Here is a 60,948-nt window from a genome sequence, read left to right as displayed (position 1 = left end):
TTTCAGTTTATGGAAAGGAAAAGGGAAAATAATAATATTGTAATTAAGCTAAGTGATTATCGCCATAATTGGTGCAGTGGAGGATTCTAAAATCATGTTTTAGGTTTATTGGTAATTTTCTCATAAATATGTAAAGGCACATTCGTTTATGCATTATAATATTAATAATATTAAGTCCGTTGGATTGCTTGTTGATTTTCGGGTTCTCTGATTAAATTAGCCCCCAAATGTACGAGAATCCCGCTGTGGGACATATTTGCCCATAGCTAACCCAAAGTGCATGAAAACTAACAAAAAATGCAATCTTTTTTCTGTCATTGCAGGTGAGTGCAGTTTCTTTCATCTTCATTTCGGTTCGTTTCATTTCCCCGGACTAAGCCGGGCCAAAAAGAAAAAGACCACGGGGAAGACGGTAAAATGGAAAAAAGCCGAAACTTTTTTCCTAGAACTTTGTTTGGCTTTGTCTGCGGCTCGGCCGTAAGTAAGTAAAAGTACATTTTTTTGTTGCCCTCTTCCGGATGCGTTTTCCTTTCTTCTGCCATATTTTCCGGTGTTTGTATGTGTTTGCGTTTGTGCGAGATGGGGGCTGAGCCGAATATGTCAATGATAAATGGCATAATCTGTTTAGCCCACAACAAACCCGCACAAACCCGCAGAAACCCACACAAACCGCCCCTTAGCCCCACGGCCCTAATGATAATGCACAAAAATTATGCTAATAGCTTAATGCCATCGCACTTAAGCGCTAAGACAGCAGCGCCCAAGACGACAGCACCCAGACGACATCTCGTCCTCGGAAAGGAGTTGTGATTTTGCCTGGGGCTTAGCATACCCTTTCGGGGGGTATATGCACTCCCTCTGTCCACAGAGAAGTGTCTAAAAGTTAGTTTAATAAAAAAAGGAGGGCATTTAGCGGCTATTCCAACTTTAGTTGGTTCAGCATGTATTGATTCCACCCACTGCGCTGTGCTGCCAATACAGGGTATGCCCAATTCGTTGCACTTCTTCGAAGATGGCATTAATTTAGTTTCGCCAGCCTTCTGTTGTCGTTTGTCTGTCGACGCTTCCAAAACTTGGCTTCACTTCAGGTCCTCGGACTTTGGGATTTGGACTCTGCTTGGCCAGTTGTGTTAGCTGACCCCAACACGGGGCATTTTGGCAGCTGGGACCACAGCAACAACAGCCATTGCAGTGGGCGCAATTGCTTTTGGCCGGCCCGAGCGTCGAAATGGCCGAAATGGGCAAGGCAACTTTCCTGGCCTAATGTGCGACTCCAAATGGCCGTTGCTTTTGTGTGTTGCCCTGGTTGTTGTGTGTGTTGCTGTTGCTCTGGCGCTGCACAAACTTATGGCCGAGCGAAACTTTCGTGAAAGAATCATTTTTGGATTGGCACAGATGTGACAAGAGGATATACACAACAAGGACTGAAGAAGCCGGGCGGGGGGTGGTTGCTGCAGAAGTGGCTGGGACTCGAGGAAATGAAATGATCATAAATCCAGGCAGGAAGAGGAAATGTGCAGAGCAAGATGGACGGGAAAAGCTTTCAACCAATATCTTTGACGTTTCATTTCAGAGATTAGAAATACGAGTTAGGGAATATGCATCAGGCTGCTATCGAAGAAAATCGAATGCTACTCGCGCATAGAAATACAAAAATAACACAGTAATTGTTTATAAAAAGACTTTGCCATATTGTGCAAGATACTGTACGTATCTGAAAGTTGTATCATAAATTATTTCTTAAAAAAGATCGCAAATTGTATTGCAAACTAAAACGAACATTTTAGGGAACATGAAAGGTAAAAAGGGTAACATAAAGACCCAGCCCACCGAGTGGGAAAATTAAAAAGAAATACCCGAGTAGCATTCACAAAAAAGGGGTTGTAAAACTCAGCAAAAAACGGAGTAGTGTTGCAAAGCAGCAAAAACCAGATAAGCAAAGGGGAATTGCGAAAAGCGAGCAGTCCCATGAGCACATGAAAAACGATTCAAAAGCTGCGTCAGCGGAAGAAATGATTTTTTAAGTACGCACCCAACAAGCAGCGAAGAGCGTAGAGCGTAGAGCGAAGAACGAAGAAAAATTGGAAAGCCCGGAAAAACACTAATAGTGAGATGCAACAAATAACGACCAAGTATCCATCACCGCAACGGAGTCCAAGCAAAGGCTTCTCGGATATTAGCGGAGAATGCGAGGGAACGCTGCAAAAACACCAAGCACATCCAAATGATTTTGGGAAATCACTTAGCAGCACATGAAAAGTGCCAAATCAGCTGAAAAGCGCAGGGGCATCGAGGGAAATGTGGAAGGACCCCGGCGAAGTCGATGAAGATGAAGCCGCAGACGAAATATTAAATGATTTGCAGCAGATTTTCCGCGCACACACCGAGTGCGTTTGCGTGTGTGTGTGTGTGTGTGTGTGTGTGCCTTAGGGGCATCATAAGCAGCCAAAGGATTCGGAGCTGCAGGCCAAAGGCAACGAGAGTGCAAATCGTGTCGGGCAGCAGCCAAAGTGAAAAGTGCAGCGCCCTGCACTGAACAGTTTTCGAAGGATTTCCCATCGTGAGCGTCGTGATGTATGCATTTGCTGATGCCCTGCAAATGGGCATTTTCCAGCAAGTGAAGGTCCTTTCATGACTTTATCCGGGCTCCAACTTCCAGAAGGGAAGTCAATCTGGGGCTGCCTTAAAGTTATGAGTCTCCTAAGTTAGGTCTCTCCCTAAAATAAAGTTGATGGCATTTGTGGGTCCTGCCCTCTTGGCAGAAATACAAAATAGATTTAGTATTCCAAGACGTAGCTGAGCGACCCTGTGGGAGAGTGCCAGGAAAAGGGCAACGCCATGTGGAACCTACAAAAACACAGTACCAGCACCCATATTAACACATATGTGCGCTTGGAGTTTATTGAGCCGGACATTCAAGGCAGAAGGGGGGTGGCATTCGGGGCAGTTCATTTCATTGGCATTATGATTGGAAGCTGTCGTCGTTTGCCTCAAATTGTGCAAGTTATGTGAATGCGGTGGCTGTGGTTCAGTGCCCACTGGGTGAGGCTGCATTTGAGGATATCCGAAAATTTCGCACAAACGGAAATGACAAAAAACGTACGAAACGTGGGCGGGTTGAGTCGAGCACTCAATGCTGACCGCAGGTCAACGAGGGTTACGGAGGGTTAAGAGCGATTTGGGCGTTTTTGTGAGTTTCTGGCTACACAGAGAGAAGCGATACAGGGACACACTGGCAAAAGGCCCCAGAGCTAAACAGCTGAAGAGCCGAAGAGCCGAAGAGCTGGAGAGCCAGACATTTGCCACATCAGCAAATGATGTGAAAATGTCATTTCCAGGCGCAACTGCCAAAGGTAATGGCCAAAAACGGGCCAAGGGGTGCTGCACAGGACACGCAGAGTCCTGATTCACAGGATCACAGGATCCCAGTGGCCAGCAACCCCAGCCACACACACACATGGCACTAAATTTGTGGCAAGCGAGCGCAAAAAAGGTCCACAAACTGCGAACCTAATGATGGGTAAAGGGATTCAAAGGCGGTGCTTATCAAATTGCGCATACATGGATGTCGCACAGCTTCATTAGGGCACTGCGATGATATGGCCATCCCCAGTTTACCATTTCATTCCACTGAGAGGCAGCAAATCAAATTTAATTGAAGCACAAAATCGCTTGCCTACTTTTGCGGGCAATGGCACAATTGTGTGACTACCTTCTTTTTGGTTCGCCCCCTTTTAACCACTGGCAATTGGCAGAAACGCTACTAATTTGGGCGAGTGTTTGATTGGAGTTTGGCCAACAGCTCTGTCCGATAGGCTTAATTATATCCGGTTACGCGTACGAGGCCTTGGAACACCAAATTAATGGGTGGCCTTGTTTCCGCTGGCATTTCCATTCAATTGCCAAATCAGTGATAAGAACATAACCTTACAGAAACAAAATATATTGCAATTTCTGAACGTCCAACCAATTTGTAAGCAAACACAAACCAAACACAAACCAAACACAAAGGAAGCAGCTAGGAAACAGGCTCGCGCATCTCGAAATCTTCAAAAAAGATGGCCGCGAGGATGATCACGAGCACGACAATGACCGCATAGCGGGCGCCCATGTCAAAGCTGATCCCCTCGGTGGATCCCAAGCTGGCGATCTTATCTGCCGCCACCTTGGCCCTGGAGCAGTGTTGGTGGAACAGCTGCATATTCAGCTGGATGGAGAGAGTGACCACACGCGCGTACCGAATGTAGAGGAGCAGCTCCTCGCTGCTGTGCTCCACAATGTCCTCGAAGATGCTGTCCAGCGACTGGGCGGTCATTCCCATGCGGGTGAGCATGATTTGCTCCAGTTTCAGCTGGTTGAGCCACTTGGTCATGTCGCTTTCGGTCATGTTAGGCATGTTTGGCAGGCTGCGTTTCCTCTCGGACCTCGGATCAATGAGAAGCTCCAGTGTCCTGCGCAGAATGGTCTCGTGGAACGGATTGAATGGGTGCCGGGAAAGGCTGGTCCTATCTATCAATCGGGAAGCCTTTTTGTACTTGCCGCTGTGCATGTGGCCCACTATCAAGTCCAGGTTTTTGAGCTGCTGCTGGCTCAGCCCCAATGCACGATGGGACATTTCGAAATGGGAAGGCTTCGGCACGTGTGGGATCCGGAATTAGCTACTTTGGAATGGGCTACTTTGATGGGGCACGACGGGCTTAATTGCCATGTTATATACCAATATGGTTACTTTCCTTCACTCGTTACCGCATTGCTTTGTCTGGCTTAAAGGTCCGGCAGTTCTACATGATATATGCGTATTTAAATATACTGAATAGGGTATCCTACGATACCCTAATCTTTTCCCTCTTCTGTGTGTCTTCAGCCGCCCATTCACTTTTTGCGCTTTCGTTTGCTTATTCCGGCCAGAGGAACTCTCCCCTTTTAGCCAGCTTTTCATTCAGTTCAGTTCAGTTCGGTCCATTGACCCGGCATTGTGTGGATTTGGACTTGGACTTGGACTTGGTTTGGACTTGGTCTTGCGTTTTCTTTGCCTTGCTGGTGCTGCCTGCTCACAATTAATTTGGCGATTTACCTAATTCCTCTTCCTGTCTCCCGACCCAATTAAGGGCGTGCTTTTGCTTTATTTTCGATTTTGATTGATGCATTTCGCACGAGGACGTGATCGCTCTGCTCTGGCCCTAGATATCCGCACTATTCGTACGAGATTTCACTTAATCAAACTTCAAGTTGTGTTTCATCAGCATTTTCCGGCCTTCCACTGGCTTTTCTTTGGGCATTCCACTCTGCTTTTTTGTTGGCCAAGCAACAAATGATGCGTAAGAAATGCTTTAATAAACGGGGAGCATGTTTGCTTTTTCCTTCTTTTTTTTGGGCGGAAGATGGTAGTTTGTTTTCCGGGCCATTTGGCTGGAAAGTCTTTAAGTTGGCCCGCATGTATGGCCGATCGGCAGGAGCCGATTTTGCATGGGGCCGCACATCTATTCCGTTTGTTTAAGGGCTAATAAATATTTTAGCCGGGTGCTGCACAAAAATATGTTTGCAGCAGTTGGAAACAAACGAGCGAGCAAACGAGTTGAGTAAATCAAGCCGCACTTCCGCTTCCAGCTGGAGCTCGGGCCCCATGCTCCAAAAAAAAAGGAGAGCCTCCTGAAAACCTCCCCCAAGCCCACCGCCCATTACCCCCACCCAAACCCCTTCCAAAGAACCCGAAAATCCCCCGCTGCCCTTGCTTGTCTGCTGTCTACTGTCTGCTTTCTAACTGAATGAAAGCCTTGGCGCGTTGACTGATTTCGAATGGATTTTCCACGCTTTGCATGTGTGTGTGTGCTCCAGTGTTTCGCTGTTCGAGTGTTCCAGTGTGTCTTTGTGTGTGTGCTTGTGTGTTTGTGTGAGGCACAAAATCCCGTAGGTGCAAAATAGCGCACTCCAGGCAACGAAGCATGTGCACATTTGTGTTTTTTTTCCGTTTGCATCCTTTTCTGCCGACGCTGTTTCGGTCCTCTGCTCCTTTTTGTGTTTCATTTGTTTTGTTTCATTTTGCACTACGAACAACAGAAGCAAGGGGTATCAGGGGCATATAGGCTGTTGCGCAGCAGTTGAGAAATTTCGGCTGATATCAAAATGCGAATGCTTTAATTCGCGAAACGAACTTATGGCCAAGAAACTAAGCTAACTAAATGTGAGAATGTGGTCCGAAACTACTAAAAAATTGAAAATATCGAAAGTTAACTGCTTACAGTTTGTTTACACACCATAGTAAATAAAGGTCATTCTGCAGGTCGAGTGGCCAGGAGACTTACTCCTTTTTGGCCTGGTCCTCGACTGAGGTTTCATTGTGCCCATTGTTGTTGCTGTTGTTTAAGAAACAAGCGGCAGAAGGCGAAACAGAAGACGCAGGGGGGGCGTGCGGAGAGAGCGGAGAAAGCGGAGAAAGGGTTGAAGGAGGTGGCAAGGAAGAAGGGGCAAAATTGTGCGGCAAAATAAAATAAACAAACGTTTGGACGGACGCACTTCTGGGATTGGTTTGGGATGGAATGGAATGGAGTGGAGTGGAGTGGGCTCTTCCCGGGGTTATTTGTTTCCACCTTTTTTATTTCTCCAGCGATGTGCTTAAGCGGAAAACAACATTTTGCTGCTGGTGTTGCAGGTTGCAGGTTGCAGATTGCATGTTGCATGTTCCCAGTCTGCGGCGGCTGCAACTGACATTCGGCGAACTTATTGAGGTGTTAAGCTAGAATCATTTTCAAAATTGAATCTTAAGGCGGGGCGCGGCATACAAGCAGTGCGAAATGGAGATGCAGGCAGATTTAGCGGACACTCGTTGGCCAATGCGACGTATACGTGATATTGCCCATACTCTATTGTGTGCAGCCAAAGAAACGTGATGATATTCATGACTGCTATCAAGACAAAGAGACGAGAAGGAGGAAATAAACATACAACCAAGACGGGCATAAGCTGATTGCTTCAGTTTGTAATTTACTCGTCCCCAGACGCAGTCCACATACATACTCGTCTGTACAAATGTATCTAGTTATATTGGGGCTGGCCCATGACTTGATTTCTGATCATATATCAAAGCTGACCGAGAACGGAAGTCCCTACAACAGCTGTCCGTGTCTGTGTGTGTGTGTGGTGGTGTCCTGTTGATTTCCTGTCCTGCCAGCTGCTCAAGTGCGTGTGTGTGTTGTATATGGGTTCCTGTTCCTGAGAGCTGAGTAATGTCCCCCAACTGAATATTACCCGTTCTCAGTTGAAGTTTCAAAATGCTGATATGAACGTAGTACATGTGTATGATATAGAAAAACGTGGTTGATAGTTATTCATCCAAGTTATTCGTTCCCAATTAATTCGTTTCTCCCCTTTCTCGGCTAGTGCATTAACCCGTCGGTCTGAGGTCCCATTCCGGTTTTTTGTCATCCGCTTAGCACAGCAAATTAGCATTCAGCCAACATGTGCTCAGCTGTCAGTCGGGAAAAGCCCCTCCCCTGTTTTCCCCGCATTTTCCGGCTAAGTGTGTCACATTAAATGATACGCAACACTTGACACCAAAATGGGCAAAAGAAGAAAACTAAAACAGAAAGCCAAGGAAATGGAGGAAAAAGGGGGGCAAAGACGAACGAGTTAGTTTATTAATGAGTTGATGGGGGAAAATCAATAGGGGCGCATTCTAAAGAAAATTTTAAATCACAAAACTACATAAGTCACTATTCAGAGAATACATCGTTTGATAATTGGGGATGTAGTAACCAGAACTATATATTTTATTTTTCGATTCTAAATGTAATCTTATTTTGCCGCTGTATACATGCAAATCCAGGGCCACAAAACGGAAGTTGATTTCAAGTTTCTGCTGCCCGAGGGAATGACAAAGGTTTTAGGGAAAGGCAAAAAGAAAAAAAGGTGAACAAGAAAAGCGTCGGGGAAAACAAATAGCAGTTGACTCAGGACAAACAAACAAGCAGAGGCCAAGTCAAGAGGTGACAGGAAACAGGAGGCGGAACGTGCTCAAGTTCGGGCGGCACAGATGAGCTGGACAAGTAGGCACTACGAATTCCGTTTGCCCCCCCAGTCGTTGTTAACACGTCAAGCCGAGACATTCGATTTCGAAATAAGCCCCGCCCGATACCACATCAAAATTGTTAGTACGAACTGAGAGCGACGGATCGAAGAAGAGTTTGAGATTTGCCTAGCCAAAGTACTGAAATTATGCCCAAGTCCAAGCAAAGATCGCCAAGGAAAGCGGTTGCAATGCCGCTTAGCACAAGACAGCCACGGCCCAAAGTCAAAAGTGCTGGCAATACCAAGTCGAAAGTGCTGCAGAAGTCCGTGAAGAAGTCCCTTAAGAACCCTCTCAAGAAACCCCTTAGACGATCTCCGCTGATGCGAGCCGCCCTGCAACCCACAGTTTTGGGCTTGGCCAAGGTAAGGCCGGTGAAACGGCCGCGTGTGACCGTCAAGAAGTCGCATCCTCAGCCGCTGGACGCCCTGCAATCCCTGGGCATGTCCCGCAGGACCAAACTCATAGATGCCCGACCCCAGAGGTCGGCCGGCGGTACTTCGGTGCTGTTTCTGGACAAGGATTCAAGGGTCCAAGGATCCAAGACGGCCAAGCATATGAAGCCCTCAGCGGCAGCAAGCGATAAAAATCAAGTAACCCGGTTGAAAAGACGGATCGAGTCCCGAAGGATGATAAAAGACGAGACTAGGGCTACCGACGGTGTGAACTTTTTCTGCAATCTCGGCGTTAAGAAAGTTGACTCGCCGTCGCCAAGGAGGGATCAACAAGTGCGAAAACGAGGTGAAGCGGAATTTGGGGCAAGATTGGCAGCTGGAGAAGGAACTAGAATGCGTGACAGCGATTTGCAGGGACCAGCGAGAACCCATCCTTCTGGTCTGTCATCCCTAGTCGGTAGAGTCGCCGGCATCGGTGCGTTCGCCAATGATGTGGTGGTTCCGCTGTCCAGTCGACTGCCCATCATCGACTTTATCTCCACCAAAGAGTTCCAAATTATGTCTGCCGCTTCGAAGCCAAAATCGCATCCTCGGCAAAAAAATACCCACTTTTAGACGACCAACGAGTGGCGAGTGTTTAATGATTAGTGACGAGTGGACATGAATATACCTTTCAGAAGTGGTTTGCGGCTCAGACTTCCTTTAAGTCTCAAGATTAATTTATCCGTGAATTGAATGGACTAAACTAATTTTTTTTGCCAAATGTAGTGAATGGACTTGTGTAGGTTGCTACCAAGAAGCCTTAAATTGTTAAATATATTTACTTTCAGACATGCAAATTTCACATTAAGCAAAGCATCGTTCAAATTAGATCGAGTAACAAATTCCTCAACAAAGTATCCAGCAATGTCAAATAGTAACGAGAGGAACCTAAAAGGGATCAACTAAGACTTACAGTGTATAGGCTGAGAAATAAACGTGATATTCAATCGAAGGTTCCTTTGGAAATCCTGATATGGATAATGGATTCAGTAATCAACGACTCTGGCATTTCGGAACAAAAAACTTCTTTGCACAAGTTTGAAGCGAACGCGAAACATTTTCATTTCGGTTGGTTTATTTGGACATACCAGAAATACATATTCCCAAATGAAATTGTTGGACAATATGAAATGGGAATGGGTTTTGGGAGATGGGGGATGGGGGATTGGTCTTGGGTCTCGGTTCCTGGGATTTCAGGCTGGCTTCCGCGAAGTCGGCGGGCAGCAAGCGAACTTTTGCGCAAATTATCTGCGTCGCGTTTATTTCGCGCAAACAAATCGCAAAACTTTTGCAGACGGCGACCCAACGATTTGGCCTGGCTCGCTGCTTCTCCCGAATCCTCCAGCTCCTTCATGGCCCCCTCAGTTTCTCCCAATCTCATCATCGTTCTGGTGCAGTTGTAAAAGTTTTCCCGGCACAAAAGTTTTGGGGCCAGAAATCCTTGCTCCCGGCATCGGTTTTTTCGGGGGCATCTTGCAGCAATTTACGGGAAGAAACTTGAGAAGCGAGTGGAAGATGGAAGCCAGGCAATTGATGCAGCACACCCGGAACACCCAGGACACCCAGGACACCCGGGCGAGTGAAGGGGTGAAAGGTCAGGGGAGCAGGAGGAGAATTCCCGTTGCCATTGTTGTTGTTGCAACGAGAATTTTTCGGCTTGTTTTCATTTTCACCGCCGGAGAATTTGCATTTTGCCCAGAAGACCAAGACGACGACTGCGGCTTTTAACCGCAAACCGAACGGAAATTGAGATTCATTTAATTCATTGTGCGCCGAGCTGAATTTTCGGGGTGGCAAAGGGTTAAGTATTGCGTTACACGGAAAAAATTTCCGTTTATTATTTCACTGAAATGAATTTGAAGAAAGGTTCCGTATAGTTTTGATTGGAAAAATTTGTCGACAGGGGACTGTACTTGAATAAGCTTGAAATTCGTTATGGTTGTGTTATTTACTCGTTGATTCTACTCGCTGTGTTTCTTAACAACTAGCTGCGTTCCTCAAAAACATTTGAAGCAAATCTTTTCCGTTAACGTAAATCGAAAAATGTTCTTATGCTTTTACAAGACAATCTGTTTCCAATGATTTCTTGCCGTGTAAGTGAAACTTCGTTGACAGGCATAATCACCAGGAACAGGAGGGAAGAGGGGTGTATGAAGGAGGAGCAGCAGGAAGTGCTCTGGAGGATCTGCAACCACAACGACCGACAACATTTAAATGACTGCAGCGACGTCAACGGCAACGCCTTTGCTAATATTTATGCCCCGGGCTTTATAATCGTGGCCAGACCGTGATTCTGGCGGGGGATTGGGTTGATTTTGAGCGCGGAGAAGGCAGATGGAGGCTGCTGGATGTTGGATGTTGGTTGGAGAGAGGGCCAGTGTCCGCCCCAAAGCACATGGCTGAAAGCGCACTTTTGGCCAGTCGAAAAAAACCTTGATTGCATTCAGCTTGAAGAGCAAGGGAGCATTGAATTGAGGGGCTGGTAAAAAAGATCGCTGCCATCGCAGATGCCAATTGGAATGGCGACTCTTTGTGCGGCTAAGTGAGGCTGAATAGGCTTGGGTGAGAATGCGATTGGATAAAGACCCCTTGAGACGGAGTTATGCAATTCTTGATGGGTTGAGCAAGATGTGGGCGTACGATATTGCCTATCTTGACAAACCATTAGGCTAACTACAGCTTACAAGCTGTTTTATAGAACGCACAGTTGGAATTTAAATGATAAGCGGAATAAATGAATTTGATTGGGATAGAAATGTAGCGATTTCTTAGTAAAATCTTTTAACTAAAGGCTTTTAAAATGATTAAAAAATGTGCACATTTAACAAATGTATCTCTCGTTTTATGAGCAATGCATATTTAGAGGTTCTGTTCATTTCGGAATAAAGTGGTAGTACTTACTTGGGTCTAGCTATAGTTGTTTCAATTGTTTCTGCCTCCGGTTCTTTGTTCAGATTTTTTTGCAGAGGAGTTCAGATAGTTCCAGTGTCATTTCATTCCACATTTAAATTGTGTGTGTCTAGCAAATTTGGCTTTCGCACGATTTCGCTTCGGATTTCGCATAAATTAATCATTGCCTTGCTCCAAATTTGTGCGGTCAAAGTGGGAAAGTCCAGGGGAGAAGTGGCTTTTTCGGGGGTACGGGGCGTGCATGGTGTCATCTTGGATTTTACTGGTTTTATGGGGCATAAAATGGGTGGTGCAGGGTGAGCACTCAGGGGGTTGGCAGACGTGCTTAGAGTTAAACGCACAAATGCAAGTTGGTTATTTCAATGGGCCAACCGCAATTGATAAACCAATTATGCAGGATGCAAGTGACACTCGACGGCATTCAGGCCATGTGTGCTTGTGTGCTTGTCTCGCTCTCTCTCTTTCTTTCGCTGTCCCTATCTCCCACTGATATATCCGACTCTTTCTTACCAAATCTCACCTTCTCTTTCGCAGTCCCAGTTCCCAATTCGACCTGCTTATTGAACGCAATTACCTGACACAGTTCCGTAGTTTACGCAAAAACGATGTCAATGCACGGGTCAAAGTTCAGTTGAACAAAGCAGAGACAGGGACAGGGATAGCGAGCGAGTGAAACAGATATAGTACATGGTGGGGGTGGGCTTAACTTTCCTTTTCAGGACTTTGTTAATTAGGCAAGCCCCTGCACCCAATCCCGAGCGCTGATTTCCCTCAATGGAGGCCATCCAACCAATTGACCCAGTAATCCGAGCCAGATAAACTTTCCGAAAATGAAACAACAATGTATGGAGAACTCGCAACAAAAGTGCAATATTAAAAAACAAAACCCTCTTTGCCGACAAGTGCAGAAATCGAAAAGCAATGCCAACAAGTTGCAAACTGAAACCGAAATCGTCTCTTAGACAAAAACAACGGAAAACCGATTGACCAAGCAAAAGTAACGAATGAGGCGATACCTCTTAAGCAACGGGGTAATGAGTAGAAGTCAGCATATATGAGTGATTATTTGAGCAGAACTCACCTAAGGATTGAAACTTAAGGCATACAAATGCAATTTTACGTAAGGCTTCACATTTTAATTATAAAAATAACTGAATCAATGGTATTGTGCATTGTTATTTTATATGTACCAGCAGAGCTCATATGGATTACTAAGAATTGAGCCATTCGTAAATGGCGAAGCACTGAGTACGGCCGACTCCCAAGGACTGCGATTACAGGGTAAGAAGCACGGAAAGAGGACACCAGCCGTGGTGACCTCGACCCGGCTATAACTTGTATTTGGTGGCCCATTGCTTTTTTTATCGTGACTTTTCGATGGGCTATGGACTTTGGGCAATGGAAAGATCCGCGCTTACTGACTTGACCATTGGGCAGCCAGTTATCGCAATCGCAATCGCAATTGCTATCCATTTCATTTACCGCAGGACAAATTTTTATGGCTGACCCAAGCAGCAAGGACGACGGGTCGGCATTGTTTCAATATATAAAATTGCCGGAACAGTTGCTGCAATTGTCCTCATTTTCTTTCAGTTAAGGACGATTTTATTTGTGTGGTGGACAATAAATGTTGTGCAACATTTTACATAAATAACAAGGACATGGACATGGACATGGGCAGGACGACCTCCGTCCCCGTCCCCGTCCCCGTCTCATGTCCGTTTTGACAGTCGTCAAGTGCATTGTGCACTTTGCCAAAAACAATTTTGCATTTGCAGGATTCAGTGCTGTGCACTCGGTGTTCGTATTCAGCAGCATCAGTCAAGGACACTCGGCTGAATGTTTTCTGAATGAACGAGTGGGTGTTCCGTGTTCATACATATTCATACACATTCATTCGGCCTGTACACGTGTGTGTTCGAGTGGGCGTGTAACCACAAGTCAAAAGCCTCTTTAATTATGTTGACAATATGCAAATACCGGGTTTTGGACGGACGGCAAAAATAATTGCATTTCGGCTTGCGGTTCCCACTTCATTTTTATATTTTGCGATTAGGAATTTAGCAGTTTGTTTTGGATTAATGGATGAAAAGTGCGCTCTCGTGCGATAAGAGACTCTTTTGCAATTTCGTTGCTAAAGTCCTGACAATTATTGATCCTTGGCCTGTGGTTGCGGACAATTTTAGGCGATTTGTGTTTGTCACTTTACCAAAGGCTTTCTATTCAATTTCAAGAGTTGCATTTACATAACTATTGCAGTAAGCGAAAATCTATCCAAGGGAATTTGTAGCCAATAGTCTTGAAATGTGCAATCTATCTGAAGAAATTCGTTCTAAACCATTCGTGCACCATTGTTAAATATTTAGCACGCTTTTGTTGTACTTTAATAATGACATTGATTGGAAAACTCTCGCATCATTGCCTTAATTTGTGCTTTTTGTTCACGCCTCCTCTGTTTAATTACCCAGAATAATTCGATTTGCAGCAGATTTCTATTGACGAGGAACTTGTTATCCCACTTAACACAGCTTAACTTTTAACTTTTTCCCACTGGATGTAGTGTAAATACGTTGTGGTTTGTATCTGGATATTAAGTTTAAGTTCCCGCTTAAGTTGTTTTTAAGTGCTATTGCCTCTAATTATTTATTATTTTTGGTTTTTTGGTTTGGTTTTATTTTCTGTTCAAAGCCAAACCAATGTCGAGTATTAAAGATCAAGCTCTTTGAGCTTAAGTCTAGGAATGTCCCCCGATTTCGGCCTTTAAACTGTGGTTTATTGGCGGTCTAGTGGAAATTTTCGCCACGGGTAATTGGATTTTAGCAGGGCAAATTGAAATCTGTTCCCGATTGATGTGTTGCAATTTGCACAGCGTGATATTGACGGGCTGCTTAACCCATTGCCGCCCAAGCCGCCCCCGTCGAAGGCCACGGAATCAGCGGCCACATAATGCGATTCATAATGATGGGCGAGGCGTGTTAGTTAGGGAGTCCAATTGTTTCGCAGACAATGAATGTCATGTGGTGATTAGCATTTTGAACTGCCAACTTCTGGGGCGGACCTTCTGCGGGAAAGGGGCGAAAGGGGGAAAAGGGGTGTGGAAAACCCAGCGAGTGTCGCTGACAATTTCCCAGGCCCCAGTTTGTCGTAATTTGAAAGCCAAGCCAAGCCGGGCTCTATGGCTCTTGGCCTTATTGTTGTCATATCAAATGCGGCGACTTGGCAATTTATGCTGACAGAATGTCTGCTACGCAACTCGTGCCGCCTAGCTCATCCCCTTTGTAATTGGATAACATAATATTTAGCTAATTTATTTAATATAGCCTACATGCTCGTGATGAATGGGCCATTGCCATGTCGAGCATTTAAATGTAAATTCCGACTTTTGCATTGCACTTCTGCAATTTATGTCAGTGAGGCAGCTCAGACATGACAGCCAAACCCAAACCCAAACCCAAACCCAAATCCAATCCCCCTTGCAAATCATTTTCAAACCATTGTCGGAGGCGTGGCCTAATCAAATTATCGCAAAGTTTAATGCATTCGAAATGAGCAGCGTGGGACGGACAAGAATGGCAGCCTCTTTGAGTGCGATTCAAGTTGTCTGGTCCAAGGATGGCTGCCGATTGTCGGAGAACAATTATTTGATTTAATTTAAACTCGGAGATTGTCCTAATGAATTGCCACCGTCGACGATAAGGCCGGGATCGAAACGCTTGGCCGGGAATAATTCAATTAAAATGATTGCGATTGCTGTCCAAAATATCCAAGTAAGCTGATTACCTTTATTGATAGTAAGGCCATGTAGTTATGCGTCTGCTGAGCAGATAATACGGCATTATAGTAGTTTTAGTAAACATGGAGAATTATGTGTGATTTTATATATATTTCTCATGCAATAATTCGTTCTTACCTAAGTGCAGTGTTTCGTAGCAAAACAAAGCAAATAACAAGTGTTGTGCAACACGAGTGTTTTGCATACTTTGAGCACTGGTTTGTTTTTAATGCTTAAGCATAAGGAATCTAAATTCAACTTTGGTGAACTGTTATTTCTCACTTATTTCTTTCCAAAACATTGCACAAATATTGTGGGATTTTTCTGGCTCATTGCTGGACATTCTGCTCGTTGATGGCCAAAGCCAAGCCAAAGCCAATTCCAATCTCTCAACTGATTAAGCACCATTTGCAGACCATATCACTCGGTTTGGAGCCGCCCCTCATCGCTGTGACTTTTTCCGATTTCCGCAAACTGCTCCACCTCCGAAACTCCGAAACTAATTGAAGGCCCACTGAATGGCCGAAAGCCACTCCAAACTGGCGCCCAGCAGCAAGGACCATTAGGGGACCACTTGAGTGTAGCAATGTGTCAATTAACAATTTGCGCGCACTGTGTTTATGATGCTGGTTCGGTTGGCCGGGATGCTAAATTATGCTGCCCAGCTCTGCGCCGTCAACTCTCCTGACCCTGACAAATTTATGCGCATCATTAGGGCCAAATAACTATATTGTGTGCTACGCATACCCATGCATACTCGTTACACCAAACCCATACCCTGTTGTACATACGTATGTGTATATATTTATATGTACGAGTATATCGCAACAGTCGCAGCTGCAGACAAGCGCCAGCCAAGTCCACTCAATTTGTTTGTTTTCACGAGCATTTAAGTGGCTCAAGTGGCCGAGCTAAATTCCCAATTGCTGTACATGTTGTAACTAAGTGTTAATAGCCTGAATGGGTAGTGCCCCTCCCGGAAAACCAAGCCCCTTTCCGCCCACTTGGGGTTTGATGAGCTCAAGTGGGAAATTGCAGGAAAATAAGTAAGTGCTGACTGTTCAGGAATCAGAACTGATTGCGAAACAAATTGTGCGAATGCTGGGATTTGGTCATTTATGCCCGCACCCCACAGTAGCTATAGGGAATTTTGCATTTAATGATTGATGCAGCTAGCAATCCTTGCTAGATTGTTCTATTAATAGTTATTTATACAAGACATAGTCCAAATCCAAGATACACGTAAATCTCTACATTTCGATTTAAGGGCTGCACTTTCGCACAGGTTCAATCAAATACATTACAAGCCACATGGGTGGACCCAAGGAAACGACAGAAGTTTCCATTTAACAGCACTCGGTTTCAACGCTTTGAGTAATCACTCGGTCAATTTCCAATCCATTGGTCCGGCCAATTAGGCAAATCAAATTGACCAAGAGCTCGAAACTCGGACTGCGCCGCACAAACACAGAGAACATCTAATCAAAAGCCGCCGACAAAGGAATCGAATGAATGAAAAGCGGGAAAAGTGGTGGAAAGTGGTGAAAAGTGGCAAAGTCAAGGGGTGCGGGGCGTGGGATAAACTGACTGGATGAGGTGACGAAATCGCATTACAACAATTAAAGCATACACGCTCGCTCGACATTTTTTTGCGCCCTTTTTGTTAGCCAGTTTGGCAGTAAATTGTCTAACAACGACTTAAAGGCTTAAAGCGCAAATAATCCAGCAGGCCAATAGGGGGAGGGGCTTAGGGCCATTCAATCAACGAAAATGAAAATGAAATGAGGGCGGCGGGCTCTGAATGGGCGGGGGCGTGGCATTGCGGGTGCGGTCTGTGTGCGCACTTATTCATTCATTTGTGTACTAATAGGCGCACAATCAGACAAAATGACAGACAATCAGTCAAACAAACAGACAAATATACACACACACAGCACACACACACGCACACACACACACCTACCACCGAGACAAACAAACATGCAGACAAACAAAGGCGGTTGGCGATGGCAGCCAACAAACGACATTATCCAAAGTCAACAGCACAAACAAATCACACGCACTCAAACACAGCGGCGTTTCAAAAAATAGTGGTAGTGGGAACGTGCTATTTTTAATCAATTTACAATGCAAATATGTAACAAAAGGATTGGGTGTATTAAGCAGCGTGCTGCGCAAAAGGACACGCTTGCAAAACATTTTTTGTAGTTAAATCAAATTAAATTAGGTAGCAAACAAAGTTGCTGTCCGCAGATAGTTCCACCAGTTAACCTAATTAAGCGTTTCCAAAGCGTTGTGTTTACCTATTGCGAAAACATTGTAGGGACTTTGATGTAAATACAAAAAAACTGTGTGCAGGTAATACTGACTGACCTGCGAACTATTTATCAGTGTTAGAGCTCGAAATGTTTAGTTAACTAGCAGCTTGCAGTCATTATTGCTATTTCCTTGACCGGAGCTGTATACAAGCATACACTTAACATCCGTACGGGCACCCACACACTCGCGCGCACATAGACCTCAACACACACAGACACACACTCGCACACTCACACTTGCACAGGCACGCATTAGGTGCGCTCTTTATGTTTTATCTCAAAATGCGATGCTTGGCTGCTGATGAGTGCCAGCCAGCCACAGCCAACCTCCTGCCCCCACCGCCCTCCGCCCTGCGCCCCTTTTGCTCTCAAGAGATGGAAGCTTGTCATTTACCCACACCCAGGAGCAGCCCCTCGAAAAACCCCGCGCTGCTGCCATGGTTTTTCTCAGCTAGAGTGAATTTTGTGTTCCGCTTGTTCACTTAATGATTCTGTTTGCTATTTGTGTAGTCATGCTTCTGGCAGTGTTGGAAAGTGTTTTAAGCGGCAAAAAAGTTAATTTTCTGCCCAGTTAGTTAGTGCCCCAAAAAAGAGAGATCTTTGACACGTATGTCGCTTATGGTTTTAGTTAGGCTCCCTTTACTGCAACACAGTACTTTAACCTTGCGGCTAGCAGTGTTGGAAAGTGGTATATGCATCGCTTGGTTCAGACTCTTTCGTTTGTTTTGAAAGTTTTATTATTAGTTTTAGTTAAATTAATTTTTTTTAGTAAGTCGTACTAGTATTTCTCGTCATGGTAGAAAAAATAATTCCCCCAGAGTTTTTCTCACAGCCCGAAGGGCATCCACCGAGTTTCGTGGTTAAACGCCGGTCGACTTTCTTGTTTACTTGTTAACTTTGACTCACTGCGGAAGTTCCTTGTTCTGGCCTTCGGTATTGTTGTTGCTGGAGACTGCATAAACCGCTTAGCGGGCGTAATTTAAATCGCCTTTGTTGCTCAGAAGCCCGTGCGGAAAGCCTTTCAAAATGATTATCATAATGGGCCAATGGCAAATGGTGTTAGCAACTGGCTTTCTTTTGATTACTGCCGCGCATGCCGTTCATGTCGGGAATGTACATACATGTGTATGTGTGTGGGTGCCTCTGACTCCAAGATGTCCTAATAGGTGGCTTTTACTTTCCGAGCCTTGTTTACTGCGTTGATAGCTCTTAGTGAGTCCGGAAATCGAATTTCCAAGTTGCTAAGAGGGCTTCCTATTGTTGCTTTTAATAATTTGTTAGGTCTAATGTGCGCAGTGAGCGATGCAAAAATATTTTCGCAAGGAAATCAAGCCCAGCTAATTATACGTGTTTTTTGTTTCCCAGCAAAAAGGTCGTGAGAAATATATAAAACAAAATGCGATGTTTGGGTTGGGCTAAGTTTCTCGTGATCCAAAAATTGCCTGTCTCTGGTTACGTGTAACAAGTAAACTTATCTGGCTAAGCAGGGGCTTAGCGCAGGGGGGCTTTAACCCCCTGGGAAACTAAAGCGAAGAAGTCCATACTGTTTTCCTTTTTTCCTTTTTTTTTTGTCTTATTATGTGTTATCCCAAGTTATTGATCAAGCTCGCCCAAAAAATGCAGTCTCAGTTGGTAGCCCCCGGCCGCTCGACGCCCCTGTGTCTGGGACTTGACAGCTTGGTAGCTGGGAAAACCCTTGCAGTTGATTTTTTGTGCGGTGTGTGTTGCCCAAAAGTCTTCAGCTTCAACTTGTGTTTCTCGCTTTTTCCACGACTGTCGAACATTTTTCGTGTGCAGTGGGAAAATTCTCGTGTCTGGCAGCGGGGGCGGCTGGCAGCGCCAAGAAGGCGTGGCAGGCATTGGCAATGTCTGCACGCGATGTTTAACGTCTGCTTTCCCGGATCCTGGTTCCTTTTGCCCCAAAAACCCCACCAAGTCCCAGACGATAGGCAAATGCAAACAAGAAACTTTTTCGGCCGGAACGCGGAGAAACCGCCAGACCATGCCCCCCTTTTTGGGCCCAGCCCGCCGAGCCCACCGCCCCTGGAAATCTGTGTGTCTGTGTGTGTCCGCCGCTTCCGCCTTGCCAAGCACCGCCAATCATTGGCGTAAATTGAGCTCATTGTGGTCTAACACCATTACACCGGCCATGTACGACGGCGCCCATGTGTGGGCAGGGGGGTAGGGGGCCAAGGGGCTTGGGGTTTGGGGTGGGGACTTAGGGTCGGCGGCGGGCAGACACAGATAGATGGAGTTGCCAAATTCAACTGTGACTGCACAGCGAGAAAAGCCTTGGAAATGTAGCGCGAAAACCGCCGGCTCCCCAAAAAAATGATTTCTTTTTTTAGATGATGATTTTGAAATAACAAATTATTTAGCGAACATAATACAGACATTCGCTCAGTGTCTGGTTTAGGCCAAGTCTGGCGGCGCCTGTGTGAAGTCGTTAAATGCGGCAAAGTAAAATAAATTGAGCCAAGTCATGTTTCGAGCATGAAATGCATTTTTATTGCACCCAGCAATGGGTTTCTTCAAGGGATTGCGGATGGCGGCTGGCAGATGGGTGGGTGGGGGATGGGTTCGTGGTTCCTGGGATGGGCAACACAAGGGTAACCACCGAAATATATGAACTATTGAAATGCACAAGATATTGACTGCCGACTAACGACCCTCGACCGTCGACTGTCGACTGGCGGCCTCTGGAGTTGCCGGCCATAAAGTTCATAAATTTACGAGGACCCAAGCAGCAAGTTGCAAGTTGCGCGTTGCAAGTTGCTTGCGAAAAGTCCTTTGAGCAGCAGACAAACTTTCATCGAATGGAAATTATTATTTCATTTATCAGTTCTGCTCAAAGGTTTACTTTGGCGGCCAGGAAGTGCTCGATAGCTGAATTGTAGCTGGTTTCATTAGGAGTTACATAAAAATGTTGTTACTGAAGTGCCGTGATTGCAGCTCTCTCCTTTCTCCTTTCGCTCGTCACGACTTTAAAAATTTAAGTTAAAGCACTGCTGCCTAAAGATTTATTTAGCTGATCCTTGAATGGTTATAACTCCACTTAGGCACTCGGCTGATTTATTAACTGAAGCTTAGACTTTAATAAGCCTGGCAGTATTACTGTTGCGCTTAAGCTTCATTCTTATCCGCTGCCTTTGTGCCTGGAGCATTTTGTAATTACACCTCAACTGGCTGCATTTAACTAAGTAATTTCCATTTGCATTCATTCGCTGCACTATTTATTAATTCAACTCTTTATCTCTTCTTATCTCGTTGCAGGTGAGTTTCGTCGGCCAAGGAGAAATGGTTATTTAGCCCGTGATTTTGCGGAAGGGGTCGGCTGGCCAAAGCCAAAGCTGGCCACTAATTGCCCCGTTGGCAGATCCCTCAGATGCCTCAATTCCAGACCGCATTTCCCATTTTTACTCCGTTTCGGCACGGCTTTTCCACCCGCTGTGTGTAATGTAGCCAAGTCCATGTACTTCGGGTTTTCTGGTTCTGGTTCTGGTTCTGGTTCTGCCTCTGCCTTTGGGTTCTGGGCCTTTCGGCTTGTGCCCTCCTGCAGTTTCATAAATTTTAATGTAATATTTCCATGTTGTACAATTTGGCTGGCGGGGTGGGAGACGAAAAACGCTTACAACGCCGAAAATTATGCTATAAAAATGCACTGCCACTAATTAGGCCAACAAACACGGCAAAAGCGCCGGCAGATGCGTACTTAGAAATGTTTTCTTGGCCGCCTTTTGGTATTACTTTTTAGTGGCTATATCCTATTTTTTCGTTATTTTTTGGTCGATCCTCAATGGCGCTTCGCTTCGCGCGCCCCATTTCTGTTGTAAGTGTAATCATCGCACGATGAAAGCCGCTTACAATAATTGCCCCATCTTGTCCGGACATCGTGTCCCAGGTCCGAGTCTCCATCCGCATCCCAGTCCGTGTTCGTGTCGGTGTCCTGCGTCCTGTGTCCTGCGTCCTGAGTCCGGAGAGCTGGTTCCCGGATGCGGGGCTTCTTTTTTCGCCTTCGCCTGCATTGAAGTCGCTACGTTTTGTGTCGATTTCCGTTCTTTTTTTGGCCTCCTCGCCTCTCGCATTTTATTTTCCAAAAGTAATCGCAATTGCAGGGGAATCGCGGGTGGCTCTTCAGCTTTTTATGGACTAAATGTAAATTGAATCAAGTTATTAGTGAGTTTCCAAGTGAATTAGCCAGTGAAGGCAATCCATTGCAATGGAAAGGCGGGCAAAACATAAAGCTGTTAGCCAGTGCGAAATTGCTGAATTTATTTAGCCCACTATAATAACGGCTAGTGTATTCAGAGCCACAAATATGAATGCTAGCGAATGTATTTATTTTTATTAATTTCCTAAAGCTATGAATAAGAATGAGGACAACGAAGAAGCTATTCAGGGGAACTTTATTGATTCAACTTCAATTATGTGTATTAGAATCGTGCAAGACTTTCCCATTAATTCTCCCTTTTCTCAACTTTAAGCCACCATTTCGCAGACTTATGGTTTATTTTGAACTTTTGCGTAAATAATAGAAAATGCTTCCTTTTTGGTGTGCGTCGTTATTTCCTTTCCTTTGCCTTCCTTTCATTTCGCTTTTCTTCCATTTTCTTATTTCGGCCGACTGAAATATTAATAAATAATTTTATTCTATGTAAATATTTAAGCGCCCTGGTCAGTCATAAATGTAATTTATTGCCGCCTGTGCCACCCTGCCACCCTGCCACCCTGCCACACCCCTTTTTCAAGAGCATTTACAGCGCTCGCCTTTGTTGTGCTGTCAATGTTGTTGTGTTCGTATTGTTGCAGCCTAGACGAGGGTACGAAAATGCTGGAAAACTGAAACTTCGTGTTGCCACCACCGAAGCCGCTGTGTTGTGTGGTCATTTATGTCATTTCATATTTATTCGGCGGCCTTCTGCATAATTGGCAATCCTCTCGCTTCGCAAAAAACGAAAAAAACCCGAAAGCTTTCAAAAACCACCAAAATAAAAATCGAGAAAGGACCCGCAGCTAACCGATGTCCTGTGGGACAGAAGGGGAGGGGGAGGGGGCGAGAGGGGCGGGAGCAGATGGCAGTAAAATTGCAAAAAGCATCCCAATTTAAGCAGGCCTTTAAAGGCCACTGTACTGCGACTGCCCTGCTGTCCTGCTGTCCTGTTGTCCTGCTTAAAAATAAATCTATGTAAATGCATTTAACGTGGTCGGGATGGGCGGATTAATTGAGTTGCCACTGGGTGGCAGTTGGTGGCTGAATATTGCAGTGCTCCCCTGATCCTCCACTTCTGCTGCTCCTGCTGCTCCTGCTGCTCCTGCTGCTCCTGCTGCTCCTGCTGCTCCTGCTCCTCCCAGAAATTCACATCACGCATACGCCATGTGGCACATACACTCACTGCTTCCTGCCTCAGCTCAACTTGGCTCTGTTGGCTTGGCTATTGACTTGGGCCGAAAGTAGCCGGGAAACTTAAAACTGACAAAGAGTTGAGTAAAGTTGATCCAGTGCTAGTGAATTCCCTGGCATTTTGTGGCTTTTGCGGCCTTCCTTGGCCTAAGTATTTCAGCACTTCTGCATATTTTATTGTATTTTAATTAACTAAATTTCCACCGCCGGTTCCGGGCTGGAAACTCTGTCAACTTGCGGTTGGGAAAAAGTGCGGAATTTCCATGGCAGGCGAAACGCTTTTCCAAGACTTTGCTTGCTTGGGAGCATGCTCTTGTTTCATCACCATCATACTTACATGTTTCCTTATTCAGCCGAAGTGTACAGCCGTTTTATAAATTTGGGAAAAATAAATTATCCCAAATATGAAGGTAAAAGTGTCCGGAAGTGCATTCTTCCCAAAAGCAGCAATACAAAGTGTGCAAAAAATATTTTCATTTGCAGAATGAAACCGTGTAGTGATTTTACTTTTCTGTGCAGGGAATTATCCCTAAACTTGTTGACATTATCAACAAGACAAAGAGGCCAGCTTACCGCTTGGCCCAAAAGTGTTTGTCATCCGCCTTTGTCTTCGGTGACCGGGTGATAAATCTGCATTAAAACTTCATTCTCCGGACGGCAGACCATGTTTGTGTGTCCGAAAAATTAAATGTCACGTGCTGAGGTCGGATATGGAAAGCCGGCCAAAAGGAAAGCAACTTTTTAAGCCACTCGCCTCCCTCGCCGTCAGTGAGATTGACTTTGGCTCCGGCTCCGACTCCGGCTAATTTATCAACAAATTGTTAAGTGCAAGCGACTGCAACTGGAAGCAGGACCGCCGACAGTGAAATCTCACTTTGACAAATTAAATATTAGCCGGAAGGCGGAAAAATGGGGAGCAAGTTAAGGGACTTATCTAGCTATCCGCATCAAAAGTCTCGACTTTCTGGCCGGATAAATGCAGTTAAATGGCTTTTGGCATCGCTTTTTCGGCCTAAACGACTCCAAGGAGTCGTGGGAAATGGTCGCGGGAAAAACCCCTTTGGGAAACCACTTTCTACTTGCCAGATCCCAATCCTCGGCTACCCACTGTCAACATTTTCCGATGGGTTTGAAGGGTCGCAGCTGCACGCAAATATTTGCCGCATTTTTTATGCGACCACAAAACAGTGGGTGCAAGTGAAATAGCAGCACACAGTGCGAGCGGGACGGGGCAGACCTTTTTATGCGATTTGCGTTTCGTCATAAATTTAACAGCAAGTAAATATTTGATTTGATTTTCTCTCCAACCCGACCGATGGAGCCAGAAACGGCATCAGTTGATTAAATGGCAGTTTTCAGCTTTTCAATTTCGGTGATTTTCCTTTATGGATTTAATTGAACATTTCAAGGGGCGGAAAAGAATTGCACAACTTTGTATGTTTACGAAGGAGCGATTTCGATTGTCAAAGGACAAAAACTTGAAGCGCAAATTTTAATTGGACAGATCTCAAGTGTTTTTTGTATTCCATTGAAGATTGAGTTCTAACAAAAGGTTTTCTGGCTGCAGTGGTTCTTATTTTTTAAATTTGTTAAGCGAGCACATCAATAAGTATGAGTGATATGCTATTTGTACTATCAGTACTATTTGTATAAAGTGTGGAAGGAATGAACTTAAATCACTCACATAATTCGTATAAATCATTAAAATTTAATGAGATAATGACACCAAAACGCATTTTGCAATTATAGTTACGAGCTCAGCACTCAGTATGCATATGTGAATAATATTTAGAATTTCCAGGATATATGATCATTTTCCCTGAAAAGCTTTGTCACTGCTAACCCGTCCTTTGTATTTTTTTCGCTTCCCGGCGCATGGTTTTTATTTTTTCGTTCGCTTCACTCCACTAATGGAAATAATTTGAAATTAGGAAAATTATGATGAGAGTTCGTCCTGTGCGCCTGTGTGTCCTTTTATGTCTTAGCAGCCGGAGGAGGCTTTCCACGGGCCCACTCACACTCACACACACACACATACACACATGTGACTAGCCGAGGAAAATGAGCATAAAACAAAGTTTATGTGCAACTTTTTTGATTACAAATGCAAATTACAGCGTCGACTGAAGCTCAGAGCAATAACAGCAAAAAATGTCAGGGCGCAGAGGAAAAGAGAGTGGAAAAGCGTGGAGGAGCAGGGAAAACTTTTTCATATTGCAGCAGAAATTGCGTCAATGTTTGTTCGTTCGTTCGTTTGTTTGTTTGTTTGCCTGCTTATTTGTTCGTTTGTTCGCCTGTTTGCCTGCCTGTTTGTTTGTCTCTGTTTGCCCATCGCCGTTTGACGCTGTTTTGGCAGTTCAGAGTTGACGAAACATTTTATTTGCAGGCAGCGCCGAAAGTGCGTAATCATAACTTTGCAGGGGTTTCATGTTGAGTTGATTAGGGAGCGAAGTATATATTTAAATGTGATGACACAGGGAAACTCTGCGCCTAGGTGCCGGAAAAGCCCAATAAAGCTGTTGCAAAGTACCAATGGGCAATACAGCTGCACATGAATGGTTCGGTCTGCACATTTTCACGACTTTTCACGACTATTGCTTAGTTTAAAATATGTAATATTTCAAAACACTTCACTGTTATTAACATTTAAGTGGGTTTTCTGCAATCGCTTAAGGATAATGGCAGTTTCAAGCTGTTTTTGCCATTTTCCCGACAGCGACCAACATCATTACTCAATTTGCAGCAATTAATTTCCATGCCAACAACTCGATTTGTTTGTCGACTCCGTTCACTATCCCGACGTGTTCCCTTGCTGCTGCTCCCTGGTCCTTTTTGGTCCTTTTTACAAGTTATACCAGTTATACCAGTTATACCAGTTAGCAGTTATAGCAGTTCTGTTGCCTTTGTGCTGCCGCTTGTTTACGGGTGACATCCGCTTTGCTAGTTTTGATGCAGGTTGCCTGCTGCGATAATGATGGTGATGATATGGCCATGATGGCGGTAATGGCGGCGAACGAGGTGAAGGTGCTGCAGAAGACCCTAATTAATTTCTTCGCCTTTTGTCTGCAGTTATTTGCCGCATATACGAGGCTTGTAGGTGGTGCACTCGTACATACGTAAAGCCACCCAGGTGTTCACTTCCATTCGGTGGACACTTTTCAACTTGTGCTGGAGAAACTTTTTGCCGGCGGAGTGGAGAGCGAACACTGTTTTTCTGCTTTTCTGCCGGAAAAGTTCGGGCCAAAGGTGGTCGGAGTCGGCCATAACCTCAATTATATGCAAGGCAGCTCATTGTCGTCTGTTTTCTGCCCTGCACTGCACTGCCTGCCCTGGCCGGCCTCCTTCTCCTCTTCGGCCAACTTCTCGATAAGCGTTTAATTGCTGGTCGAGGACCCAACGTCCGTCCTGTCTTCTGGGATGCCCGATTGTGGGTGGTGAACTGGGCGGTTGCAGGGCCAGAGGCGGGAGGGTTCCGGGGGTCAGAGAGCACCGGAAATGCGTTGAACAATTTCAACCGGATGTTAAATGTCAGGGCGCTTGTCGCCGTTGTTGCCATAGTGGCCATGGCCCATGGCCCATGGCCCTTGTTGTTCTTGCTGTTTTTGTGGGCTCTGCAATTTATAAGCGACAGCCGCTGTCAGGCACAGCACGAAATTGATGCCCGATCTGATCGGATCGCCGGCACTTGGAGTGGAAACTCCAATGAAAATGCACCGGGCTGCTATTGAATGCCGCCATTGTAGTGGATTTCAGTGCTTTTAGTTGGTTGTGCTGCCGGAGCTGGACGGGTATTGGTGATACAGACGTGAGACTTGGTATGCATCTACTTACAGCTATCATTTTCGATGTCTATTTCGGTTTCCTCAGTCATGTTTGTTTGCTCGTCGTTGCAGTGGACGTCTAAGCTATTAATTGCTTGACAGCTTTAGGCAACTTTAAAGTGCGGTTCTTCGAGCACTTCCTTAACCACTATTTAATGCGAGTTAATCTGTTGAGGATTGTGGTCAGAGAAAATAGGCTTCATATGTCTATTATAAGGAAATAACAACCATGCAGCTTTTCTTGCGAGCTTAAAATGCATTTGGCGAAAATTAATGAGTTATTGGGCTCCCCAAACTGAAAAGAAATAATAATAAAAAAGAAGAATTTCATCGACCGTGACAGGACTCGAACCTGCAATCTTCGGATCCGAAGTCCGACGCCTTATCCATTAGGCCACACGGTCGCTTGTTTTCCAGGGGATTAAGATGTGAATAAGGCAAACGCGGGCAGCTAGTGTGGAAGCGAGACAGCAAGTGCGGGCTTGGAAAGAGAGAGGGCGAACTAGAATGCGAATAAGAAGGAGAGGGAGGATGGTGTGTGCGAAAACAAAGCGAGGCGCTAATTAAGCAACGCTCTAATGAACAACTGACGGAATGCCGGAATGCCGGAATGCCGGAATGGGTGAATGGGCGGAATGGAAAATGGGGGATTGCCGGAGTGACGAACTGACGGACGGACAATAAGGTGCAGCTGCTTCCTCTTCCTGGCTCATGAGCACAAATACCGACAATAGAACACGTTCCATACGCAAGAAACGAGTGCTGAAAAAATCTAAAGAGATGGGCAAAAAAGTAAAGAATAACTAGACAGCGGGAAAATGTGTATAAAAAATGAAATGTCAAGGAAATGTGCAAAATGACTTGGAAACTCTTGTGTTATTATTATGTGTTTGTTGCTTTTGTCTCCGCCGCGAGCTGAATAAGAGCGAATACTTCCGGCTTCGTATTCCCTCTCGCTCATTCCTTGGGGTGTTGAGCTTTCGTGCCACGTCATTACTGCAAATCTCAAAGCTTTAAGAATTCGCCTCTCGGCGATCCACGTTCTATTTTTAGCCTCGTGCGCTCCGTCTGCTCTGCTTGGACTTTTTCCCACTCGTGCAGAGAGGCCCATTAGCTCAGTTGGTTAGAGCGTCGTGCTAATAACGCGAAGGTCGCGGGTTCGATCCCCTCATGGGCCATACTTTTTTACTCTTTTTGTACCGATCGAACTTAAAATTTGCTTAAATTAATCGTAAGAATCTTGTTTGCTGTATTCTTCAGTTACAAATTCCCGCAATTTGTACTGTCTAAAACACATATTTTTACCAACTACCCAATCAAACTGCTGCCAATCAGCTCACAATGGACGCAATGCCAAGCACAATACATTGGGAACAGCCGAATCCAGCGGCCTCATCAGCATCACATCACCATCATAATCAGCAGCCTCGTCATCGGATTGATTGGCCGGGCCAGAGGCATCTTCCGTTTGGTACTTTATTCATTCGCTTTTCTTTCATTTGGCTACATTTCATTTGATTCAATTCAATTCGTAGTCGATTCCATGCCATTTCCCTCCATTCAGCGCCCTCTTGTGCCCTTCAGTGTTCCGAAACCCTTCGCTTTCCTGCAACTCCTTTCAATTCACTCCACTCCACTCCACTCGCCTCGACTCGACTCGATTCATGGCTACCAATTTGCAGGAGGCGCCATTGCCGGCGCTCGAAAACAACATGAGCATATTTTCTTTGGAGCATAAGGAGGGGGGCAGGGGGGACAGGTCAGTGGGAACACTGCCTTGTAAATGTTTTTATTTCCCCACCGCCGTCCCCCTTAGCTCTGTAGCTCTGCAGCTCTTTAGTTTTTCCTCCCTTTTGGCAAGCATTCAAAATGAAAAGTCGTTGGAAAAAAGCAAACCGAACTGAACCCCACGATAATGTGCATCAAATGAGCTGTGCGCACATTTAGCAGGCGTCGCCTTGGCTATTGAACTTTATTAGCCTTGTACTCCTCCTGGGAACTCCACCTCCCGATTCTCAAGGCCCCTCACCCCGCTGTCTGGCTGGATCTGGTCTGCTGGTCCGCCGGTCCGCCGGTCCGCCGGTCCGCTGGTCCTATGTTTCCCGAAAAAAAAAACCAGCAAAAAATGGCAGCCGCAAACGTTTGAGAACCTCAAAAGACTGCAGGGGCAGGGGGCAGTTTATCAAAAAGCTTAACTGAAACACGCTCGGACATTTGTCCTGGCTGAAATCCCATGGGGGTTTTCCCATAAACGACCAGAAAATGCCCTAATATATGGCCAGTTCTTTTATGATACGAATCTTTATGGCTGTGAATTAATTTTCATGTCACACAGCATTGTTTCACATGTATTCTATTGCTTGGGCTAATAATTAAGTCTGGCCAGCTTGCTGAAAAGGTAATTGATTGCTGATACAATTATCGAGAACGTTTTTAAACTAAGCTTTAAAATATATTTTATGCAATATTTTTGGCAGATTCGTAGCTTACATTCATTTATCAGATGAGATATTATTTGTTTCTCATTCTTAATCTTTTATAACGACGCTGTGGAAGAGCATAGGCGTTGAACCAGTGCAAGTTTCAGGTTTTTAAGAAATCATTTCGGTTCATATGGTACATATATACTGCATAAATCAATCGACCAATTGCATATGCCCGCTTTAGAGGGCTAAAAAATGGCAAAAACAATATATGGCGGGCCGAAAGAGTCGCACACACTCGCACTTATGGCCACTAACAAATCATGGCTGGTCGTGCATGTTTCATGTCCACTTAGCCAAGAAGACGACATAACGACAAAGTCGGCCGCCCACCCATAACTCCAGATCCCGTTTCAGCTGAAAGGACACGCCCCCGCCGCCGCCCGCCGCCGCCCCCCGAACGGTCCACAGTTTTTGCTGCCACTGGCACTGAATTACGCTTAAATTATGGTAATTTATTTTACCCCAAAGAGCGATCTAAAAGGCCATGACGACAACGAGGACGACAACGTGGACACGGCCCCTGGTCTCTGGTCTCTGGTCTCTAGTTTCTGGTCTCTGGTTCTTGGCTCCTAGTCCCCATTGGAACCGATGCCCGATGCCCGATGCCCGATGTCTGATGTGTGATGGCCCATAGCCACTGGCCAGTGGCCAGTTTCAGCCCACTGCTGCTGCCGTTATCGTTGGCCTGGTCGGGATAGTTTTTCCGCTTTTTCCGTTTCTTCCGTTTCTTCCGTTTTCCCCCACACCCACTCGCCGCCCACCAACAAGAAACAAGCCAATTATATAATAAACTTTCTCCATTCTAATTCATATCCACACAGTCCACAACTTGGCTGGTGCTTTATCGTCCATCGATAAGATTGCATTCAATATGCGCAGGGAAATGCTTTAATTAACTCTGTAAAGCATTGTGCACCGCAGATTCGCTAATTTCTATTGCTTTGCCTTCTCGGCTTCACGCTTGGGGAAACTATTTCCAAATTAGGGAAATGGCTTTTTTGTTACATTTTTTATGAGCCCTCAAATTCCCTCGGATTTATTAATGTAACAGAGAAGTGCTCAATTATGGCCGAGTCCGTGCAAACGGAATTTTTCCACTTATTAATTTCTAATTTTCTTTGGCGAGTTTTCCCCATCGTTAAGTTATTGCAAGTGCAAACAGGAGTCGTGAGTGGGGCAGCAGATGAGTGAGTGGTGCATGGTGAGTGGTGCATGGTGGGTGGTGATTGGCGGTGGGTGGTGCTCAGCTGGCGGGCCGCAGAAAATGAAAGAAAAGCAGTCAGCGGCTATGAAGTGGCGACTGGACTGAACGTCGCCGCCTGCCATTGACGCCTCGTCAGCTTCTTGATTTATGCGACTCCACTTCTGACCCACCAAACGCCATGCACGACCGCCAACTGCACCACCCCCACCCCATCCCCACCCCTGTCCTCCGATAAATGAGCGTAAAAAATGTAGAAAAGCTGCTGCTAAATTTGCTCTGGGATTTTCCTCAGCCGGGGGGCAATTAAAACACAAAAATGCATTCGTATGCGCTTACGAAACAAATGCGATGGGGTTTTCCGGTGGGCGGTGGTTGGTGGTTGGTGGTTGGGTGGTTGGTTGATGGGGTGGTGTGGGTGGGCGGGCTATCGTGTTGAATGACGACGCCTGAAGCCGGGTCCGTTGGTCCGTAGTCCGGAGTCCGTGGTCCGGAGTCCGGAGTCGATGCAGTCAGAAAAGTGTTCTTATAATCAAGTAAAGCTGATTTTGCTCAACGGTAATTTTCTTTAAGCCGTGATAAAAGGTTTTCCAATTGTAAGCTTTAATCAAGCTATATTTGTGCCGCACTTTTGTAGTGACATTCTTAGAACTTGAAATGCATAAATTGCAGTGAGTATTTGCAGCTTATGCGAAGTACCACCAATTTCTGGCAGTGCACTTCGCTCAGTCCGGGATGGATTAACATGTTGGCCGCACGGGGCTCATTAAGTGCGTCGTTGACGTTTGTCGTCATCCTGCGTCCCGCGTCCTGCGTCCCTCGTCCTGCGTCCTCCATTCTGCATCCTTCGTCTCCGGCTCCAGCGAATGACTGAGTGTGCCCCAGTGGCGGCGGGAGGGAGGCTTCCGGGGGTTTGGGGGCTTAGTGGGGGCGGACTTAAGCGCTGGGACTCCGGTTATGTGTGCTTAGAGCGCACATCAAATATCAAATTAACGATGACGACGCCACAGGAGCCGCAATCATTTTTACTTGTTTCCTTTTTGATTTGTTTCCGTTTTCCTTGTTTTTCCTCTTCCGTGCTGCCCTTTTCCTCCATGGAAAAGCTGGCAAATATTTGCACTCGCGGAATGAATGATTTGAATGAATAACTCAGATGGACTAATGATGAGTGCGGTTAACATATCGAGTATTGCACTGGAAAATGAGGGGCATCATGGTTGACATGGTGCTAAATTGGAAATCGCAACCGAGCGATCAAATGTATTTCCAGAACATAAAATTCGTACACTTTGTAAAATCCCAATTTTATTTATTTAGTTGTAGGTTATAAACTTGGGCTACAGAAAGACATAGGCTACTGGATACATAGGTACAAATTATTAAGAATAAATTAAAATATATTTGCAGAGGTTAACAATCAGGCGATTAGTTAAACATGGAAAGCAGGAATGCCCACAGAATATTGATTCTACAAGAAAAAACTTTCACATTTAACATATGAATATACATTCGACCACTGATTTTCCGAGGCTAATCCTTGTTGCTACTGTATTTTGAGTATACCTGCGGAATTCGTTTTTCCATTCATACCCGCTGCGCCCACTTGAGACACTGCACTTGGATAATGGCTCAGAGCTTATGGCCATTGATTATTAGATTTGTGTGGCCTCCATCATCCCGGCCGCAGCCGATGGGTCTGAATGGCTCTGAATACAAATCGACGGGTCCTGCAGGTTCTGCAGCGACCCCTCGAAATCGTTCCACATGGAGCGTGACAAAGTCGCCCAACCACTGGCTCTGGTTCGGTTTCCGAATGCTCCCCCAATCTTGTCCTGATCCAGATGCCCCAGTCCTGCGTCCTTCGTCCTGCGTCCTGCGTCCTTCTGCTTACGACTCATTTGCGTTTGGCGCCCGTAAAGCAATTATGACCCAATTGGTTTGGCTTTGGTTTGCATTTCCCTTCAGTCCACCACCCACCGCCCACCGCCCACCACCCACTCCTTGTCGTGTGTTTAACCTGATTTGTGCACAACTGTCATGCCCGCCGTGTACACTGGAAAAAGTGAAAATTCCTAGGAAATTCGGACGTAATAGCACCATCTTCAGGAAGTACAAATTCGCACGTTAGTATTTTCTGAAGTTTTTAGGGGTTTTCAAATATCGGAAAGCTAATAAAACTTGTTTAATCTGCTGATTGGCGTTCAAGAAGTCTGACCAACTAGTCAGAAATTGTTTATGTAAAGTGCTTGTGAATGTAATTTTTGAAAACCAAAAACCTAGTTTGCTCAGCACGGCTTACTGATTCCAATTACCAAACAACTGCTTCATCAGAAAATAGCTTACTTACTGTCCCTACTTTTCCACATTTCTCATGGAAGACAAAGATCTTGAAGATATAGATTATTAAATGTAGTTTCTATGCAACTTGAGGCTATTTTAACCACAGGTTCTATTAGCTAGTTGCTCGTACATTGCTATAATATAGTGAATTGCTATTGTTTTATGTTTTCCACTGCTGATGAAGGATCCCAAATACCTACACATGCACTGCTGGCTGATTAACCTCTCAAGATCCGCAACAGCACATTTGCCAGTGTAAGCATGCAGAAATATATGCAGCACTCCCTTAAGTTGCAATGTGTGCGTGTGTGTGTAGCTGGCCATGGACGTGCCCTGATACCAGTGGAGGGGGGAGGGGCATCGAAAAGGGGGTGCGAGTACGAATGCGGGCGGATCCTTCGTCCTGCGTCTCTGTTTCCGGTCCTCGTGCCCCTTCCCTTTGTGCATGATGCAATGAAATTATCACTTTCAATTGCAATTGCCACACACTCGCCAGTTCGAGTGGGGGTTGTAGGGGGGGTGGGGGGTCTGCAGGCAGCAGGGGCGGGTTTTTAGGGGGCGAAGCTGCCGGATTGAAGAGGCCTTGGGCAGGTGTTGAGTGCACGTAGCTCAGGTATGGCCGCTTTTATGTCTGCACGTGTGCAACGCACTCGCTCTAACTGGCGGCTTTGGCTCGCCATCTTCGGGATCCTCGGTCCTTGGTCGTCCTTCTCACTCTGGCGGGGCTGTTCCCAAAATCTTTATAGGTTTTGAAATTCTTTTATGGCACTGGAGGTGGGCCATTAAAATATTTTATACTATTCCGTTTGTCTGGCATCACTTGGTGGTATCCAAAAGAGCTTTCTTATTTTCACGGTTTGTAAGCCTGGATTAAAGTGCCTTAGGTGTTTTATTTTAAACAATAGCTCACCGCTTGAAATTCTATGCTACCAACAATTTCTGTTTTAATTCTTGAAAAATCAGAGGCAAAACCCTTGATATTGGATTGCTTAAAGCTGGGCCTTGAAACGGAGTTTTTAGAGTCGCAAATAAATCAGGAACATCCTGCGCGTCCGTATCCTGGGCTCCCTGCTCCAATTGGACCCTCCTCCTCTCCTCTCCTCGCTGCTCCTTGCCCGTCCCGCAGTGTGCACCATTTGCATTGCATACTTTTGTGCGTAGCCTTCATTTAATTGCAACGCTGTCGCAGGACGACGAAGGATTCCGAGGAGTGGGGCTCGGCGGAGGCGGGGAGCTCCTCCAAGTTTTCGGGGCGGGCTGGTTGGGGAGGAGCTGTCCTTTTGTGTGACAAACCAACTGTGGACTGCCTGCTGTTGACTGAAAGATATATGATGCCAAGCTCAAAAGGCGAAATTCGCTGCTCTTTTTAAGGACACTTTCCCCATCCTTTCCCCCGACATATTTATACATATATTTGTTTTGTCTCTGTGTGTGCCATGTTCTGCAAATTAAATTCTTTGCTCTTTGCTCCGCTTCCATTTGAATTTGTTGTTGTTACTCCCCGTTTTTTTGCGGATTTCCATTTAACTAAGTTCTTAATCAGGCAGCCCCTTGACAACTGTCACTGGCAGGACATTATATGGGCGGGGAGTGGACTCCGCGGGGCGCTGACCCATTAAGAAAAATGTGCAAATGGAGCACATATGCATACAATTCCGAGTCAGCAAGGAAATCCATTTAGAAACGAGGAACAGCTAAGCAAGGAGCCGCAATTTGTTGGGCCTATATAAGAAGGTTGGCTCTTAATTATGAAAAGTGAATTACGGAGTGAAAAGTATGTTACAACTAAACATTATGCAAACAACAGATAACTGAGGGATACGTTTTGTTAAGATATCACCAAAAAAGAAATTCAGTTTTTTTAAGTTAATTGCATTTTGTTTTTCGTAAATATTGCCAAAATAGAAGAAACGATTTCATCGCACAGTGCCACATGCACATAGAGTCCTGAGGACTTTAGCAGTAAGAAAAATGCACTTCTGCAAGCAATTTGGAATTTTAGAATGCTGCCTGATGTCACCTAATTTACGGCCTAATTTGCTGCGGAATCTGCCAATTTTCCGGCTGCAATTTAAGAGGCCTTCGTTTAATTGGCGCCCAACTAATTTTTACGCTCGCCAACTAATTTCAATTTCAATTGTTTAACTTTGCTCACTTTCTCCATTAGCGCCGGCTCGCTCGCACACCCCATGTCCGTCCCTTTCTGCGGCAGCCTAGTTTCAATTTCTCCAGCTCCGACGCTTATTGTTGTTGTTTGCCTTGTTTTGCATACTGCATTGTGGCATTGTGGCGCCGCCCCTCACTTTTTAACCCTTTGGGTTTTTAATGAGCTGCGGGAATAGTTTTTTGGTTTTTTGCTGCCGCCGCTGCTGCTTCTTGGCTTTGTTGTTGGCCTGGCCTTGCGCCTATTTCCCTGGAAAAGGGGGCGTGGCTTGGGTACGAATGGTCGGCGTACGACCCTTGTCGCATTTTTTATGCTTTGGCGGCTCATTAGCGGGTCACCGTACCCTAGGGCAAGAACGAACTACTGCTCCTCCATTTCCATTTCCGTTTCCCATCCGCTTTTCCGCCTTTCCTAGTTTCCATGAAAATGGGAAAATATCCCCCCTCCCCGCCGTTTTTATTTGTGACGGATTTTCTCTTAGTCATCTTTGGCAATGGGAAATTTCGTATCTTGTCCGCAATGCTGACAAAAGCAAAAGTGTTGAACAGGAAGGCAGCTCTCACATGGACTTGTCTCCGTCTCTCTCTGTTTGCCCTCTGCCGTCTCGCTCCCCCACGCCCTGTGTGTCCTGTCGCTGATAGCGCAAAAACTGTCAGATGATTATCGGAACTGGGGAACGCCTTTTGTCAACTTTATAAACGAGCTCATCTCGCCCTGACGAAAGACTTGGACCGAGGCACGTCCGTACCACAGAAAAACAAACGCACGTCTTGAGGAGCAGTGGTTCTGCAGGCGAGAAAATCATTGGGAAATCGCTTAAGGAGCCATATTTGCTTGGGCTTTCCCCCAGCGTTACTTACTGTCCCTTTCTAATCCAAACGCATCGCAGTTGGTTGATCATATATCTTTTAGATCTTTATATTTCTGCAATTAATATATATATTTCTTTATACTTTTAGGTAAGGCTACCCCGAAATCCTGAACAACTCTACCCAATTGTTTAAAGTGAGCCACTTTAGAGAATGTAAGTTTCAACATATAAAGCTTTAATATAAAGTTGAATAAATTTTTTTTTTTTTCTTTTTATTTACAATCTGTCTTAAACAAGTGTGACATTAAGTATGACAATAAGTAATTCTTAATGGAGAACAATAGTTTTCATAGTTTTCATCTCGGTTCCCTAATTGTTACTCCCCATTTTGGTCGGGAGTTTTCCCAGTTTTGTGTCACTGTGCGTGGGCCTTAACCCTTGCGTCCTGATCCAGGGACAAGTATCTACCTCTGGCCACGGACCCTTTGCACACTTTGCTCGATTCTGTTTGACTTGTTGGTGGCGTTCTTTTCTTGGTCCCCCCGCCAGCCCCCTACCCCTTCCCCCCTCACCCCAAGCCACCGAGCCACCGAGCAGGCCTTAACCCTTACCCGTGCCTGGGGAATGGCTGCTGTTAATTGGCTGCCACAATTTGACTTTTTGTCGCCTATCGGGCAAACAGAATCAGTTCCAGGGGCATGTCCGTGGGCGACATCATCATTTCCCCAAGACCACCGACCCCCGACCCCCATCCCCCGCCACGCCCACCGATTTCTTGGCCACGTTTTCTTCCGCCTTCGTGTGCGTGACTATCGAGCTGTGAGGCGGTTTTGCATGGGAAATTGAAAATTTGCTGTTCACTTGCTGTTTGTGTAGTCGCATGCGACGCATCCCCTGCTCCCGAAAAGCGAGAGAAGTTTGCCAAGCTCGGAAAGAAGGAAAAAACGCGAGGAAAGTGACGGAAAATTAGAAAGTTGAGGCAAGGGCGCTCCGCTCCAACTGCCGCGTCACTCATACGCCATGTGGGCAAACAAAAAATTCGAATGCGATTTCCTTTGCCGCTGCGGGAGCTGCATTTTAGTGCACGGGGGCTCTGCCTCTGCGATTTGATTTCCCGCTGCAATGCCCATTCGCCCACGACTATATGTCTTTGTACACATTTATATACATACGCCTAGGTACATGTGTGTTGCGCGATGGTGGGGCAGGTGGGGCATTATAAACTTATCATAAAATAAAGTTAGCAGCTATTCAAACCGCAAATTTTTGCAACGACGCGTTATTAAATCACCAGGTGTGGGAATATGTGTGCACACACGACTCTGTGTGGGAAACTTAACAAAAGCAAAAATATTAAAAGGAGAAAGGATACTGGAAAGGGGGAAGGGGGAAGGGGAAGACACACACACATGTGGACAAAATGCAGGCAGCTGCACAAAATGGCTGCGACGGAACGGAAAATGGGAACAAGCAGAACGAAAAGTCAATTTGAAGCGGAGGCGATGGCCGAAGGGAAAGGATCGGGGAAGGATACCCTTTAAAGGAGGTCCTGGCGAAGAACCAGGGCTCCGAAATCAGCCATTACTTACTTGGGACACTTTGCAACGCTCATATGCGCCGGCCTTTCACACCTTTCACACACTAATGATTAATTTAAATAAATTATATGAATTGAAAAATATTGCAGCAAGGTAGCTTTAATAAAAGGATGCTTGAAAGTTGGATTCTCTTTTTATACTTCCATCTTAATAGCAAGCAATACTATAGGTGTTGTATGTAGCTTTACTCGTAAGTTTTGCAAATTTATTCCGATGGAAAGTGGATAGGATAGAAATCCATCTGCCTAAGCAGCTTATAGCGCCGGTGCTGAAATAAATACACATAGGGTCATGCAGAAACAATAACGAGCACAAAAGCATGGACGCACAACAATAAATATTAGCTTCCTGATGCCGGCGGAATTCTGTGAGGAAACTAATGCAGCCTGGCTTGGGAGCTGAAGAGATCGGCGGGCTTGTATGCCCCATTGTTCAGGGTATACAAAGGCACAAAGGTGTGCGGAAATATTTAGGGGGCGGGGAAGGGGTTGGTGAGCAGCGTTGTCAAGCCAAAAAGCAGCAGCGTTGACATTTTCTCAACTTAATTAATTTTGCTGCTACCCCGGCTAATACGCACGCACACTCGTGCCAGCCATCATGTAGCACGTGTATGTGTGCATACGTGTATGTACTTATCAAATACACATGCACACACCCACACATATGCATGCTAACATACATACATGCTTTCCTATGTGTGAGTTCCCTTTGACTGGCACTTTGTTTAGTTTTCGCTCGCATTTTGGCGCTTGATTAAATTTTGAGCGCGGCTGTGGGCGAAATATGGGTGGGGTGGCATAAATATTTCCGATTTCAATTTTCGGTTTCAATTAAATTGGAAATTGCGGCGATAAATTAAATCAGCTTGAGACTGTCAAAGGATTTCAATTACGCACAGAAATGAGTTCATGATCGGCATGAAGAATGGCAAATGGGAAATGGGAAATGGGAAATGGAGTTGCGCCTGCATGATTTACGTTCCGGATTTGTTGTGGGTCCTTGGCATTGACTTTATAAGGACTTTATTAGCAAATAAAACGCCATGAAAAACAAGCAAGGGGCGGAGGGGCAAGGGGTTAATGGGGGGTCCTGCCGTGGCCCATTGCCCATTGTCCCGGATCCTTGGTCCTTTATGGCGGCTCCTTCGGCCCTGCTCCGGCACTCAAGTGCTCGTAGTTCTCCGCTTTTGTGCACCCCATCCCACTGGCATTATGCAAATCGCAATGCCACGCCCCTTCCCCGCCCCTTCCCCGCCCTTGCGGAGCACAAAAGAGTCGGCGGCCCAGCATCTGGAATGTCGATGCACAACAGCAGCAGCAGCAGCAGCAGCAACTGCAACACCGACAGCATTGGCAGCGCCTTAAGTGGATTACAGCGGCAACTTGTTGGCAGGGTAAAAGGATCCGGAGATCCCGGGCTCAGTGTTCAATAAACACGCCCCCAGAAACCAGCACAGGATAACCAGGATAGCCAGGGTAACCAGCAGGACGGGCACTCAGGAAAATAGCGTTCCAAAGTGGCACATCGATCAGAAAACATTCGAGAAGTCAAAGGACTTGCGTGGCTCATCGGTCAAGCATAAGACTTTCCTCAGTCCTTTTGTCCTACAAGCAACTTTCTCCGCACAAAATATTATATATATTTAAATAATACACTTTAAATTATTTAAGGCACAGCAACTCACATCAAAATACGTACTCATTGGCTGAATAGTGTTTCTACTATTTTTGCGACAGTGTGCCGCCTTCGAGTGGCTCACTCGGAGTGACTCCAACTGGAGCTCCAGTTGCAGCTCATCTGTCCAAGCTCAGCGGCTGCTCTGCTGAGGGCGCTTATGGATTTTCCATTTAGCACAGGCCAGGCGACTCTGCTGCTCGCCGGATTTGGCCGCTTCACCAGCCAAACACTTCACTCCATCGATGCACGCGGCGTATACGCAATACGGGTGCTGCAAAATGGGAGGATGGGAGGAGCTGGCTGATGAGGGCACTTGGCAGAGACAGCAATTAGCCAGGAAAGAATGCCGAAGATGCCGCTCCAGGAGAGCTGGTCACATAATTTAAAACTCTCGCCCAACTGCAATTTAAACTTTGTTTGCTGCCTTCGTTTACAACGCGTCGCCAGCTCAGAAATTGTTTTCATTCCTCGTCCTCGTCGGCACGTCCTTTGCCTTTGGTCCTTGCCATTCCTCTCCAGCATTTTGCGTTTTTTTGTTGCGTGTCTGTACTTTTAGCAGTTATGCAGTTGCCTAGCAAATAATAACTTCCGCCTTGGCTGCTTTGACTAAGAAATGAAATGATTACAAAACAGAGAAGCGGGTCCAGTTGCTGTGCATTTTATTGCTTAAAGCGAAATTTACATGACTGAAGCCCAGGCTGATGCTGATGCGGATGCGGATGCTGACTCTGGAGCTGGAGCTGGAGCAAACTTTATTACCAGGAAAACTTTGCCGGGTAAAAGTGCAACCGCCGGCGGCTGATAGTTATCCTTATGTACTGCTAATAAGTACAACAAATAACGGGGCCAACAACCACGCCGCAGCGACATAAATAAATAACATTCATTTCCGCCCAGCCCCACCGCCACTCCCACTGCCATTTAAGACCCGTTTCAGCCCCGCGGGCACTCGAGGGTTAAGCGAGCGAGCGAGCGAGCGAGCTGCAAGACCGAGCGCTGAGAGCTGCCCCGCCCACTTGATAGTTTCCCCAACCGAATCCAAGCCCACTCACTGCCAGTCGATGGAGCGCGAGCGACTGAAGAGTCCTCGCAAAGTTTCCTCAAGTTGATCGAAAAATAAAGCGCGCATAGTTGCCAGGCAATCGGGGGATGTCCTGGCCAGGATGCATTCCCCTCCCGCTTCATTATGTTGCGCGACAACTCTTTTGGGCCAGCAATCAGCCGTGGATTGTTTGCGAAGAGCCATGGAAGTCATGGTCTGGCTGGATTTATTGCAGCCAAAAGTGCCGCCAAGAGGCCAGAAGTCATTGGCTCGATTTATGGTATTTTCGAATTTTGACGGGCTTCGCCGAATAGCAGTCGCCCTGCCTCCTTTTGGCCAACAAGGCGATGTTGCCCAACCCTTGAGATGCAGGACACAAAGATACAACTTTCGTATTTTGAAAATGCTCATGATTGTGGGTATTTGTGCCGCTCTACAAACCCGCCGTCGCCGCGATCCAGGCCCTAACCTTGGAGATCCTCAGGTAGCCATCGGGAGCAGCCCTGCCACAGCCACCGCCGAGGAGCAAGCTGGCCAGGCCCACCACCTTGCCCCCGTAAGTGGCCGGTCCGCCGGAGTCGCCATAACAGGCACCCCTGTTCTTGGGATGCAGCAGGCAAATCATGGAGTCCGGCAGGTGAGAGTAGAAGAGCCAGCGACAGGTCCGCCTGGATATGCTGGTCAGCTGCACGAAGAGCAGGCTGTCGGAGAGGGGTCCCTGCTCGGCGATGTTGCCCCAGCCGGAGATGAGCACGGAGGCGCAGTTGGGCGGATCCTCGGTGGCCAGCGGAATGGCCGCTATGCTGGTGTCAAAGGTCAGCGGACTCTGCAGTCGCAGCACGGCCAGGTCGTTGTGGCCGCCTGTGGCATAGTTGGGATGCATGGTGACTTCGGCCACCGGAATGCGCACGCCGCCGCTGGAGAGGAGCAGGCTGCCCGCCTGAACCGCCCATAAGTCCGCCGGAACTCTGAGGCGCAGATATGGCATTTCTTGCGAGGTGAAAGACCAACAGTTTGGATCATACTTACACGACATCGCCGTGCTTCACGCAGTGGCCAGCGGTGATGACGTGGGTGGCTGAGATGATGACTCCTCCGCAGTAGTGTTCTCCTCGCAGACGCAGGGAGATCTGGTGGGGAAACTGACCCTCCTTCGCCTCGGTGCCGCCCACGATTCGGGGTTCTATCGGGGATTCACTGCGGTTTTGGGCCACGTCCTGCCCCAGTGTTCCCTGGACACCATAAAGCAGCAGTAGCAGATTAGTCCACAATGCTGGCATGACTTAATGGGTGGAGCTCCTGTTAGGTTTTACTCGCCGAAAGTCGTTTTCAGCTGTATACATAGGGTAGTTAATAAATAAGTAATGGCACTCATCATCATTAGTATTGCTATTCAGCTGCATGCAAAGTGGCTTAGATTTTCGCCTCCGCGGCCACCTAATTACCAGGGAATTATAATGGAATACCAGGTTCCAGAAAACCAACTAGCAGCAGTTTCCAACTTTAAGCCCAACCGCACATGGCTGGCAATTGAATTCGCCGGCGAACTGAAAGTGAATAAGATTCAGCGATTAGGCGAGCAAACAAAGCTTTGACCCCTAACCCCTAACCCTTAACCCTTACCAGCATCTGATATGCTCAGTGTTCAGGCGAATGGCTCGCTAACATTTGAACATTCGACCCCGACAGCGACTCATACGAGCAGCTTCCAATGGACAGCCATCGGAGATAGCACTCCTCCCCCTTTGGGCCGCCGGATTAACCCAGTTAGTGACCACCCACCGCACCACCGCACCACCGCACCACCGGCCAAGCGCACCACTGCGCAACCAAACACCTTCCATCGCCGAGTGCCATGCATTTTTCATGGCCCGCCACGAGCTCAGCTGCTCCACTAAATTAACGAAATCAATCATCATCATCATCGTCGTGGCGGCATGGCACCTGACATACACTGAAAAACATGGCAGGCAGCTTTGCTCATTTGATGACAAGCGAGAGAGACGAACTAGCAAGTAAAACAACAAAAGGCACTGCTTACCAGTACTAAATGCAAGAAAAGAAGTGGCAACAACTTATAAGAATTACTATTTGATAATGTTACTTGATATAGTACACTTATATATATAGTACAGTAAGTACTACATACTCGCATTCACAATCAGTCACCTTTTGTGGCGCTGCCAAATCGAGGACCCGTTTCTCGCCGTGCACTTTTGTCCAGCAAGGCGCCACATGCCGCTTCTCCCACGCTGCGAAATGAGAATTAAATAAAAAACTGTCAGAGCCAAGAAATGCGAGCCCATTCATCACCCGATTGTTGGGGGCTAGTAATTTGTAACCTAATTGAATGCGTGAGCGCCGGCGGCCCAAATCACGCATACGCCCCGTTGCACCGCCTCAATATGGGTTTCAATTTCGGCTGCAGTCGGCGGCCTTTTTTAATTATGGCTGCAGTCGGAAACTCTTTGGAGCTTTTATTTGGCCGCCGCCTTGCGTAGCACACATGCCACGCCCCTCCCATCCGCACCCGCCCACTAGGCTCTTTATGTGAAGTTTTTAATTAACTGCCTTACAAAGATTTTCCTTCTTCCGGTATTTTTCACTAGCTTTCCCTCTTTCTTTTTTTTGTATTTGTGTTGCCTGCCTTTTTGTGATACGCTGCTGGCGCCGAGCCTGTTCTGGCCACAAATTGACATTTTTGCCGGCAACAGGAGGGAATGGGACACCTTTTTGACGATTTTGGCCCTCCGTTTTTAGATTTTTTTACGCCTCGCCACTTTTTGTAGTTCGCTGGCGGAATTTAATAAGCCAGAAATGCGACAGCCGAATTTGAAAAATCAGCCAGCGACTTTCCGTAATTAAAGTCGCGCTCGCTGGACTTTTTTTGGCGCTACACTCAGAGAAACGCAAGCTTAGACAAATATCCAATGTTGCAGGGTAGTGATATTCAAGATATTCATTTGCTTGTATTTTGAGATCAAACATTAAAGTATTTTTTACTTTGCAATTTAGCCAAAACTTGCATTCTAATTACACTTTGTAATACATCGTCAAGAAAATGAAATGTAAGTGGAGTTTATCCCAGTGCTATGTCGCATGGCGACCACGCCCCCTAGTCCCAACGCCCGGCTAATGACAAATGGTTGTCAGTTTGTCAGTTTGTCAGTTGGCCGCTGCAACAACTGCAGATAAAAAGAGAGCAGCGCTTTTTTGCACCTATTTTGGCAGGCCAAAGGGCAAACTGCGGACTTTTCCGGGGAGTGGGAGAAGTTTTTGAAATGAATTGGAACTAATGAATGAGGGAATGGGTGAATGAGTGAATGAGCTCGGGGCTTGCCAAACTGGCAGACTGGCAAACTGGCAGACTGGCAAACTGGCAGACTGGCGAACTGGTGAAGCGGCGGAGGCAGCAGCTGCTCGTTCGCCTGTGCAATTAACTGTGAAAATGCTGTCACAATATTTAAAAGTTTTAATTGTTTGTTCAATTGCAATTGCAATTTCAAACTGGCGCCAAACTTTGCGCTTTTGTTGTTTTAAACTTGTTCAGCGACTCTCGCTCTCTGATGTCGCCTCCTCCGGGTCCTCCTCCGCTCCTCCGCTCGACTTTTCTGTTCCTCGTCTTTTGAGGCGGGCAAAAAATAATTTAACATGAATATATCGCATTTCATGGAGTCATACATCACGAGGCCGTCGGAGGGCTAGGGGGCGTGGCCGGCCGGCGGGCAAGTGACAGCACTAACATAAACCACAATAATATCCAAAGTCATGAAGGAAGTAACCAAGTGTGAATTTTCGGTTTATGCCTTGCGAACCCAAGCGTTGAAGCGGCGCTGCTGCTGCTGCTGCTGTTTTCCCCCTTCCCGCCGCTTTTCCGCTTTCCCTCGGGCGGCGCTCGTCGGTGTGGCTTGCTCTCCTTCCTGTTCTCGGTGGGTCACATGGGCGGGCACCGGATTTATAGCTTCACTTGGCCACACTGGCGGAGTGGAGTTTCTGCAAAAATGCGGGGCTCTTGCTTAATAGCTTAAGCGCAGTGCACTTGCAGTATTCCAATTAACTCTTTACTACTTATTTGTGAGATGTATATAATATAATTCCTAGTACATCACCTTCTTTAAGCTTCATACTTTGTGTGGCCAGAAATTTAAATTAATTCATTTCAAAAGTTCCCAAAACAGCAGTCAAGTTAAGCTGCTCCATACCATGAAAACATATTATTTTTATCACATTATGGACGGACTTTCACAAATCAAGTGGATGCAACTTCGCAAATATGTTTGCCCAATATTACGGCTGTTGTTCTTATTTTAGAGACCACTTTCCAAGGCTGCGCACACTGGGCGTCCTGCGGTTAAGGCCCCTTTTTGCGGACTCCATCCTGGGTTCCTGTGCTCCTGCCCCCCAGCACAGCCCCCTCAGACGCCACTGACCGCTTGGCTGGGCACCCCATGCAGTTGTTTTATTTGCGCTTCCGTTTCGCGGACAGTTTGCTTTGCTGTTTTTACTTCATTTTTCTCGAGTTCCGCACGCCGTATCTAACCGTCTCTGTAGCTCCGTTTTTGGTGTTTTTGTTACTCGCATTTGTTTCTTGTTTTTTTCAGTTTGTTTCCTCCGCTTGCAACAGAAAAATGTTGCAACAAAACATTTACGACGTCATCGTTTCACAATTTTCGTGCTGCGAGCCCCCTTTTGCTCACTTTCGCGCTGTCCTAGAATCCGTGTTTTGTATTTGTGTGTTGTGTCTTGAAATGAAAATTGTTGTTGCCGCTCTCGTTCTTCGTGTTGTTGCACAAGGCCCGCCCACGCCACCACCGCCCCTCCTGCTGCTGCGGTAGAAAAAAAGTAAGAAAAAGAACAGTGGCAAAAAAGAGAGGCAAACCTTGTGTCATTTATCATGCATTTCCACTTTTGGCTTCCGTCGACCGGGACGTGGCCCGCACAGACAAATGTACGGGGACAGCCGGACGGACAAGCGGACAGACGAACGGACAACGGACAACGGACAAACGGACAATCAGACAACCGGACGGACAAACGGACAAACGGACAGCACCCGAGTCGAATTGCGGGTAGGAAAGGCACAAGCTCTTTAAAGCACTGAAACGGGGTTCTTAGGCTTTCCTATATGCAGGAAAACTTCTTAACCGTACCTACTAATGTTCTTAGATTTAATTTAAATAGAGGCTATCTTTTGGTGAACTGACTAAGTGAACTTTTATTGTTGCAATTAAAAGTATTACATTTTTAATGCTTTGAATCCGAAACAAATGAAATGAAATGAAAGCAAGGATATAACAAAGAGACATAATATCATATGTGGTTGATTCACTGATGCCAGATTGCAAATTAGCATGGTTGTTAACGTAATTAAACAAAGGGAGATCCATTGGGTTTTTATTATGGGAAGCCTACTCCTTTTTTCCGATTATTTCTGTCACTTTCCATCTAGCCAGTCATGCATATTTTGTGGGTCTGCAAAATGGGGAAAGGCAGCATTTTTCATTTGGTCATTCCCAAAAAAATTCCCTTTCATGCAGAAGGACAAAGATCTTTAAGCGGAATTCGAAATTAATCAAGACGAACGAACCCTAAATTCATTTCCTCCACGGCTGAGCAACATTTTCCGCTCGTGTCCCCCGAATAAATAGCCGAGTCATTTGTGAAATTTGAATATGGAAATGTTGCGAGTGGACGATGGCCAGGAGGGGAAAATTATGAAAAAGTTCTGGAAACTGTTTGATATTGAAAATAAAAAAATTCGAGGCCTCCCCTTTTTGTTTCACTCACTGGAGGGCAATTGATTAAGGGCGACGTGATGGTGATGGAGATGGTGATGGAGTGCCTGTTCCAGGTGGACTGACTGGAATGAGTTGACGATTTCCTAGGTCCTTGAAGAGTGCTGGGAAAGGAATTTCCCGCTTTCTTAAGAATTTTCTCCAGAACGCTGTGCAGTGAAATGATTTGTAATATTTTGAAGTAAAGAACAAACAGCTTTGCGCTCACGCTCGAAAGGAAAATTTAAATCCACAAATATTTTCCAAGTTTTTTGAAAATACTTCCAACTTATCGAGTGCTTTTTTCGTGGGGATTTTCTAGTCTGCAGCGTGGATTTTGTTTGCAGGCAGAGCAGCTGGCTCGATCATGTGGCATGTGGGTACTCGAGTCTCGACTTTTTCTGCCAGACAAATGCGACGCCATTTGGTCGCTCCCCATCTCCATCGCCATCTCCATTTGGCCATTTCTTTGCCCAAACTTTCCCATTTCTCTGCGACGCATCGGGACCGCAATGAACTTGAGCCAGCTGTCAATGTGATAAATAAACTTGGCTTGCAAAAAGGGTGCGGCCCCCTGGCTCTGCTGCAGCATATAAATAATAATCAGGCAACGGCTGTCCCAGGCGTCTAGGCACAGTGCGTTTCGCAAGTGTAAGGCTGCGCGGTACGTGGAATTTTAAAGAGACCACATGGGCTAAGTCCCACCAATTTCCCACCTATTTGTTGGCAAGAAAAAAATATACTTTGGTTGGGACTTAAACCAAGTCGCAGTCTAATTTCAATATAAATTTGGTGTTAAGCCGAATATACGAGTATGTACTGTAATCTGGTCGGCTAAATATATTTATAAGAATATTTTTTGTACCAAAAAGCAGAAAAAATTGCACCGAATACCAACTGGCACTGCAAACTCGTGATGCAGTTTTGATTGGTTACTTCGGACATATGCGCATGCAAGCAAACTGCTTTCCAACTTCTTTTAACTCTTGTGCGCAAGTTGGCCAACTGAAAAGTGTATTTTCCATCTTGTACTTTCAGCAACTTCTGATCCAAGGGCGTGGCATCGATGGCGAGCAACAGGATGCTGGCACTGCCTCTGCTGACTCTGGCGGTCCTCGCCAGCTGCGGCTACACCGTGGAGGCCTACTCCAGTACGTATACGTGATATTCCGGGTGGGGAGTTGGCTTTCGCGGACGCTATTGTATTTGCAATGTATTTTCCGGGAAAGCCAACGCCCCCCACTGGCATTTGTCGTGTTGTGTAATCAGTAATCCCGAGATGAGCACCGATCCGTTGGATCGGTGGTGAACCCTTTCATGCCTTCATCAACCCTTGCCCCACCATCATTGACATACTGAAGCCAGATGTGATATCCCCGATTTTGAGCAGGCTTATAATTTGTTTTTCTTTTTTCCGTATGATTTGAAACACCCACTCTGCTCCACAAAACACACACTGAAACCTGCAATCCGCAATCCGCCATCCGCAACCCGAAATCCGCAATCCGCAACCCGTAAATCGTAATCCGTAATCCGCAATCCGCAATCCGTAATCCCTGAACCTAATCGAATTTCCCGCGGGCGAAGAGTACGGCCGTGGATGCGGGGACATTGGCTGCCTGCCCACCGAGGAGTGCGTCATCACCAGCGACTCGTGCAGCTACAACCAGCGGGACGGCAAGGATTGCGGCAACTATCCCACCTGCAAGCGGCGCTCCGGCGGAGGATCATCCGCCTCGAACAGCAGCCCCAACTTGGCAGCCCCCTCGGCCAATCCGTCAGGTATTTAGCTTGGAATCCCCCACTTGATTACTCATTGTGCGCTTCCCTGGGGGAGTTGTCCAGGCGATTGGCATCGTGTTTCGTAGTTCGCAATTCGCAATTCGTAATTCGAGGTTTGGCGACCGGCGATTGGCGACCGCATCTTTTTGGTTCCTCAAAACGAGTTTTTGCGGGTTAATTGCAACGATTTGTGGCCAGAAGACGGGCTTTTCTGGGGCACAAGAACTGGCTTCGGGCGCCGAAGATTACAATAGCCTCGCGGAGTCGGGAAGGAGCATTTCCCTGAATATACAAGTAATTGGGAATTATAAGCCTTTTGCCAACATGATAATTATTACATTATCAAGTTTTCCCATTCTCTATCCGACCGTTGAGACTCTGCAAGGCTATTAGCTTTATTCCAAATTATCGAACTTTTTTTTGTTGGTTATTTTGTTTGGCCCCAACGTATTTGTTATGTTTTGTGATCGTTTTCATCTATATATATATATATCTATGCTATATAGCCGTATGTAACATGTTGTATGGCGATCTAACACCCACACCTACACACTGAGCGCTTCAATCACTGAGCTCAATCAATCTAACACTCAATCTGACCTCAATCAGTCAATCAACCAATCACTCGCTCGCTCGCTCGCTCATTCATCGCCTCATTCGCTCAAGGCTTGCAAATATTCGACTGCTAACCACCCACCACCCACCACCCACCTGCCCCCGCCCCTCCCCCTCTCCGCCGCTCGCCTCTGCATGTTTGAGGTTGCCACAGCACAGAGAGAAAAAAGGCATAACAACTCGACTCAAGTGGTAAAAACCACCTCATGGGTATCAAGTATTTACAAACTCAATGCAATTTTATGAAAGCTGCACAAATTTATGATTCCATTTTGCATATCAGTGTGCTGAAGGAACAGTCAAACTCCCACAATCTTGCAGCTCTAATGGAAATACTAAGAGCATAACTATAACAATTTATTAATGTTCATATCCTGAAATTAACTACTAACTTCTGAGGAACATCAGATAGCTCTAGTTTTTGCGGAAGTTTGACCGTTGTTTGGTCCACAGCTCAATGTGCATTTTCTCTGTGCTGATCGGAGAGGGGTGGAGGGGGAGCAGGCTGGGCGGGCTGGGCGGCTGGGACCATGCCCGAAACTAACGCTAACCAGAAAACCCGCTCTCTTCTCCCCGCGTGCCAACTGCTGCCACTAACCACTAACAGGATCGAGTCTGGGCCAGGGACCCGAGAACAACATCTTTGCACCCGCCTCATCGAACCCCACGCTTAACACCTACACGTACAACCATCAGCAGGGTGGCGGCGATAGCGGTGGCGAAGGCCACGGCCACGGAAACGGAAACGGAAATGGCAACGCCGGAAACGGAAACGATCGCGACAAGGGCGGAAACGCGGGGGCGGCGGGCGCCTCCTCGACGGGCGTGATAGATCCGCACTACGTGTTCGGGGCCAAGCACCACATGCCCGTCATACCGAACATGCCCATCTTCCCGTACAACTCGCCCACGTCGGCGCCTCCGTTCCAGCAGTTCCCTCAACCCAACCATCCAGGCAGCGTACTCAATCCCGGCTACCCCATGCACGGCCTGCAGCCGGTGAACCCGTACAATCCGCCCTTCATCTTTGGCCAGCTGCCGTTCTATGGCGGCGGCGGACCGACCGGCACCGGCGGTCCGCCCGGCGGCGTTGGAGGCGGCGGCAATGGCGGCGTCGGCGGCGGCGTCGGCCTGCCCAGCTCGACGCTGGGCATCCTCGGCGGCGGCGGCGGCGGCCTGGCGCCCTACGGCAGCAACTACCAGGGCTATCAGGGCTACCAGAGCCAGCACTCCAACGCAAACATGTACAACAAGCCGCCGCCGCAGTACCAGAACCAGAACCAACAGAACCCCTACAACCGGCGCACCCAGGCGCATCCCTCGGCAGCCGGCAGTCTGGGCGGACTGGGGATGCCCGTCCTGCTCCTGGCGCTCGTCCTGGCCCTCCTGCCGCACACGTAATAAGCTGGGCGGCACCAGCGGAATAGCGGCACCAGAGCACGACTCCCGACGACCCCGGCAAATTAACCCTTCCCATATGTTCGGGATAACCTTCATGGAATGAGCCCATTTTCACTGTATTGCATTGCTCCACTAACAAGAGATCACTTTCAAAGGTTCAACGGATTCCTAGATATCCTAGATATTCCGAAAAACACTGCTTTTATTAGGCATTTAGAAATGCCGAAGCAGTAAATTTCAAATTTTCAAGCCAAGTGCTCAGTAAAAATGGGCGCTCGCCTGAACGTTATGCTCTACTTATGTCCTACTTATTATTTTCCACCTTATTGTCCTTATTTTCCTTGGTACTTGTTTGACCTTATGTTTTGGCTTAGGCTTAAGAAAAATGTAAAAGCAGTAGCAGCAGCAGTCAGCTGGGCATTTTCAAAACTGTACGACCTCAAAGTTGGTCGCTTATTTATTTAGGAACACGAACTCGAAGCAATTGCAGTTTTGCCCGCAGCTTTTGGTGCTGCGTATACGTAACTTCAAGGACCTCAGCTCACTAGGTACTTAATTGTTGTTTTTTCCCGACCAGTCCGAGGCGACTGTAGCTCTATTTGTTCCATGAGAAAATACACTTTTGCTGGGCAACTTGCATCTCCCACATAGTGGTAAATATTTCGTAGCTTTCGCTACAATTCAAAGGTTGTATTTTAATTACACTGTAAGCTGTAAGCCGTTGCCACCCCCCGTTTACCCCTCGTTCTACGTATTTTGGCACTTTTTCTCGGCAGCCCTTCCTGTCTCGCCCACACTGCGAATACTTAATTTCAATTTAATATTGTAGAAGAGCGTGTGTGTGTGTGTGTGCGCATTCGTGTGAGTTCATTGGTATGTGTGCGAATTTTCGGCCATCAGTCAAGGGGAACTGCCGCCCCTGGGAGCCGCTCTTTTTTGCAGCTCAATTAAATTGGAATTTAATTTCGGGCTTAGACAGCCAGCCTCTGGTCAGCGGGGGCGTGGCAAGTCTGACCGCCACACACGGACACACACACTCACACACACACACACACATAGACGGCACGGTTGGGTAACTTTGATGTTAATTTCATTTTTGTTGATGCTACGAATTTGCGGCCAGACACTGGCGGATCCAGGGCTTTCGATGATGCCACTGCAACTGGCGCTGCTGCTGCAGTCACAAATACAGCTACAGATACAGATACAGATACAGATACAGATACTTAGACGGATAGTGTTGTAGATACAAGATACGCATGTCAATCAAAATGCATAATGAGCTACATTCGAGAGCAGAGCACCAAGTGCGCTGCGTGCAACCAGAAGCGATTGTTTTTTTTATACGATTACGAATATGAATAAATAACCACTGAAGCAAGTTGAATGGCATTTTAAAAGACAAACGAACAAGAATTAAGCTAGCCTAAGGTGTTCAAAACTAATCTGAAGTAAAAACTCAAAACTAAATGCAGAAACTAGGTTTTAAGTGCTGCTGATTCGCGAAACGAATCAAATGAAATCAAACAATGTCGCAGAAGGCATTTACATTACTAACAAACTGCCAGAAAGACAAATACATATACCAAATCGAAGCCAAACAGCAAAATCAAAACAGAAACAAAGAGACAAACACAAATTGTTAAGTATTTCAAACACCCAGGTTAGGCACACAAGTCCCAGAGATTCAAAACATAACGATTTTGTCGCTGTAAATTCCGGATAAAAAGCACTCATGTCGAGCATATTTACTCCGTCCGTTTGTATTTGTATTTGCACACACTTGATTTGGGCCACCAACTAATGCTGACTTCATTTGCGATCTCTGAACCGGAACCATGTAAACACTACGACCAGTATTAACCAAACCGAAGTCATTCTATCGATGTAAGATGCAACCCGCTACCACTACCACTACCACTACCCACGTCAGTAGCACACACAATCCTACCCACATACTCATACACGGCGAGGAAATGGCGGAGCAAACAATAAGTATTCGAGTATTTACTAATCAAAACCACAGACTACAGAGTTGTACATAGCATTAAATACACGGATACGGATATATTTAATATGTAATACTGAAGCGAAGACTTAACTAGACTAAGTTCGGGCGACAAAAACTCAAAGTTGTGTAGACTTAAAGCGGCATGGTAATTAATCAATCGCGTAGGCTAAGTCCATTGATTGTAACCCGAGCGACCCATTGATTGTTTTAATATTTTCGTTGTTTACCCGCCTAATTTGTGTTGTTTACGTTTTTGTGTTCTATCTTATCTCCCCTTATGCTTTCGATTCGGTTCGAATCCCCCGCTTTTGTGGCTAACCCAACTGCTTGCGCACTGCTTTGCCGACTGACCCAGAGGTGAGCCATAACGCATACGCCCCGAATGCCCCGAGTGCCCCGTTGCCGGAAGCGGATGCGAGCGGTGGTGCTGGCTACGGTGGTGCTGCGGGCGGTGGTGGTGGCGGTGGTGGAAGCGGCGGATATGGTGGAGGCTTCTCGGCTGGCGGCCACTCCCTGTACCCCAGCCTACCCAACTCCAATGGCGGCGGAGGAGGCGGCGGTGCGGCGCCCTACAACCCATACGTCGGCGGTGGCGGTGGCGGTGGCGGCAACGGTGGATACGGCGGCTACAATCCCTACAACGGCGGCTACCAGCCACCAGCTTCGGGCGGCTATCAACCCCAAGCTCCCGGCGGATACCAACCCAGACCTGGCTACACGCCACCCGCCCCGGGCTACGAGAACAATGGTGGCGGTGGTGCTCAGAAGCCCAAGGACAAGCAGGGCGGCTTCTTCTCCAACTTCTTCTCGAATCCGGCGGTGAGTCAAGCGGTGTCCGGTATCATTGCAGGCCAGATAGCCAAGCAACTGCAGGGCGGCGGAGCCGGAGGAGCCGGCGGTGGCCAGCAGCCTGGTGGCTACCAGCCGAGCGGTGGCTATGGCGGCGGACCGGCAGCAGGAGGTGGCGGCGGCGGCGGCGGCGGATCCGGTGGCAGCAACATCCTTGGAGGCCTCCTGGGATCCGTGCTAACCGGCGGTGGTGGCAACGCAGGCGCTGGCGGCGGTGGTGCTAGCAGCTTCCTGGGCAGCCTGCTCAGTGGCGGAAACTCCAACAGAGGTGCTCAGCAAGGAGGCGGAGGCTCTGGAGGACTGGGCGACATCTTCAGCTCGAAGAACTTCGGCGGCCTCTTCAGCGAGAATCCCTCGTCCAGGGGCGGCGGCTCCTCCTCCGCCGACGGAGCACCCAAGGGCTATCCCACCCAGGCACCGGGCAACTACTACGGCTAAGCTGTTACGGCTGAGGTAGTGCAGCTACCACGTGGAGATCGACTTTAGGGTCTCCTTTAAGACAGTCTTTTTTTCGTCCCTCGGCAATGTAATCAAATGGAGAACTTTCAACGAAATTAACTGAAATATATAAGCATATTATACGAAACTATTAATGACGATATACAAATACAATACATATATACAAGCATATATACTCGATAATTGAGAAACAGCCACATGTAATTTGAGATACCGTGCGCGCAGAATCCCCAGAAAACCACAGATCCCAATTCGGAGTTCATTTGTAAATAGAAAAGTAACTGATATTGAATTTGAACAAGATAATATACGTAAGAATTGAAAGCCAGTTCATTGCGTTTTCATTGTGATTGGTTGGTTTGAAAGTGAGCCAAAATGTTCACCTTCGAGTTGGTAAGTTGATTCAGGTGCTCGTGGGGATAATATCAAAGATATCCCTTGCTTTTTGATTTATTTTTAACACAACTATTTTATTATGAAAAGTTCAAACAGGCGTAACGAAGAATCCCTCCAATTTGTTAGGAAGTGCAAAAAATGTATCAAACTTGAATAACAAAATGTAACGACTTGCAAGATTTGCTCAGCTGGGCAAAATTATGTTTGAAATAGCAGCTTAGGCTTAAAATAATTGTAAAGTTTGCACATTTAAGGGGCATATGTTAAGTAGTCTATAAATTCGTACAAATTCGTGTCCAAAAATCTCGCAAGAAAAGGTAAAATATAGCTGATATTGACGTGTTCCAATACCCGAGTCAACCTCCATAAAATAGCAGTGAGTGGTTCCAGCCACAACACAAGTTGGCCAGAAGCATATGTGTGTATCCGGAGGTTTCCAAGCAAATGGAAAGTGTAAATGGCTTTGGGAAAAATCCGCAAAAATAACAGAGATCCTTAATCAACGCGATCATAACTTTTTAAGAGGCTGTTGACTGAAGGCAACCGGATTTGCAGCCCAGAAAGTTGGCCGAGTTGGCAAAGTTTCGCATTCGGGCGGCACTCGAAATGCGCAGCGTTTCCGTTGCAGTTTCACCTGTCCTGAACCGTCCCATTCCCAATCCCGTCCCGCCTGGGCCTCCGCGTGGCCACACACTCGGCAGCTCTGCACTTGGCAGTTGGAAGTTGGCCGAAGGAGCGGGAGGAGCTGGAGGAGCTGGAGGAGCTGGAGGGGGAGCCATTGCCGCTCTGGCAAACATTTTGTTGCCTTTGTTGGCCGGAATGTTGCTGCTGCACTGCAACAATATATTATGCGCTAAGCTCCTCAACTATGCAGCCGGCGGATGGGTGGCCATTTGGCTTCGGCTTGGCTATGGCGGCTATGGCTTTGGCTTTGGCTTTGGCTCTGGTTAACCGACTACCGTTTTGTAATTTATTTAAGTAATAAAATAAATATACGTACGTTATATGGTACGTACGTTGCGCACCTGGCCGTCTGAATTGCCCTCTGCTCGGGCTGCTGCTCCATGGATGTGGGTGTGGATGTGGATGTGGGCGTGGGCGTGGATGTTGCTGCGTGGCTGCCGCTCCATGGATGTGGATATGGATGCGAGCCGACGGTGGGTTTGTTGTCAGGCGAAAGTGCGCTTCAAGTGCACCAAGCACCCACTTGGCCAAAGTGAATTTAGTGTCAAGTGCAGGAAAATGTGAAAAGCAGCTGCGAGTTAGTTTTTCATATTTAAGCAGCACTTCACCCAGCAGCAGCAACAACAACAACAAGGCGGCAACAACAACAACTCACACTGGTCGCTTGTCTATGCAAAATGGATTACTTTTCGCCTTGGGAGGTTTGTATTTCGTGTGCCCATTAGCCAGACAATTTCTTTCGGGATCGAGGAGGCAGGAGCCACTTTTTTCGACTGGCCCAATCTAAGTTGGCCATAATTACGAACGGCTTATACGAAGGCTTTTACTCAGCTTACAAGTATTCTGCTCAAAATAAGTTTTGCCTACTTATAAGCGACTTCTTTTATAAGGCAAGTGAATTCCCCCACCTACACCAGTTACTAATGAAAGTTTAGTGACGATCGCACGAGGAAAAATGATTTCACAGTTGACCTAATCAGTCTGGGTCAGCAATCATTCAGTTTTCCATTTTTTCGTGTACGCATGTGTAAAAACCTTTTTCGCACACCCGCCCGGTGCGATTCGTCACTACGTGCGACGGCGTGTGAGGTTTTTTTGTACTATAATTTGAAAGCTTCAAGTAGGCTACGTATGGAGCGTTATTTAATGAACTTCGTAGTCCAGCCTTACTTCCCATCACATTTGTTTCAAGCTCCATCGTAGCTGAGAAAAGTCGTGTGTCGTTGCGTAACAAATTCAGTTTGGAGTTTTCAATTTCGGCCAGATATAGGAGTAATTGAACTGAAAGACTATAGAAATGGAAGAGTACTCGCGCGAGCCGTGTCCCTTTCGCATCGTCGACGACTGTGGCGGGGCCTTCACCATGGGCTGCCTCGGAGGCGGACTCTTCCAGGGGCTGAAGGGATTCCGGAATGCGCCGCAAGGGTTTGGACGCCGGTTCGCCGGCGGACTGGCCGCCCTGAAGGCCAGATCGCCGACCATTGGCGGGAACTTCGCCGCCTGGGGCTGCGTCTTCAGCATCGTCGACTGCAGCCTGGTGCATCTGCGCAAGAAGGAGGATCCGTGGAACTCGATCATGAGCGGGGCGATCGCAGGTGGCATCCTGTCCTCCCGGAACGGAGTGGGCGCCATGTTCGGAAGCGCCATCATCGGCGGACTTCTGCTTTCCATGATCGAGGGCGTGGGTATTCTCTTCACCCGCACCTCCGCCGAGCAGTTCCGCAATCCCGATCCCCATGCCGACCTGGCAGCAGCCTCATTCGAATCCGGATCTGGAGCGGGAGCGGGAGCGGGCGAAATGAATTCTGCACCGGGCTTTGGATACCCCGTCGCCAAGCAGGCCAACGCAACAAACTAAATTCTTGCCGGAACTGCCACGAATAATTTTAATTGCATTCGCCTTTTGCATTCGCCCGATTACGTTGCGTGCCTCCAACTGCTCATAAAAATCCAAATTTCAAGCCTAATATATTTCGTATATTCAGGCTACATCCAAAGCAGCTGTCTTTCATTTTCTGCCTCTCGAGTTTTGTGCTACCTCTAAGCTGAGTGCAACTGTTGCACAAATTATGTGAACCTGTCCCACTGTGCACCACCCAGAAGCAGCATGTGGGCGACAGATCGAGGACCAGGACTTTTGCTTCGGGGCAAGGATTTCAGCTGGCAGCTCCTTCAGGCCAAAACAATGACGCGCCGCATTTAGAAGCCTTTCGCTCTCGCTGCCTCCCCGCACCGCAACCCCGTGCTGCCACACGAGCAGCCGAGCACCCGAACATCCTGCAACCGCCAACCCAACCCAACCCAACTCAGCCCATTCCTGCCTCACGGTGCTCGTTCCGCTGCGGATGTCGTTGACTTTTCAAGTCGCATTAGAAGCGACACGGCGGCGGCGTCATCGCGGCGGTTGGGCGGTTGGGCGGGTGTTGGGTTGGGTGGGGCATAAAAATACATGTAAGAGGCTTTCAGCTTATTGTTTGGCACTGTCGCGTTTTTATGATTGCACGCAAGGCTCTCTGGCCATCCTCCCTCCGCCTCCAACTCCGCTGTCGTCTGGCTTTGGGCCCTTGTCTCGGCTTAATTTTATTGATATTACACGTACTTGAAGTCGACGACCAGGTCGAAAACAGCCATGCCCATGCCCATTCCCATGCCCATTTCCATTTCCACTCGCATTCCCATCGTCTGGCTATTAATTTTTACGGCTTTCGACTTACGGCTGCCTCGCATAAGCGCCGGTAGATGGCGCTGCGCAGTTGATCAATCTTTTATATCTATTGGCACTTACTTGCCGCGATGTATTACACATTTATGCCTCACCCTGCTTGTGCAAATCCAATTACGTTTTCATAATCAGGGATCAGGAGCTGCAAGTGTTTCCACTTTACTCACTTTTTGAGGCACTCGCGGGCAAAAAATATGTGTATACACGTTTACTGCGCATTTTTATGGGCAGTTTGGTATGAACATCTTTTCATTTCGAAACTTCGATACAGAATACAATGCAACAATGCGTGGTCATCCAACTTGGGGCAACTTTTAAAGATTCCTGCAACTTTTCTCCAGTAATTACTAACAAAATCTTAATGAAATTCTTTCGGCCACATATTTCTCGCTGGTATTTTCCCGATTGGCTCCTTCATTTTGTATTCTAACAACAAATATTCCTAACATGTGTATTATGTAGTTGTTGCTGCTGCTCTTATTGTTGTGGCGCAATAAAAATGCTACAACTTAATTAATTAAGTGCAAATGATAAAAATGACCAAACAGCACGGAACACACACACTCACACACACACAAACGCACACTCGCCAAACAGAGAGAGAAAAAACTAATTAAGTTTTATGTGCAATTTTCGTGGCTGAAAAGTTTCGTTTGTGTGGCAATTGTGTGGTGGCCGAAAGGGGGCGTGTGGCAAGAGGGGCGTGGCTGGGGCACAGAGCGCCACGTTACGTTGCCGTCACGTACTGTTATTTATTTTGATAGTTTGTTGTAGTTGCAGCGCCCCACATTCGCCCCCATTCTCTAACTTCCCCTGGCTTCCTCCACTGCTCCACGTTTTTCCATCTCTTTTGGCGGGAAATCTGTGCGCTGACATTTGCCGCGATTAATGGAAGTTAAGCTTTGTCCGAGTCTTTAATTTGTGGCCATTAGAGGGCGGCCAACACCAACATGGAACCACATATACGAGTATACACACATAGAGAATAGAATAGAAGCAATTTATTCATATTTCGTATATCTAACTTATTTACCTTGGCTAAGAGTGGATTGCACTCCCTAGAAAAGCAATGTTATCGTAAATAGCGAAGCAGTTAATTTAAAGGAACATGTTGGTGTTGCAGCAGAAGTGACCCCCCGTTTTTTCAGTGTGACGAGCACTGCAGCGCAAATCCAATTGGCGGCTACTCCAGTTGCGAAAAATTGCATTGCCTACTTATGTGGGCAGCAGCAGAGATCTCGTTGCCAAATTGAGCAGCGCATTACGGCGCGTGGGTGGTTTTCCCGGGTGGCTTTTCCAGCGGCAGTGCTGGGAAAACACATGCCTGCCCCAACGCTTGTTTACATGCGTTTGGCGCACTCGCCAGATAAATCAGCAGCAACATCGCTGCAGCAACATCACAACAGCAGCAGCAGCAGCAACAACTACTGCAGCTGCAACATCAACAGACTGGCTCTGATTTAGTCAACGCTGATTGTTGGAGTAAGAACTGCAACCACGACATGGGTAAATTTGCCAAACAAACTGTTCCATTTTCCCACTCGCAGTTTTTCCATTTTCCTCACAGGTGTGGTTGGCCTAATAGTGGCAGTGAAATGTTTTCGGAAACTGCACAAATAAATGTCGCGACTTATTCCGAATAAAAACGTTTGCTGGTCGTGGGAAATTTAAGAAGCGCCTTTAAATATTTTCGAGCAAGCTCGAAAAACTTACCAACTGGATTAAGAGTTGCTAATATAATTACAAGCAAAGTGCATATAAAACTGAGTTTTAGGCGTGCCTACCTGTATATATATTTTTATGCAATTCCAGGCCATTAAAGGAAAAGCACTGAAGATTCGTAGGTCTGCATCTCAAACTCTGTGCTCCTGGAGTACTAACTTGGCAAACCCTGATGCGCTCCATTATTATCCTGCCCCAGCTGTGTGTGCATCCAGAGTCTCCGATTGCAGCTCGAATTTAGTTGCATTCAAAGCCCACTAGCAACATTGAGAAGTTGTTGAAAAATATTTGTCCTCTGCCATGCAACTCGGCAAGTTGCCTGCCCCGCACCCCCGCTGAAAACTTTCGACTTCAGTACACAACTTACCTCAACTTCTGCTGCGGCACAAAAAATTTGTTAACTTGGCCGAAAGGAGGGCGAAAGGACGAAAACTTTTGCATTCGCCTGCAGCTGAAGTTGGCCGGAGAGTAATTGAGGCACTCGAGGGCGAAAGGAGCCGAGTCCGAATCTCGCAAATCGTCCGTTTTTGCAGGTGATAAATTTTGAAAGGCGTTTTAATTGATTTCGACAAATGAAAGGAAACGAAATGAAATGAAATGAAATGAAATTCGGCAGCGCAGGAGGTGTGAGCCACATCAAATATTAAACGTTCTGCCATTTGAATTATCAAATTTCGCCTGCGCCTTGCCTGCATGTGAGTTTCAATTAAAAATTTACTTATTTGCTCGACAAAGTTTTTGTGTGGCATTTAGCAGCCCGACTATGAATGGGGCGGAGCGGGGGCGGAGCGGGGCGTGGCACGGCATCGGGCCGAAACTCAAATACCGAAATGCGCAAATACAAAACGACAGACAAATGAAGACGGAGATGCAGATGCCACTGGCGATGGAATGGGAATGAATAAATTTCCGAGCAGTTGAAATGTTGAACCAAGCGAAGTTTCTGCTTTGTTTTGGCGCCTCAGCGCAAGAAGCGCACAAAATGAGCAGGCTACAGATGGACACTGAGAGAAAGTCGCAGTGAAAGGAAGAGAAATGCGATTTTGCTGACTCCAAGCAATTCGCTCAAGAGTGCGCCCACTTGGCCCAGTATTTCTCCCAGTGCACTCGCATCCGAAAGATGCAATAGTTGGGAGCGACTGCAGCCGCATGCGGCTTGTGGTGGCATCTTACTTGCTGTACACTTTGTGGACATCGGCGGGCGGCATTGGAGTGGCAACAGGGGAGGGGCTGGGAGTGGAAAGGGGCGCAGGACCTCCGCTGTTCAAGTTGTGCGGCAAAAGCCACAGAAATAAGAAACGACGACAAAGTACGGCCCTCTTGTCGGCCGCCTCTGTGCGAAAAATTAGAACCGCAAATCATTTTGAAAACAATGCATATGCCATGTCATGTATAAGTGGGCGGCGCGGGCGGCGCGGGCGGAAAACGCAGAGACTTTTCCGGGGCGTTTCCAGGAAGCTGCACAAAATCCTCATCTATCTGGGAAAACAGCCACAAAACAAGTCGGATATCCGAGATTCTCCCCATGCTAATTAGTCGGGCTGTGGTTTTTAATTGGGATTAGCATTTTGCCATTCGAAGGAGCAACTTTCAACTGCTTCAGGAATAATCGCGGGAAACGCTCATTAGGCCAGCCAGTCGCAAATGATTCGCTCTGTTAAAGGCGATTCAATTAATTCCATATTCGGAAATGTGCTACATTTAAAAAAATGTAATTGTAATGTAAGTATAGCTTGAACATAAAAGGGATTACATTTAAATTGTTTTTTCCACAACTGATCAAGGAAGAAATACATGTTGAGTATCCTTTGGGTTGTCAGCTTTCCCAGTCTGGCAATCCTGCGCTAATAATATTCGATTCGGCCACAAAAGAGTGATTAGAAACATGAGCATGTGGCCGAGAAAAGCCGCAAAGAGCTTCTAAGCCAACTCAGCGGAGGCAGCGGCTCCGGTTTCGCTTTGGGATTAGGATTAGGTGTGGCAGTGGGCTTGGGTTCGGGTTCGGGTTCGGGTTTGGTCTAGGCCATGTTAATGTGGGCTCAGACACGCCTAGCACCCTTTTGCTAAGTCGGCCCCTTTCTTTTGTGCCGCTCGAGCCCGCTGGCTTTTTCTTCACCCCACTTGCAATTTAATATTAATTTTTTGAAAAGCCCATTTACATTTTGCGTTTGCCCTTTACGTTTTTGTCCTGCCACTTCAGCTGCTTCTCCCAGTCCATCGTCAACTCCAACTGCAACTCCAACTCCAACTCCAGCTCCAAGTCCTTCCCCACATTCTGTGTCTGCTTCTGTTGCCAGGCATGTGTGTTGTGTTGCACTTTCTTTTCTCGACCCCATTTCCCCGTCCCCAAGGACCCACTGCTCAACACGGCGTATGCGTAATCTAAGCAGAGCAGAGCTCTCCACTTTTCAGTTTCCATTTTCTGCCAGTGCCTTTTGTTTGTCTTAATTCAACCGCAAAGGCACAAGGATGCGGGATGTTGGGATGCTGGGA

The 60,948-nt window shown here is 46.7% G+C and overlaps 4 protein-coding genes and 2 non-coding genes across 9 annotated transcripts; 4 read left to right on the top strand and 2 right to left on the bottom strand.

Annotated features, from left to right (window-relative positions):
• The first annotated feature begins 458 nt into the window (after positions 1 to 458).
• On the top strand, positions 459 to 53,259 carry LOC6549918 (glycine-rich cell wall structural protein 1). Of its 4 annotated transcripts, none has more exons than XM_026981583.1 (4): positions 459 to 477; positions 35,872 to 35,936; positions 46,853 to 46,965; positions 48,819 to 50,995. In XM_026981583.1, exons 3-4 carry the CDS (start codon positions 46,881 to 46,883, stop codon positions 49,610 to 49,612), a joined length of 879 nt encoding a protein of 292 aa, XP_026837384.1. In that variant the 5' UTR covers positions 459 to 477; positions 35,872 to 35,936; positions 46,853 to 46,880; the 3' UTR covers positions 49,613 to 50,995. The 4 variants fall into 4 exon arrangements, with proteins under 4 accessions (XP_026837384.1, XP_026837382.1, XP_026837385.1 ...); XM_026981581.1 differs by lacking the exons at positions 459 to 477; positions 48,819 to 50,995 and adding exons at positions 47,402 to 47,596; positions 51,979 to 53,259; XM_026981584.1 differs by lacking the exon at positions 459 to 477 and adding an exon at positions 47,402 to 47,596 and having other exon boundaries at positions 49,167 to 50,995.
• Positions 7,992 to 9,597, top strand: LOC6549924. Its single transcript, XM_001978638.3, has one exon. The coding sequence runs from the start codon at positions 8,212 to 8,214 to the stop codon at positions 9,070 to 9,072; it is 861 nt and encodes a 286-aa protein (XP_001978674.1). The 5' UTR covers positions 7,992 to 8,211; the 3' UTR covers positions 9,073 to 9,597.
• Trnar-ucg lies at positions 27,053 to 27,125 on the bottom strand. The gene has a single exon. It is a non-coding gene; the product is annotated as a tRNA-Arg (tRNA).
• Positions 27,826 to 27,899, top strand: Trnai-aau. The gene has a single exon. It is a non-coding gene; the product is annotated as a tRNA-Ile (tRNA).
• On the bottom strand, positions 40,434 to 41,404 carry LOC6549919 (serine protease SP24D). Its single transcript, XM_001978635.2, has 2 exons — positions 41,070 to 41,404; positions 40,434 to 41,008 (listed from the first exon to the last, which is right to left on the bottom strand). Exons 1-2 carry the CDS (start codon positions 41,318 to 41,320, stop codon positions 40,474 to 40,476), a joined length of 786 nt encoding a protein of 261 aa, XP_001978671.1. The 5' UTR covers positions 41,321 to 41,404; the 3' UTR covers positions 40,434 to 40,473.
• A 1,927-nt stretch (positions 53,260 to 55,186) lies between the features above and the next one.
• LOC6549917 (mitochondrial import inner membrane translocase subunit Tim17-B) lies at positions 55,187 to 55,991 on the top strand. Its single transcript, XM_001978633.2, has one exon. It carries the CDS (start codon positions 55,309 to 55,311, stop codon positions 55,867 to 55,869), a length of 561 nt encoding a protein of 186 aa, XP_001978669.1. The 5' UTR covers positions 55,187 to 55,308; the 3' UTR covers positions 55,870 to 55,991.
• Positions 55,992 to 60,948: the final 4,957 nt, after the last annotated feature.

Source organism: Drosophila erecta, unplaced genomic scaffold, assembly GCF_003286155.1.
Source record: "Drosophila erecta strain 14021-0224.00,06,07 unplaced genomic scaffold, DereRS2 tig00000126-arrow-pilon, whole genome shotgun sequence".
NCBI lineage: Eukaryota > Metazoa > Arthropoda > Insecta > Diptera > Drosophilidae > Drosophila > Drosophila erecta.
The sequence above is the reverse complement of the archived record's forward strand: the minus strand, read 5'-3'. Positions and strand labels throughout refer to the sequence as shown.

Excerpts from the sequence above, each read along its gene's own strand:
- LOC6549924 (XM_001978638.3), top strand. The coding sequence starts at position 8,212 with ATGCCCAAGTCCAAGCAAAGATCGCCAAGGAAAGCGGTTGCAATGCCG.
- LOC6549919 (XM_001978635.2), bottom strand. The coding sequence starts at position 41,320 with ATGCCAGCATTGTGGACTAATCTGCTACTGCTGCTTTATGGTGTCCAG. Across the intron at positions 41,009-41,069 it reads GTGAAGCACGGCGATGTCGT|AGTTCCGGCGGACTTATGGG; the intron begins GTAAGTATGATC and ends TCTGCGCCTCAG.
- LOC6549918 (XM_026981581.1), top strand. The coding sequence starts at position 46,881 with ATGGCGAGCAACAGGATGCTGGCACTGCCTCTGCTGACTCTGGCGGTC. Across the intron at positions 46,966-47,401 it reads CACCGTGGAGGCCTACTCCA|AGTACGGCCGTGGATGCGGG; the intron begins GTACGTATACGT and ends CCGCGGGCGAAG. Across the intron at positions 47,597-51,978 it reads CCCCTCGGCCAATCCGTCAG|AGGTGAGCCATAACGCATAC; the intron begins GTATTTAGCTTG and ends CGACTGACCCAG.
- LOC6549917 (XM_001978633.2), top strand. The coding sequence starts at position 55,309 with ATGGAAGAGTACTCGCGCGAGCCGTGTCCCTTTCGCATCGTCGACGAC.